The sequence below is a fragment of the Pinus tabuliformis genome, chromosome 3_1 (assembly GCF_031772625.1).
Source record: "Pinus tabuliformis cultivar Carrire ecotype Pingquan chromosome 3_1, CPIR1, whole genome shotgun sequence".
Classification (NCBI taxonomy): domain Eukaryota; kingdom Viridiplantae; phylum Streptophyta; class Pinopsida; order Pinales; family Pinaceae; genus Pinus; species Pinus tabuliformis.
The window spans coordinates 735,119,653-735,191,741 of record NC_142301.1 but is presented as its reverse complement, the minus strand read 5'-3'; the positions used below and the strand labels follow the sequence as shown (position 1 = coordinate 735,191,741).

Genomic DNA, 72,089 nt, shown 5'->3' with positions numbered 1-72,089 from the left:
TTGGCGAACTTCCTGCGAACTTCGGATGTAAGCTTCAGGGACAACTACTACCACAACATACATTATATATGTGCAAAGTATTCAGATACAGAATGGTATACTCATTTTATTTCAGAATGGATAAAGCTTTTTACAGAGAGATTCTTTATAGAGATTGACTATCTTCGCATTTATCGGACTTTATGTCGTTCTCAAGGAACAAGCAATACTGAAGGCTACCTGGCGAAAGATAGGCTCTGCCTCAGAATATGACACAACTCATTTACAGATTGGAAGACTCTCTAATTGATTCGGCCACTTTAGGTTCTCACCAATGCCGAGCACACTGATGCGCAGGCTCCCAAATCACCTAAGGACTTGAGTTCTTCTCGTGTTGCAAGTAGATCAGACAAAATGTCCGCAGATGCAGAGCAGGAGAGGCACTCGGCTGACTCAAACACAAAAAGACTCGGACTCACTCCAAATGCAAATGCCTTTGTAATGAGCCTTACCCTCCTTATATAGGAAATGGGGGGAGGACAAACATCACTATAGGTATTCTAAAAAATCGTATACTCATTAAAAGAATGGACCCTCCCCAGAAATCAATCTCTTTCTGAGAACTAGAAGAGAGAGATTCTCAGGCTGAAGAGAACCCTTTACGGGAAATGTTTTCTACTAGTTCTAGTAGAGTGTTAAATTCTGTTGAACTTTCATAAGAAGAACCCTAGCCTTCGGCCCGATGGGAACTACCTGCAATAGCTCCCTCAGAAGTGTATAGTGACCTTTCTGCTTTTCATCTAATAGCAGCCACTAGAATAAGCATTAAAGAGTCTATCAATCAGATTTAGGAAAATTCTGATAATGTCCAAACTATATCTCTGTTGAAACCAAAAGAATTACAGGCAGAGGCAAAGAGATTAAAGACAAATTATTTGCATTTAGGATGTATCCAAGTAGGAATCAATGCGTTAACACATAAAGGCCTAAATACTTTTGTGCTAGCTACTGTCAGAGATATGATTCACAATAAGTATACAGATTCCCTAATAGGCGGGATTGTTGCTCCTCTATCCGATGGCCCAGTCTACTTTGATTGTTACCCCAATTTCTCTGTGTATACCTTTGACGAAACCATAGACTAGATCTTACAACTCCAGATCCAAACCATTGGTTTCGACATGAAGAAAAAGAGAAATAATATTTCCATCCAGACCAAAGGTTGTTTCCGACACACTAATACCCTTTGGCTAGCCATCTGCCATACACCTAGCAGAGACTCCAGGTCAAGTATAGTTGTTCTCATTGATGCAAAAAATAAAAAAATTGAACATCAAACCATCCGATGGGAAGACTTGATATTTCCAGAACACTAGGTTGTAAAATCCTAAGCCTCTTATTCCTAAAGCCATTACCTCCACTAATATTACAGAAAATCTGTCCTCTGCAGTTATATCATTCCCCAAAAGATCTACCATTGACCGGAGAAGAATAGAGTTAGCCTGTAAACAATCCAAGCATTACAAAGATCATTCACACACTAAATCTGTCCTCTGCAGTTATATCCTGCACCTGACATAGAAGGAAAAGGAAAGCTTCCTGAAGCACACACCTTTTTCCATAATTCCCACAGAGAATGGAATATAGATAACATGAGTGTTGGTCAAATAAGACAGATGATTGACATAATGTATACTAAGTATAAACTCATGTGTCTTAGAGGGAAATCTGAAATTGATGCTTGCAGGAAAATTATTCAGTGTTTCACAAGGACACTCCTCAGGTGGTGGGAGACAGAATCATCTCCAAAACTCATAGAAACAATGGAAGCAGAAGTGCTTAAAGATGAGAAAGGAGATGTAATACATAATCCTGATGGCACAGTTATTAGTAACATGATAGGAGCACTTACATCAATGATCTTGGAACATTGGTGTGGAAGTGAAACAGAAATTGCTGATAAAAATGAAGTTATTTTGATGAATTTAAAGTGCCATAAAATGTCTCAATATGATGACTTCCACAAAGATTGGATGCAAAGAATCTATGAAGTCAAGGGCTCAAAGAACCTGTTATGGAAACAGGTATATCTTGCAGCTCTGCCATCTAAATTTGTTGATTATATAAGAATGCAGGAAGTCTTTCAATTACCTTTCGAGTCATACACATGGGGAGAGATTTATTCTCTCATTACAAAGACATTGGTCAGTCTTTGTACTAGCTCAAAGGTAAATAAATCTCTGGAAAAACTTTCTAGATTGCCTGACAGAAAATCCATATGCAGCAAGTTTGGATTAATATTGGATGATCCTTTGGGAAAGAGAAGGAAGGCCAAGAAAAGAGCCAAAAGAGAGTTTAAAGAAACTTTCTACAAAAACCAAGAAATTATCCAAAGACCAAAAAGAGGATATTACAAATATGTTCCCAGAACACATTATTACACCCCTCTTATATTCACCTGCACACTAGTAAGCAGGAAAGATGGAATAAAATTACTTGTTGGCTATGTGGGAAAACTGGACACACTTCCTCTGGATGTCCAGAGGGTGAAGAGTCAAAGCTAAAAAAGGGAAAGAAATCCCAAGTCTTTGTCCAAAGAAACATATAAGTAAAACAAGAAGGAAGAAAACCAATAGGGTGCATGAAATGTGGTTCTCATGCTCACAACATAGAACGTTGCCCGAATGTCACAATTAGAGACATAGCCCAGCAACATCAAATAGATGAGTCTTCTTATGATTCTTTTAGTTCTTCATCGGGAGAAGAACTCCATGCTCATATGGGGCAATATTCAGATTATGTTTCTTCAGATTGTTTATGTTCTGATTCTGAAGAATGTGCTTGTTATGTTCAATATAATTCTGATTCTGAATATTTCAGCGAATCAAATGATGAAGAAGGGGAAAAGCCTAAGCCCCAGAAAGAAAAAGTCCTTATGGCTGCTACAGAAGAAGAAGAATTGAAGATTCTTTCCCAAATCCGAGCCATGGAGGATGGAGAGATGAAAAACCGGCTGATTGAATCTTTTATGGATCAGCTAAAAGCAAAAGCTTCGAACATCTCAAGTAAGAAACCTATATTCGTTCATGCATCATATGAAAGAAATACAAAATCATTCCAGAGGCATCAGCAGAAGCCTGATAGAGTAAGATCACTTACTCTAGGAGAAGTCAGTCGAGAGATTCATAATCTCAAGACAGAAATTTCTGCAATAAAAGCTCAAGTTATAGAAATACAGAAAGGGAAGCAGATGGCAAAAGAAGAAGATGATGATCAGCCATGGAATACTACTTCATATAGCAGTAATCAAGAAGTTAAAATTGTTGAAGGTATGAAGGATCCAAATTTTGGATTCAGAGATATAAGGCTATTAACCATCTCATACCAACAGCATCATGTTTTAGTTAATATCTTCATAAAAGTCCAAATGTTTGAAATGATTGCTCTTATTGACTCAGGAGCATATATTAATATTCTGAATATGAAAAATATCCCAACAAAATATTGGGTGACTACAGAAAGAGAAGTAATATGCTTGGGTAATAAAAAACTCTGATATGAAGTACCCAAAGCATCTATTTGTTTTGATAGCCACTGTGTTTATTTGAAATTTGCAGTAGCTGACATTCCAGTAGACTGCATACTTGGTAATGTCTTTCTTGCAGCCGTAGAACCTCATGGGTTCCTCATACTCAAAGGAGGCAAAGCTGGATATTTTAAATCTGTCCCCACTTCAAAAGGGACAAGAAATAAAATTGAACTTCCATATATCTCCAATCCTAGAATTTCTACAATGGTACACACTATACAAGATCTGGATAGAGCCGAAGCCAGAGTGTCAGATCTCAAAGATTTGAAATCTACTTTGAGAATCGAAGAACAAATCAAATCACCCCAGATCAAAACCAGAATTGGAGAATTAAAGAAACAATTAGAAGAAGAATGTTGCTCAGAGGAACCTAATGCCTTTTGGCATAGGAAGCAGCACACAGTCGAACTCCCTTACAAGGAAGGATACATTGGTAAACCTTGTAAGAGCAGAGCTATTCCGATGAGCAAAGAATACAGAGATCTTTGCCAGAAAGAAATTCAGCAGCTCCTCAGTAGAAGATTGATCAGAGATTCCGACAGTCCCTGGAACTGTTATGGGTTCTATGTGAATAAGAGAGCTGAACAGATCAGAGGCATTCCCAGATTAGTCATCAATTATAAGCCTCTAAATTCAGTCCTAGCTGATGACACCTATCCAATCCCACATAAAGGAGACTTAATCAGGAGGATAGTTGGTGCCAAGATCTTCTCAAAGTTCGACCTGAAAGCAGGATTTTGGCAAGTGGCCATTGCTGAAAAAGATAAATTCAAGACTGCCTTCAGTATACCAGTAGGACATTATGAATGGAACGTCATGCCTTTTGGACTCAAGAATGCTCCATCAAAATTTCAAAAGGTAATGGATGGTATTTTTAAGCCATACTTTGATTGGCTGATTGTATATATTGATGACGTATTAATATTTTCCAAGAGCATCCAGGAACATTTTAAACATGTAATTTTTTTTAAGAATTTGGTTAAGCACAATGGTTTGGTGCTTAGCAAAAAGAAGATAGAAATATTTCAAACCATTATCAAATTCTTGGGTCATACGATCTGCAATGGGCAGACTTCTCTGCAAAAACATGCTTTAGAGTTTGTAGATAAGTTTCCAGATGTCATCACGGACAAGAACCAACTGCAAAGGTTCTTAGGCTGCCTCAACTATGTCAGCAACTTTTATCAAGACTGTGCCAGTGACAAAAGGATATTAAACAAGAGACTGAAGAAGAATCCTCCTGAATGGACAAAAGTCCATACAAAAGCAGTCCAAAACATCAAGGCCAAGTTAAAATCTTTGCCTATTCTATATGTTGTTGATGATATTGCATACAAAATTGTTGAATCAAATGCAAGTAATGTCGGATGGGGTGGAGTCCTGAAGCAAAGGATTGGAAAATAAGAGCAAATTGTTTAGTTTGCTTCTAGGGTATGGAACCCAGCTGAATTGAATTACTCCACAATAGAGAAAGAGGTTAAAGCCGCATGGAACTGCATCAGTAAATTCGAAGTGTATCTCATAAATAAATATTTTTTACTCAGAACTGATGCATCTGCTCTGCAGAAGGTACTAACAAAAGACATCAAGAACGCAGGTGAAGCCAAATTTGCAAAATGGCAAGCTCTTTTTGCAAACTTTGATTTCCAGGTGGAGCATATTAAAGGTAAAGACAACAGTCTCCCTGATTTTCTTAGCAGAGAATACATTGAATCAAAAGATCATGTCATGATGATTATCACTGAGTGGGACGAGCACCAAAAACAAGAAGTCTTAAGGACTATCCCAGATGACTAGCACTGGGAAACATATAAGAGAAACTGGAGACCCACCTAGTAGCTCAGAAACACAAAGGTGTTTGATGCCAACTTGCAGCCTCATACAGATCTCCAACACTTTGTCCCAGAAAGAAAAGTCTACCCTAAAGGAGGAAAGTGGATTCATGATATGATATACGATAAAGCAAGACGAGATGTTGAGCTTGCATGGCAGGCTTTGGAGAAAAACTTTCATGACATTGCCACTATTTGGTACCATGGTGGACGCAGCACAGGCATTTATGAAAGATATGTTTGCATATACAGAACAAGAGATCTTTGGAATGAGCCTGGACATGTTCGGACTCAACCTGCTACCAGATGGCCAAGGAATGATCCTAAGATCATATTTCCCGATACAGTGTATAATTTTGCAGACTACAAGCAGCTTTGGTGGGACTTCCTCAACATGGACGACAAAGTAGAAACCTACTACACCAAACTTAAATTCAGTGTCATTGGTCACTATCAAGGATATTAGCAATGTAAGTGGTTCAGAGACTGGTGCACTGATCCTGTGTGGCATGAGAACTACTGCAAAAACCATTGCAAACCATGTATTGAGCAATGTGCCACAGACTATATTCACCCTGTTTATAACATTGTTAAAAACATGACTGAAGGTGAATGGCCAACTTACAGGTCATCACCCTATAATAATTCCCTTGAAGAATATATGAGAGAACATATGGAATGGCTTGTATTAACCAAAGTCCAATATAAAATTGTACTAGGGAAACCGATGATTGTCTGCAGGATCTATACAAAAGCCTGGGACGAAATGTTATACAAAAGAGACAGATTCCCTGGTCTGACAGTATTCTGACATTTCACATGGATTTTCAATCCATGTTGTACAAGTACCAGTCACAAGGGCTAAATTGTGACCAGGTTTTTCGTGAGCTTTGTTGTACCAAAGCATTCACAGTGTAAATAAATTATGACTTTTCCCGTGGGCTTTTATGAAAAAGCATCCACTTTGTTATTTTCCATAAAATTTACTTTTCCGGACAAGAATCTATATTCAAATGTCGCTTTAGCATTACTCGAAAGCAACTCTTCCATCCCCCGGACTGGAATCTTTGTGCGGATGTTGCCCTAGCATTATCCGAAAGAAATGATTCTATCCGCCTATAGGTCAGATCATGGATGACCTATAGTGATGTTTGTCCTCCCCCCATTTCCTATATAAGGAGGGTAAGGCTCATTACAGAGGCATTCGCATTTGGAGTCAGTTCGAGTCTTTGTGTGTTCGAGTCTAGTCGAGTGCCTCTCCTGCTTTGCATCTGCAGACATTCTATCTGATCTGCTTGCAACACAAGAAGAACTCAAGTCCTTAGGTGATTTGGGAGCCTGCGCATTAGTGTGCTCGGCACTAGTGAGAACCTAAAGTGGCCGAATCAATTAGAGAGTCTTCCAGTCTATAAATGAGTTGTGTCATATTCTGAGGCAGAGCCTATCTTTCGCCAGGTAGTCTTCGGTATTGCTTGTTCCTTGAGAACGACATAAAGTCCGATAAATGCGAAGATAGTCAATCTCTGTAAAGAATCTCTCCGTAAAAATCTTTATCCATTTTGAAATAAAATGAGTATACCATTCTGTATCTGAATACTTTGCACATATATAATGTCTGTTGTGGTAGTAGTTGTCCCTGAAGCTTACATCCGAAGTTCGCAGGAAGTTCGCCAAAGGAAGGAAGGGACGCCAAGGTTGTTGTTAGGTGAGTAAGTCGTTGTTATGGCCGTGAGAGCGTGAGAGTTCTGAGTAGGTTCACCACTGGTTCACCATTGGTTCACCAGGAGTCAGCAATCAGAGATAATCGAAGAGACACAGCAAGGCCAAGTTAGCAGAAAAAGTGACAGCAGCAGCGCGGCACTGTAGCAGCATTGTAGCACATCACTATAGCAAGCTTGTGACCAAAAGCCCAACGTTTTGCTCCAAAGCCTACCATGCAAGCTTAGCATCTCATCTTGCTTTATCGTATATCATATCATGAATCCACTTGCCTCCTTTAGGGTACACTTTTCTTTCTGGGACAAAGTGTTGGAGATCTGTATGAGGCTGCAAGTTGGCATCTAACACCTTTGTGTTTCTGAGCTGCCAGGTGGGTCTCCAATTTCTCTTATATGTTTCCCAGTCCTGGTCATCTGGGATAGTCCTTAAGACTTCTTGTTTTTGGTGTTGGTCCCACTCAGTGATAATCATCATGACATGACCTTTTGATTCAATGTATTCTCTGCTAAGAAAATCAGGGAGACTGTTGTCTTTACCTTTAATATGCTCCACTTGGAAATCAAAGTTTGCAAAAAGAGCTTTCCATCTGGTAAACTTGGCTTCACCTGCCTTCTTGATGTCTTCTGTTAGTACCTTCTGCAGAGCAGATGCATCAGTTCTGAGTAAAAAAGATTTATCTATGAGATACACTTCGAATTTACTGATGCAGTTCCATGCGGCTTTAACCTCTTTCTCTATTGTGGAGTAATTCAATTCAGCTGGGTTCCATACCCCAGAAGCAAACTGAACAATTTGCTCTTCTTTTCCAATCCTTTGCTTCAGGACTCCACCCCATCCGACATTACTTGCATCTTATTCAACAATTTTGTATGCAAGATCATCAGCAACATACATAATAGGCAAAGATTTTACCTTGGCCTTGATGTTCTGGACTGCTTTTGTATGGATTTCTGTCCATTTAGGAGGATTCTTCTTCAGTCTCTTGTTTAATATCCTTCTGTCATTGGCACAGTGTTGATAAAAGTTGCTGACATAGTTGAGGCAGCCTAAGAACCTTTGCAGTTGGTTCTTGTCTGTGATGACATCTGGAAACTTATCTACAAACTCTAAAGCATGCTTTTGTAGAGAAATCTACCCATTGCAGATCCGAGTATGACCCAAGAATTTGATAGTGGTTTGAAATATCTCTATCTTCATTTTGCTAAGCACCAAACCATTGTGCTTAACCAAATTCTTAAAAATATTTACATGTTTAAAATGTTCTTGGATGCTCTTGGAAAATATTAATACGTCATCAATATATACAATCATCCAATCAAAGTATGGCTTAAAAATACCATCCATTACCTTTTGAAATTTGATGGAGCATTCTTGAATCCAAAAGGCATGACGTTCCATTCATAATGTCCTGCTGGTATACTGAAGGCAGTCTTGAATTTATCTTTTCAGCAATGGCCACTTGCCAAAATCCTGCTTTCAAGTCGAACTTTGAGAAGATCTTGGCACCAGCTATCCTCTTGATTAAGTCTCCTTTATGTGGGATTGGATAGGTGTCATCAGCTAGGATTGAATTTAGAGGCTTATAATTGATGACTAATCTGGGAATGCCTCTGATCTGTTCAGCTCTCTTATTCACATAGAACCCATAACAGTTCCAGGGACTGTCGGAATCTCTGATCAATCTTCTACTGAGGAGCTGCTGAATTTCTTTCTAGCAAAGATCTCTGTATTCTTTGCTCATCGGAATAGCTCTGCTCTTACAAGGTTTACCAGTGTATCCTTCCTTGTAAGGGAGTTTGACTGTGTGCTACTTCCTGTGCCAAAAGGCATTAGGTTCCTCTGAGCAGCATTCTTCTTCTAATTGTTTCTTTAATTCTCCAATTCTGGTTTTGATCTGGGGTGATTTGAGCTGTTCTTCGATTCTCAAAGTAGATTTCAGATCTTTGAGATCTGACAGTCTGGCTTCGGCTCTATCCAGATCTTGTACAGTGTGTACCATTGTAGAAATTCTAGGATTGGAGATATATGGAAGTTCAATTTTCTTTCTTGTCCCTTTTGAAGTGGGGACAGATATAAAATATCCAGCTTTGCCTCCTTTAAGTCTGAGGGACCCATGAGGTTCTACGGCTGCAAGAAAGACATTACCAAGTATGCAGTCTACTGGAATGTCAGCTACTGCAAATTTCAAATAAACACAGTGGCTATCAAAACAAACAAATGCTTTGGGTACTTCATATCGGAGTTTTTTATTACCCAAGCCTATTACTTCTCTTTCTGCAGTCACCCAATATTTTGCTGGGATATTTTTCATATTCAGAATATTAATATCTGCTCTTGAGTCAATAAGAGATATCATTTCAAACATTTGGCCTTTTATGCAGATATTAACTAAAACATGATGATGTTGGTATGAGATGGTTAGTATCCTCATATCTTTGAATCCAAAATTTGGATCCTTCATACCTTCATCAATTTGAACTTCTTGATTACTGATGTATGAAGCAGTATTCCATGGCTGATCATCATCTTCTTCTTCTGCCATCTGTTTCCCTTTCTGTATTTCTGCAACTTGAGCTTTTATTGCAGAAATTTCTATTTTGAGATTATGAATCTCTCAACTGACTTCTCCTAGTGTAAGTGATCTTACTCTATCAGGCTTCCGCTGATGCCTCTGGAATGATTTTGTATTTCTTTCATATGATGCATCAACAAATAGAGGTTTCTTACCTAAGCTGTTCGAAGCTTTTGCTTTTAGCTGATCCATAAAAGCTTCAATCAGCCGATTTTTCATCTCTCCATCCTCCATGGCTTGGATTTGTGAAAGAATCTTCAATTCTTCTTCTTCTGTAGCGGCCATAAGGACTTTTTCTTTCTGGGGCTTAGGCTTTTCCCCTTCTTCATCATTTGATTCGCTGAAATATTCAGAATCAGAATTATATTGAACATGACATGCACATTCTTCAGAATTAGAACATAAACAATCTGAAGAAACGGAATCTGAATATTGCCCCATATGAGCATGGAGTTCTTCTCCCAATGAAGAACTAAAAGAATCATAAGAAGACTCATCTATTTGATGCTACTGGGCTATGTCTCTGATTGTGACATTCGAGCAACGTTCTGTGTTGTGAGCATGAGAACCACATTTCATGCACACTATTGGTCTTCTTCCTTCTTGTTTTACTTGTTTGTTTATTTGGGCAAAGACTTGGGATTTCTTTCCCTTGTTTAGCTTTGACTCTTCACCCTCTGGACATCTAGAGGAAGTGTGTCCAGTTTTCCCACATAGCAGCATGGGTAGTGCCGTCACTGCAGTCTACCATATATATATATATATATAAACTTGTCAATTTCAATACGCCTGTCAATATGATTTTTTCAAAAATTATTGGCAAGTCATAAATGATGTGTAGATTTTGAAACAAATAGTATTTATTTAATGTACAATAAATAAATAATTGAGTGCCAGCATTATGTTATTTCAAGGAATAAAAGTATGTACTTCTGTGGATGATTCAAGATTGATTATATTTTCTCCTCTTTATCTTCTCGATAACAAAATGAGAATTGAGAGTGAAGTTTCCTTAGACAATACCTCGAAATCTAATGGGTTGCCTAATGCTAAAAACAACATATTGCTATTAGTTGGTTGAACATTTTAGTTTCACTATTTAAAGGAATTGTCATCTCCTCGCTTGTCTTATTGCCAAGGGCAGGAATCCATATCAAGAATTTGTAAATCTCCAACGTATACTTTTGTTTTCATGGGGTTGGATTTTAATGTGTCCATCATGCTATGTTGGCCACTTTTTTTTGCAGGAGGGATTTTGTTTGTCGCGGAATTTCAAGTGACTTCTAATATGTTGCCAATGATTTTTTTGCAAGGAAGAACTTTGGCTAAGTTTAGATAATGATATGTTGCAATTTGGAGAAGATATATACCAAGTAACGACTTGGTTAAAACCTAAGTTGCTATTTCTCAGTTAAAGCAATTCAAGATTTTTGAATGGAAACTAATGTAATGTATCCTTATGTGATTCATTGATTATGTGATTTGTGTAAATATCAGTATAATGTATCCAAATGTCATTTATGATAAATATTAAGATAACTTTTGATTAGATAATTATTATTAACAAAATTATATAATAATAGTATAACAGGTGGTTGCATTTAAGAACTCTAACTCTACTAAAACATGAAAATTGTATTTTATTTTTGTTTTTTAATTTTTTTGGGTCACTGGATAAAGAATTAAATTGTATTTTATTTTTGTTTTTTAATTTGTTTGGGTCACTACATAAAAAATTAAAAATTTTGTGTAGTAAATATAAAAACATATTTTAAAAATAAAAAAGTGTTTAATGTTATATTAATTTTTTTAAGTTCAATTCTAATATTTTTAACGATAATATTAAGATCTACAATATTTATTCGATAAACATTTAAAAAAAAACTCTTTATCTAAAATATTTATTCGATAAACATTAAAAAAAAATCGTTCATTCTACATTTTTAAGTCAAAATTCCAACATTTTTAAATAATAGCATTAAAAATTAAATATCAGGTACCAACATACTGCTTATCGTTGGCTGAACATTTTGGCCTCACTGTTAGGAATTGTCTTCTGCTGACTTGCCTTATCGCCAACGGTAGGATCCCATATTTCGTGGGATTTAAGATGAATTCCATCGTTTCCATCGTGCAATGTTGAAGGTAATTTTTTTCCGAAGGAGTAATTTTGTTTTCGTGGAATTTAAAATGAAGTGTAACGTGCTGCCACGTGTTGTGTCGCCATTGATTTTAAAGCCTTTCCTATTTCTCACATAAAGAGATTCATGGTTTTTTTTAAAGGAGACTCATGTAATGTATCCATATGTGATTCAGGGATAGATATTATGATAATTTATGATTATATTATTATTAACAAAATTATTTTAAAAAATATAAAATAATGATACTATAATATGTAGTTGTATTTCTATAGATTATATTAAATGGTCATACAATTTGTTTATATATAAGTAGATAAAATTCCATTTTTATGTTTTTGAATAATGAGGGAATGAGTTCAGTGGTGTAAGTCTATAACATTTGTAAAATCTACATTTTTCCTCTTTCAATTTTTAAATCTAATAGAGGTGAATCTAATAGTGAAATCCCATCCCATGTTCAACAATTTTTACTTCCAAAGGAGTTGAATCAAATGGCAAAAAGTTGGGAGTTTAGTTTTTTATACCATTGAGAAAGGTTCAATTCTTATGATTGCACCCAAAGATATTATATTAAATGGGTTTAATTCGTATTATTGCACCCAAAAAAGTTATATCAAATGTTCTCATATCAATGCCCACACATATTTCTTTTAATTTAAATAAGCCAAAAGAGGTTGGATCCAATTGCAGAAAGTGAGGTGTTTTTAAATGGCCTCATATGAAAGCCCATACCCATCACCTTCAATTCAAAAAATATCAAAGTTGTTGGATCCGGTTGTTGAAAGTTGAGTGTTTTTCATAAGGGGTTGGATCCAATTATGGAAAGTGAGGTGTTTTCCACCAATGGATGGGGTGTTTTTCACTAATGGTAGAAAGCAAGGAGTTTTTCACCATTAGACAAAGTTCAATCCCCCTAAAAGTGACAAGCGTACCTTACCATTGGGTGAAGTTCAATTCAATGGAAAGTTGTATCAAATGGTGGAAAACAAAGAATTTTCACCGTTAGAAAAAGTTCAATTCCCATGGTGGTACCTTACCATTGGGAAAAGTTCAATTCCTTCAAGGGTCTAGCTCTAAAGCCATGGGGGTACCATACCATTGGTAAAATTCCAACTACTTTGAGGGGCTAGCCTTAAAGCTATGGGGGCACCTTGAGGTAGACATTGAATGTTGGGTTGCACCCTGAAGCCATGGGGATACCTTACCATGGGAAAGGTTTAATTCCTTTGAGGACCTAGCCTTGAATCCATGGGGACTCCTTGATGTAGTCGTTGATTATGTAGTTGCACATAGAGAGGATATATTAAAATTGTTCTTGTGACTTATGCACACATAAGTATATTAAAGCCCACCCCCATGTATTTCATTAATTAAAAGTCGAGTCCTAGCAGTGCGATTGGATTTTAATGATTTCATTTTGTAAGGTGGCCAATGTTGAATCAAATCCCACCCTCATGTCCTTCCTTAATTAAAATTCAAGTCATGTTAGTGCATTGGATTTTACTAGTTTCATTTTGTAATTCAACTAAGGTTCAAAAATAAAACTCATTATAATGTTCCCTCCCACCTCCTCAGCCTAAACCAACTCAATGTAAGGTGTTACTTATCACTAACTTGACCTCCATTGTCTTACCATGGAAATGGGGTTACAAAATTTGTTCCTTTCCCCAAATTTAATAGAGTTAATCTTGGCCTTCCCCATCACACTCAGCTTGTTAAGATATTTCCTACGATATAAATTTCATCTGAATCTGCTAGTTATATATCAAGTTATGTCCTTTTCAAATGTCACCAATAGAGCATTGCTAGGTAGACAAGACTTACCAAGTGGCACCCATGTGGCATTCATATACCCTAGCCACATCGGATCAACAAAATTCCTTAACATGCATTTGTTTAGTGGTTCAGGGTTCGAACATAGTTACAAAGGTTGCACACCAAACTCCCTGAACTCGTGAACCCCTAAACTACTTCGACCACTAACCCACATCCAAGCCTCAAACTAACCATGGGCCTCATGTGCTTTGAACCTACATAATCTTGAACTCCCAGAGTCCTGAACTAGATCGACCCTTGGCCCACATCTAGGAGATGAACTAACTTTGTGCACTTCACACGCCCAACCTCCAGACTCCTCAACTTCTAGACCAGTATGGCCCTTGGCCCACATATGGGCCTCAAACTACCATGTGCACTTCACGCACTTTGAACCACCACACTCCCAAACCCTATATTCTCATGCCAAAATTAATAGTTTAATAAAGTGTGGGTCCTACCCCACTATGTAGTCTTAGAAATCTTGAACCTGGCCGTGCTCGAAACTAACCCAAGTTTGGGCCCAATCTATCTTGCCACGACGTAGTTATACAACACATAAATAGAAAATGTGTGTGCACATCAAACCCAAATTTAAGACCGACTGGACTGTGCAACAACCCCTACAAGTTGCCTACCTTAATCATCTAAAATACTTTTTGGGTTTCTACAATCCTTCCGGGCATTCAAGCATGGTTCTCCAATAGCCTGGTTCTGTCTTAACCCTGCCTTAATGAAACAATCAATCCCTTGGGTTATTAAGATGCATTCAAGTAATGGAACAATAATGAATGCACAATTCATAAGAACTTAATCCTGGCTTTCGTCTAGACATTTACATAGCCAATATCATGGCATCGACACCCTGTGGGATCAGTGCAACAATACAACAGTTTGCTAATGTAGCAAAATACAATTTATCCTTAATATTCCATGAGGAATCGAATTTCCAACCTGTGAACCTGCAAGCTTCATAGCCATATAACATACATACAAAACACTTTAAACGGAAACCTCCTAACATGGAGACTCTTAAATGAAACATAGAAAATAGGTCATGGAATTTCAATTACCATACTAACATTCCAACTAATTAACAAGTCATAGAAATCATGTTGAGATCCTCAAGTCCCAATACCATGAGAATAAGGAGAATACATTTCATGATTACATACATGACCACACATATCTCATCAAGAGAACATGCTATACAATAATATTAATCATTCACATAACATCGGCATGTACAAAGACATAAGTAAACAACTTATCCTATGAAGAAATCAACTAGAAGCTGAGAGTAGGACTTCAACTCTCCACCCAACCTTAGTCTAACTGTACTACAAATATTTCTTGTATTCAACCACCCCCAAGCAGATTCAGAGTATGAGGATAATTTCTCAAGGGAATAAAACCAAAGCCATCCAATTTCTTTTGAGAATCCAGAGACCACTCGTCTTCGTCTGCTTGAACTAGGCATTATTGCCTCTAATGGTTCCACTCTTTATTGGGAGTCTAGAGCACATTACGATCCAACTATGATTTCCACAGTCAACTAAAGAAACATAGAGAATACCCTCTACAAACCAGGAATCCAGAGAATAAAAAGTCTCCACCATTTACCAAGAATCATGAGCACTTTGCAACTCCACCTATTTTTCATTACCCACATTGCACCATGTGCACCAACAACCCAAACCAGTTCTACGAATCTCTAGTTTATTTGCAACTTTCCCAACATGTTGTTATCCACGTAGCCTTGAACCACCCTTCACCAGAGCTCCTTTCCTCTCATTTTTTGTGAATACCCCATGTTATAGGTCATTTTGTCGCACTTAAGTAAAAGGCCCTAAACCTGGATCTCTTGTCATCTGTCACACTTTGCATCAATCCCCTACAAGCCAAAAGGAAAACTATTTCTAGAAGTTACAAGAATACTACATTACATTAAATCAAAACCCTAATTTAAGACTCCATTGCACTTAGTCTTATGACAACTTGTGATGGTGCAGGTTGCATACATGCAACTTGCACTAGTCATTGAAGGTTTCTTTTACTAAAAGTGTGATGACACCTGGAATTGAAGAAAATATAAATTAGTTTGGAAGCTTCTCCCTCTAGAAGCTTCGGGAGTTGATTCATCTATTTTATATTCAAGATTACCTTGAATTCCTACTAATGAGGCTTTATCCCTTATCCCATGGAACTTACCTCCTTTCAAAGTGGATCTAGCCCTAGTATAGTGGATCTGAAACTTCCTCGTTTTCCCTATAAAAGCAATACCTGCTATAGAGTCTAGGTTGGCTTTTGGAGACTATAATTTTGCCCTTATGCCATCAATTTGAGTTTGGAGCTCCATAATCCATCCTTATGTATTGGTGAGATTGGAGGCTTTATCATTGTGGCAAATAACGAATGAGAAGGTTGGGAGAAATTCACAACATCAAGGCCTCAACAAGGTTTGTAATATTTTTCTTTTATCATTAATACGAAGTGCATTGTTTTTCCCATACATGAGAATAAGACTCCTTGATCTATTATTTACAGTTATTTGAATATATCGTGTTGTATATCTCGATCTCTTTGCTTTTCTTGGCTGATTTGTAGGCCTTGCTTTTGAGAATTAAAACTGGAGCTGAATTGAGCAGGTGGAGAGAAGAAGGAAGCTTGCACCGAATGCCAGGTAAGTCTTCTTCTTATATTTCAAATATATCTAGGGAAATATACTATATTTTGTTTGTCTATTTCTAGGTTAAGCCACTGAACCTAGGGAGATCACTTTTGTCCATAGAAGGGATGTGTCCAAAAAACAACTTGGTGACTCCACTGGGGAACGAGGTGTTCTTCGGTGGTTTTCTTTGCCATGGCCTATTAAGACTCCTAAAATCAACTCTTTTTGTCTTGTTTAGACTATACTTTGACTATAGAAAGTTGAATTTTGAGCTTGATCAGGGTTTGTTTCTCGCTTTTTTGTGTGAATTAGCCCCATTTCACTTGTTCTTCTAAGACATTGTGACCTAGCACAATTGTTCAGTTCAATAAGTGTGACCCATTGCACTAGTGCCTATAGCTTACCTGCGATGTCCAAGGCCTCTACACCCAATAGAGATAGGGAGGTCCTAAGGAATATACCAACCCACCATTGAAAAAAGAAACCAAGGAGAAATATCTAGGAGATATGTGTAGACTTAGGGAAAACCAAAATAAATAGGAAGGATTGAGAGCAACACAATAGACAACATTGAGGAGCTTAAATCGAGAAAAAGAATGGAAAAACAACCCAAATAAAACAAATAGACCCATAGAATGAAAGAAAACTCAAAGGATGATGAAACAAAGCCACATGCAAATGAAAAAAATAAGGGAATTAACAGTTGAAAAGTTGGAAAACATTGAAAAAACTAATAAACCAAACCTGAGACCCAATCAGGGAGAAATCTAGGAGCCAAAGACCATGAGGCTAAAGTTGTCTATCTTCCAACTAAAAGCCACCACCAAGCCTGAAAGTAGGCGAATTCTTATTGAGAGCCTTGCATCACATTGGCCACCTCTCCCATCCATCCAGAGCTCTAAATAAAGGTAATGACCACAAAGGAACCAAAAAAAATATAGAGGAGTTTCGCTAAACAAACAAAAAATTGTATGAAGACAACATATCAACCCAACATACACATGAATTCGATGACCTAGAAGGAAAATTATATGCCATTTGTGCCATCCTATGTCATGATAAGCCACCATCACCCCAATGGTTTCCACTATTAATCTTGAAGCTAGCTTGAAGGTGTAAAATAAGACTAAGGTTCCTTCCTGGGGATCCCACACAACAATCTCCATCATTTTTGTAGCCTCACGTGATTCAACCACAACCAACCTCAATTGTTTGTGTACCTTCATGCATGCAAACCACCAAATTTTGTTGTTCCACCACCATGAATTATTTTCTCTCACACATATCAAGACATGAACCACATTAGCTGGTTCAAAACATCGACCCAATCCTTACAATGTGATTAATCCGAAAGACTATTCTCTACATCATGGATCACAAAAGTCTTAGATCTAACATAAAATAATGTACATTAATTTTTAATTTATTAAAAAAAATAATCAAATTATTACAATATTTAAAACTATCATCTATTTATTATTAATAACATTCAGTGAATATTTACTATGATTTGAAAACCTTACACATAAAAAAAACATCATAAAAAATATTACAAATAACAAAAATCCACCTTAATTAAAATAATTTTTATATCAAGTATATCTCTCATTGTATATTCCATATAAGGAATAGATATGTTTCGAGGAATTGTTGAGACAATTAGGCTTGAGGCCATTACAAGAAATACTCATTATGAGCTCAATATGTGAAATTCGAGAATCTAATTATCCTCGGTCATAAAAATGTTGTTATGCTTGGTCATGGATTCAATTTGGTATGGTCATCACCCTTGATGGTTTAGAGGCTTGAGGTTTCAATGACCCATAGATTTGTCTATGATATTTTGACGTAATGTAGTCTATTTGAACACATGATAAATCCATTGTAATTTTCCCTACTTTTCTTATCCCACTATCAATAATGACAACAACTCTAATTACACTTGTTATTGATCTTAATATTTTTCTACTAATCCCTTCATTAGGGCCATTGAACATTCTAATCCCACCATCTTCATTGCAACCATTTCTACAATCATTGCTAGTAGATAGAGAAATAAGCCTTTCTATCCTACCATCCACATTCATACTTTAATATATGTACTACTTATTACCTAATAATCATGGTAATAGTAATAATAGTAGCAGTCGATATGGTAGGATCAAAAGGTTCAATCACCCCACTGATGGAAGAACCAACAAAAAATTTAGATCAATAATGATTATACACAGTGCTATTGTCATTATTGACAATGTGATAAGTGGAGTTATACAAAATTTTCAAACTCTACAAGAACAAAGAAAAACATAAATTCTTCGTGCCTTTTTGGATGAAGCTAATGTTATATGAAAATTGGTTGATCAAACCATTTTTCGAATAGATAGAACTATCATGCAACAATTGCCTCAAGTTATCATATTAGAAAAACATATCAATAATGATAATAATTCAATGTGACCAACTCATAAGACTTGCATATTTACATGGCTTGAAACCAAATATAACTGTCAACTTTGTCAAGTCGAAATGTTTTAGATGACATGAAACTTCTCTTTGGAATAAATATTTACTTTTAAATAATTTATTCTTTTATATTATAAATGTTTAAGCTACTCCCTACTGGACATGGGTATGGCATGACCAAGAAATGCACCCCAAGATGAGTCGAGTGAAGTGGCAAATAATTGAGGATTTGTATCGATATCAAGCACCATGGGTTCAAGAAGCTAGTGAATGTGTGTGGGGGACCAAATAATGGGAAAGCATGTAGTGTGATGACCCAAATGATGGATGCATAATAGAAGGCCTAGGTGGGACAATGATAGGTTAGCCTAACCCAATGTCATGTTGTGGAATGACGAGCCAACCCTGAATTGAATTATACGACCAAGAGAAGTAAACCCACACCACAAATGAAATAACATTGTATTAACAATGCAGACGAATCAAATTTACGAGAAGGGCCATGACGATTCATATAGTGAATTGAGTGTCATATAAATGAAGTAAAGCACATGAGGGAAGAACACAATGAAATCACACAATACAAATATTTGGAACAAGTCGCAAGGGATAGTGAAGAGGAGAGTCGAGGTCACAAAACAAAGTACGAAGTGCAAGGAGAAGGCCGAGACTGAATGGAAGGAAATGTAGTTTAGTGGGGCTATGGTCGTGCAAACCCCAAGTAGAGCAAGAGGATTGAATCTAAAATGAACTAGGCTAGGTGGAAGAGTGACCTGCATAGGGTGATTTCAGGTGAGCAGGTTTATCCTCGGATTGCATAAGGATTTTTTCATTGTACTTTGTTGAGGCTGAGCCATTGTCTTGGGTTGATGTAAACTTATGATCTTTATAAAAGCAGAAATTCAAAGGGTCGTTTTATATACATTTGTGCATGTGTAATTTGTATTGATGATGATGTGATGTGTTTACATTTTGCTGATGAATGATTTATGAATGCAAATTATCTGAAGTAGAAGTGAGAATAAGATTTACTTGCACTATATTGAAGGGTTATGACGTTCCACTGAGTATAGTGGTGAATGGGTATCAACTAGTTAATGGTGCAAGGGTATAATGGAGTGTTAGCCATTGTGCATTTTTTTTCCCAAGGAAAAATCGTAATCTTCCATTAATTTGAAAAATTACATGTAGTAGATGCCATAGGCATATGCATAATTGTTGGCCGAAACCAAGTCGAAAGTCTATCAAAAAAAATGTGCGAGAGCCATACCATTAGAGTGTTGTACATATTCACCACATAGGGTGTTCAGAGTTTGCTTGCAGTAGAAAAAATAAACATATTGTAAAAACATAAATATATACATATAATATTGTGTTGTTACTGTCCATCAAAAATTTTAGGCCTGGTCCATCCGAAGATATGTTCTGTCAATGTATGCCTGATGATAGTACTAATATTGTTCTGTCCCATGTTGTTCTTGTATCATCCACAGACCTCTGGGTTGTGTCATGGCCTCCTTGGATAACTTGTCAGCAACCTCGTTATGTTCCTTGTAAATGTGTTGACAGATGATAGAGTTAAATTGGGCCTTGCAAACCACAATCTCATCCAGAATGTTTCTAAGTGTACGAGCATGACAATTATTTATGTTGTTGAACCAGTTTATGATGATTTTTGAATCCCCAAATATCTAAATATTATTGCATGAGTGTGCCAGTGCAAAATGCAATAGGTGTCTAAGAGTAATCAGTTCTGCGGAATTATTTTTTCCCTCCCCAAACCCATCTTGACTTGGTAATGGTGTTGTTCAGATAGGTATAAAAGAAAACTGCCCCCCGCATCCATGAGATTGGGATGCTCCATCGAAGTAAGCCCGCGGGATGGATCGATCAATAATTTTGGGGGCATGTGGTCGTGTTGTAGTAGTATGTGTCTCCTTGGGGATTTCTTGATATGTCGCTACAATCTTTGCTGTAATGAGTGGCCCTCATGTTGGAGTTCCTTGAAAAATGATGTTATTTCTAGTCAGCCAGATCTTCCAGCAAATGAGGAGGGGTAAGCACCGAGACTTGTTGTCCATGTGCTCAACATTCCAATTGTTCCATGCTTCAACGATCGAGAGGTTGTGCCAACTGCCTTGCTTGGTGAGGAGGTGTATTATTTGTTGCCACAGCTGAACAGTGAGAGGGCATGTTAAAAAAAGGTGTTTATTAGTCTCTGCTGCCTGTGTACAGAGGACACACCAATGCAGCCCAAATTGTGATCTGCGCATAAGATTTTCTCCAGTGGGAGTCTTGTTATTGAGCACATTCCACATAAAGAGTCTAGCTCGTGGGGGTGCTTTGAGTTTCCATATTTTTCTCCACCAATCTAGGAGAGCAGGTGGTTTACGATCCATTAGCAGGTTTGGATATCCCGCTTTGGGAGAGTATTTCCCGTGTTCAGCCGGGGTCCAAATGAGTTCATCAGGTCCCTCAGTAATGCGAACATGTGCTTCATTGAGGGAATTTATATAACCCTCCCAATTTTGGTGCTTCAATGACCGACACTTCAGCTGACCACTTGGGCGGGTCGGCTGGATTTTCAACTGTCAAGGGATTAGGCGCGAGTTTTTGGTATCCAGGAGGAAGTCGTAACGGTGAAACCGGACGATCTTCCAAAACTCTCTTTGCCTCATCTAAGAATGGACATTTGTGGATGGCATGCTCGCCTTCACACAATACACAGGGTGATCTTGGTCTCCCTCTTCGTCCTTCACTCTTGCTAGTTGACGGACTGCAATCAACATGACTATCAGAGGTTGATGCTACCGGATTGTGCAACCTTGGGGACCAGTCCCTTAGTATCCGGGGAATACAAGGACAATCACGATGGAAGTGGGTCCCTTTGCAAATGACACATGGCGATTTAGGCCCGGTCGGTGCAGTGTGTGGGTTTTTGTCAGCTTTCTCCTGCTTGCCCCCAGTTGCCCTCGCCATAGGCTCCTTCTGCTTCTTTTCTCTCTTCTTCTTTTCCTTCTTCTCCTTGGGAGGCTGACTCTTGCCAGCTCTACCTTGCGAAGATGAAGGGTCAGAGGAAGTATCGTAAGAAGTGGAAGGCTGGTGGGTAGTTCTAGATTGTTCTGACTGTTGATTCGACTGCTCAGGATTAGTGGCGATCTGGACTACATTAGTTGAAAAGAGCCATACAGGTAGGCCAATTGTCAATCCTGGAAGTGACAATGTTGCCATATGAGGCGCACCAACATCTCCCCAAGAGGAGAAGGGATTTGGACTTCCGCCAAGGTTGCTTCCTTGTTTGGTGGGCTCCATACTCTTCAACTGAAAGATCAACGTGGGAATAACAGGTGATTATGTTCCGCTTAAAATAAATTTTATTAACGACGCTTTTAGACACAAACTTGCTTTTTCATGTTTTAAGAGTCGAGAAAAAGCTAAAGATGACTCTAGTCGCCTTCGATGTATTAACGAGCCCGAAGTGACAAATGCTCAGTTGGACTTTTTCAGTTATAGAGTTTGAAAAAGGCCAAAAGAAACTGCTCTGGAGATCTAGGCAGAGGGTGTGCCAAACCTTTCGCGAAACCACAGAATACGTTTTACGGTACGGGTGGTCGATCTTCGTGAATGCTGTGTTCACTGCATCGCGATCAGTAGGGTGGCCGACACGGCTTCCTAAGGATAAAGGATAAATGCCTATAGGGGTCTCCCAATATACGCGACGGTACGTGGGAGCACAAGTCCGTATTAGTGCCACCGACTCTCAGGAGGAATCACCCACCTTCGTAGAGATCGACAGTCACTATGTTTAACGACGCCGGAACACGTCTCTACCTAGACCTCTAGATGTTTGCATTATGTTACAAAGCGTTGTTATGTAAATTGGGTTTATTTTAATGTTGATCTTGCTTAGCAGTTTGCCTTTAAGGATCACCACGAGATGTATATATACAACTTCCTAAATGCAATCTAAGATGAGAAGCAAAACTTTTCAATCTTTCAACTTTGAAAACCTTAATCTACTGAGGGAAAAGAAAGACACAACTTTTCGCACAGATCATAGAACACACACTAAAATGCAAATTTTCCTAAATCGTCAAGCACACAGTCAAATGCAAAATGCATAATGCATGTATTTCTTTTCGTTATCCTTAATGTTGATGTAAGACAGAAAGGAAACTGTTGTATAACTTTGAATCTAAATTCAAGCGGAAGTAAACAAGCTTGTCCAAAATCAAAAGACACCTTAAGATCGACTTGTTTAGACACTGGAAATGTATAGATTCAAACCATAAAGTGAAAAACAAACAAACTCAAACAGCCATGAACAGTAATAAAACTAGCTCTTAAGATCACAAAGACATTTTTACAGTTCAGGATCTAAGAGGCCACAGCTATACTGGTTCGCTTTTCACAATGGGAAACTGTAACTGAAGCAAGAAATACTGAAAGAACAATCACAGTTTCATCACACAACTGAGGCGGAATAATGTCAAGGAAAGTTGGTTTACAGCAAGTACAATGACAAGCAATCAGTAGCAAAAATCAGTGAAAACAGGGCTAAGACACAGTGGGAAACCTCAGGAAGACATAGCCTAACTGGATCAGCGCAGGCTCTGGTCTGTCAAGTTGACTCTCAGCGCAGTTCTCGAAGGGAGTACCTGCGCTGAAATGCAGACTGCCTGTGGACAGCCTGCACTGAGACACGAGAGTTGCGTTTACAAGGATTTCTGGGTCATAAAAAGCTCAAAAATGCACTGTTTTTGCTGAAATAAAAAGCTATAGGTCAAGTACAGGCTAAGGGATGATCAAGAGGATGAAAAGCTATCACAAAGAGTACAAGAGTCTTTTGTAGATCAGCTCTTCAAATCATGAATCTGCTCAGTAAATGAGCAAGAGTAGCAGCCCCTCTACTTCGCTTTTGATATAGTCAAAAGCTTTTCGATTTGGTACTCTTTGGTTCAGGAAATGAATAGCAAAGATACTACAAATACCAACAAGATACTAGGCTCCCCAGCGGAGTCGCCAGTTTGTTGTGGGGAAAAGTATCCGGCTCGGATGACCCTATCCCTACTATAAGGGTGACAGTCCTTAGCAACAACTGAAAGTAAAGATTTGATTATTTTCCTTTATGAAAGTACAGAGAAGGAAGGAAAGATTGACCAACCGGTGTCTTTCGCTTTTGTCGATCCTGTCCTCTCTCTTTGTCTCTTGTTCCCAGCTCCTTGCTCCCTTTGCCGGCCCAGCTACACACAGATCCTGCACAAACAAGAGAGGGAAACTACAAGAAACATGTACTCATAACTGATGCATGGATTAGAGTGAATCAGATATACAAGTAGATACAATACATCAATGCAATACAAGTATATAGGAGAACATTCAAAGCTTTATTGATAGAAGTAAAAGGGTTCTGAGAAGGTTACAACCATCAATGGCTCCAATCCAGCAGCACCTCCCCAGCAGCAAGAAATCTCCTCTTCACCTCTATAAAAGCAATCGCCCAATAGCTCTAACTGTAAACCAACAGCACTTCCTTGCTTTGCACAAAATTCCAGCCTCCTTAGACCTCATAGAAGAGCTCTATATATAGGATAGAAGAAGAGAGGATGAGTCAGCTTGAGACTGACATAAAGCTGCCTTGTGTCCTCTCCCTCTTCAGTTAATCTTCAGTTCTTGAGTCCACTTGGAGATCCTTGCTTACACATGGAGATCAAGTACCTCTTACTCATCACAGGGCGAATCTCTTGAACCAAGTGTCAGTTTGGAAGCTTCCTGGGCAATTGACACCTTGCAGAATGACTGTGCCACTTGGCCAATCTCGCCCAGCGCAGGTAGCCTTCATTAGATTTTACTTTCAGCGCAGGTACAAGGAGGAGCAGTTGCATTCCAGCGCAGATGCTCAGTGGAGCAGCTGACATGATCCAAAAATAGCCTGTTTCTGAGTGTTTTCAGGTGGAGAACCGATGGGAAGTGCTGTGGTTTGCTGACCTTGTTCTTCTAGGGGTAAGAACAACATGTTTAGGGACTGAGGATCCCTGTAATTATTGACATTTCATGCTCCATGCTGCGAGGCACAAAAATGTCTATAACAGTTGCCCCCTAAAGTATGAGGCCGTTTATCGAGTGAAATGCTTTATCTAGAGGGTCCGAAGTTCATTCCAGTGCTGAGGAGGCGCCCTGTAATACAATACAATACAATACATTATTTTTCATTCTGTTTTCATGATCTAGCTGAGGCGGGCATTCCCATGCTCAGCTTTATAAATACATTTTGGTACATATAACAGACGATCGTCTGATGGTAGACTGATAATTTTCTGCTGAAATTATCATCCTTTGAATAGGATGATCATCTGCTACAATGATGTACATGACAAATGCTTTTATATTTCCTGAATATATATCGCAGCCCGGATGGATGAAACTAGATCCGGGGTCTTCAAACTCGTTCGATCTTCACTCTAAGTACAAGTCGATCCATGTGAGAATTGCGCTGAAGTCGAACATGGAAAGACATCGCTTGATTACCGGCCAATAATGAAAACCGTTAACAAGCGCGAGAGGAATCACTGATAATGATAATGACCCTCAAGGTATTGCAGTACAATTCACGTGGCGTGAATAAAGGACTTGGCGTCGAACGCCACGCAAAATCTTCTGGTCGAAGGTCATTGATGTATACCTGTCGCCGGAAGTGAGAAACTTGCCATTGAGGCATGCAAGCTTCAAAGTACTGATGGGGTTGTTCCTAGATCAACTTCTTGGATAATGAGCTGAAGTCGACAAGAAGTGATCCGTCAAAGGAGGGCCTTAATGAATCCCACATCAATGACACGGAACGGAGCTAATGATTTTAGTGGAGGTGAAAACAAACTGTGACATATGATTCAGGGTGGCGATCATGAATGGATGAAGGATAATGTATGGCAGTGGATGGGACACGGTTGACACTTTCAAAATGACCTCTCTTGAACATATAACGACACTGATGCGATGGATCGGTAGCATTACCCCAAATGTGGATGGTTTGGCGAGGACCATGGTGATGAGACCGGTGAATGAAACAACCCAACCCGATGTGGTACGGAGGAAAAGTGTCATGTTCAAGAGCGACTTGCTACCATTAAACTTTGATGTTCTCCCAATTTTTCCCCAGTCATTTCTGACCAGTACCTCTTTATTTTTGTCAAGCTTGAGGAGGATAACATATGCTTGTTCTATAACCTGCCCTTCGGGCAAGCCCATCGCTATGATTTAACGAGCCTAGCGATAGGGAAACTCGTTCTCGTCTAAAGACAAGTTTGTCGCTATTTAATGAATTTAACGAGTCTAACGACAAGGATAACTCGGTCCTTTTCATTTTTAGAGAGTCTGAAAAGGTACAGAAAGTTAACTCCATGATTCCTTTTTCGTCAGCTAAACCCTTTAGTCCGAAAAAGTATAAAACAATACAGAAGGGATGGGTGTTCGGTACTTTTAACGAGCTGAACAAGACAAGCGTTCGATCTTTTTGTGCAATAATCCCTCAGGTCCAAAAAGATTAAAATCTAGAGGAGGGATAGCTCTTCCGGTCGTTTAACGAGCTGGAAGGCCAAAACTCGGCAAACTTTTCATATTTTACGAGTCAGTGAAAAGAGCTCAAAGAAGACTCGTCTTTTGAGGAACGAGTGATAAACAGGGATAGCAGCAGATTCCAGGTATAGGTTGGAATTTTCCAATCACGGCAGTGTCACAAGGATGGCTAGGTGAAATCACTCTTCGCAGCTGTTTCTCAAAAGAGGTAAACACACAAATGGAGGTGAATGATCGGCCAAATGAACAGTGGAGGTGACGGTGCACAAACACGACCAAGGCTTTTATGGCTGATGAATTTACGATCTCAAAAGGTTATTTACCGGTTCATTTTTTCTGAATGAGCTTGAACTCTAAAGGAAAGCCTGCTCATAACTCATGTTTATTTTTTAACGAGCATGAACTATGTGCTAAAACTGCTCAGATCTTGCGTTTATTTTTTAACGAGCATGAACTATGTGCTAAAACTGCTCGATATACCAGTCATAATAAGAACGCCTCCTGTGAGATAACTATTTTTTAAGGAGCTTTATCTCACGAAGCTATGCTCCAATTTTGGCAAGTTTTTACCTTTGCCCCACAGGCTTTCTTCATGCAAGGTCGGAAACGGCTAATCCTACGAGTTTAAAGGGTTAGACCTACAGGTTTAAAGGGAGGACCTAAAAATTTAAAAAATAAATAGTCGTCCCTCGCTCACATTCCAAAAGTTTGCATGCCCCCAGGTATAGGATAGAATTTCGGGGCTACCCCTTTTCAACGAGGCTTGCCTCTTTCTTATTATCCGAAGAGGGTTCTATTTGCTGCCACAAATCAATCTCTTTCTTCGGCGATGTCTATCATTGGGTTTACTCAAAGATGGTTACCCCTTGTCACAACAATATAGTCTCCTTCTTTGGAGGCTGCCCCTACTTATCCTTCAAAACATTTGTTTTAATGGGTGAGGCTTGCTTTTCCCCAAAGATGGTTACTACTTGTTACAATAAAGGGAATTCCTACTTGGGCAGTGCCCACCTATTTAGACAAAGGTGAATGACTCTTTTGCCAAACACATAACTTTAACAAAAGAATACTATTCCAGAACAACCCCTCTTCCATCCACGGACGGGGTACGGACTAGTCATATTCTTCTGCGGAAATTCTTCCTTATACCCAGGGTTTCTTCTGCCCGAAGCAGACCAGGGTGCATGCCCCCTGGGTCCTAGTCTTTCTTTCCGAATCACTCGCACTCATCGGGAAGGAGGACTGGGGGTGGAGGCGTATCTTGAGTGAATAGACCATTTAGGATTGGTATTTGACTATTTGCGATGCGAGATCCCGGAAATGAAAGTTGGTCTACGAGCTTGACCATCCTTCCTTCGTGTGGAAAACACATTACTCTAAAGAGTGAGGAGACTATCGCTCCCATGCAATAAATATAGTCGCGTCCAAGGAGTAGGTTATAATCCAAGGGTCCTTGAACGACCAACACGTTCATATTAACGGTCTTCCCTTTCAATGTAATAGGTACATTGGGGAGGATTCCTAATGGTCGACTGGTTCCTTTATCAAAACCTGAGAGATTTCTTAACTCAGGTAAAAGCGCTGGGGAACCCAGTGCTTTCCAAGCAATAGAGGAAAGGATACTCACAGACGCCCCTTCATCAATGATAGTACCAGCCATAATCATTCTATAGATCTGGACAATGATTCTGAATGGTATACTGGCTGGTAACCGGGGTCTGCCTAGTTGATTCCAATCAAAGGATACAACCAGGTTGCTTGGTGGTGGGACCGAATATACGGCCGGGTATGACCCTGATGATGTTCCTTCCTGCGATAAAGGAACGGGCGCATTGCCCTGACGCTCATCAGAGTCGGTGCTAATGAAAAGAACCTGGATGGTGTCATCCTTATTCTCTTCAGTGAGGGTGTCGCATGAAGATGACTCTTCGGCGACGGTGTCATTTGAAGATGGGTCTTCAATGACGGGGTCATTGGACGATGAAACCTCTGAAGGAAGAACCGGGTCAACTGTCGTTTCGACCTTTAGACTTTCGTCTGGTCTGGATTCAGTAGGTTCATTTTCAATGACCGACACTTCAGCTGACCACTTGGGCGGGTCGGCTGGATTTTCAACTGTCAAGGGATTAGGCGCGAGTTTTTGGTATCCAGGAGGAAGTCGTAACGGTGAAACCGGACGATCTTCCAAAACTCTCTTTGCCTCATCTAAGAATGGACATTTGTGGATGGCATGCTCGCCTTCACACAATACACAGGGTGATCTTGGTCTCCCTCTTCGTCCTTCACTCTTGCTAGTTGACGGACTGCAATCAACATGACTATCAGAGGTTGATGCTACCGGATTGTGCAACCTTGGGGACCAGTCCCTTAGTATCCGGGGAATACAAGGACAATCACGATGGAAGTGGGTCCCTTTGCAAATGACACATGGCGATTTAGGCCCGGTCGGTGCAGTGTGTGGGTTTTTGTCAGCTTTCTCCTGCTTGCCCCCAGTTGCCCTCGCCATAGGCTCCTTCTGCTTCTTTTCTCTCTTCTTCTTTTCCTTCTTCTCCTTGGGAGGCTGACTCTTGCCAGCTCTACCTTGCGAAGATGAAGGGTCAGAGGAAGTATCGTAAGAAGTGGAAGGCTGGTGGGTAGTTCTAGATTGTTCTGACTGTTGATTCGACTGCTCAGGATTAGTGGCGATCTGGACTACATTAGTTGAAAAGAGCCATACAGGTAGGCCAATTGTCAATCCTGGAAGTGACAATGTTGCCATATGAGGCGCACCAACATCTCCCCAAGAGGAGAAGGGATTTGGACTTCCGCCAAGGTTGCTTCCTTGTTTGGTGGGCTCCATACTCTTCAACTGAAAGATCAACGTGGGAATAACAGGTGATTATGTTCCGCTTAAAATAAATTTTATTAACGACGCTTTTAGACACAAACTTGCTTTTTCATGTTTTAAGAGTCGAGAAAAAGCTAAAGATGACTCTAGTCGCCTTCGATGTATTAACGAGCCCGAAGTGACAAATGCTCAGTTGGACTTTTTCAGTTATAGAGTTTGAAAAAGGCCAAAAGAAACTGCTCTGGAGATCTAGGCAGAGGGTGTGCCAAACCTTTCGCGAAACCACAGAATACGTTTTACGGTACGGGTGGTCGATCTTCGTGAATGCTGTGTTCACTGCATCGCGATCAGTAGGGTGGCCGACACGGCTTCCTAAGGATAAAGGATAAATGCCTATAGGGGTCTCCCAATATACGCGACGGTACGTGGGAGCACAAGTCCGTATTAGTGCCACCGACTCTCAGGAGGAATCACCCACCTTCGTAGAGATCGACAGTCACTATGTTTAACGACGCCGGAACACGTCTCTACCTAGACCTCTAGATGTTTGCATTATGTTACAAAGCGTTGTTATGTAAATTGGGTTTATTTTAATGTTGATCTTGCTTAGCAGTTTGCCTTTAAGGATCACCACGAGATGTATATATACAACTTCCTAAATGCAATCTAAGATGAGAAGCAAAACTTTTCAATCTTTCAACTTTGAAAACCTTAATCTACTGAGGGAAAAGAAAGACACAACTTTTCGCACAGATCATAGAACACACACTAAAATGCAAATTTTCCTAAATCGTCAAGCACACAGTCAAATGCAAAATGCATAATGCATGTATTTCTTTTCGTTATCCTTAATGTTGATGTAAGACAGAAAGGAAACTGTTGTATAACTTTGAATCTAAATTCAAGCGGAAGTAAACAAGCTTGTCCAAAATCAAAAGACACCTTAAGATCGACTTGTTTAGACACTGGAAATGTATAGATTCAAACCATAAAGTGAAAAACAAACAAACTCAAACAGCCATGAACAGTAATAAAACTAGCTCTTAAGATCACAAAGACACTTTTACAGTTCAGGATCTAAGAGGCCACAGCTATACTGGTTCGCTTTTCACAATGGGAAACTGTAACTGAAGCAAGAAATACTGAAAGAACAATCACAGTTTCATCACACAACTGAGGCGGAATAATGTCAAGGAAAGTTGGTTTACAGCAAGTACAATGACAAGCAATCAGCAGCAAAAATCAGTGAAAACAGGGCTAAGACACAGTGGGAAACCTCAGGAAGACATAGCCTAACTGGATCAGCGCAGGCTCTGGTCTGTCAAGTTGACTCTCAGCGCAGTTCCCGAAGGGAGTACCTGCGCTGAAATGCAGACTGCCTGTGGACAGCCTGCACTGAGACACGAGAGTTGCGTTTACAAGGATTTCCGGGTCATAAAAAGCTCAAAAATGCACTGTTTTTGCTGAAATAAAAAGCTATAGGTCAAGTACAGGCTAAGGGATGATCAAGAGGATGAAAAGCTATCACAAAGAGTACAAGAGTCTTTTGTAGATCAGCTCTTCAAATCATGAATCTGCTCAGTAAATGAGCAAGAGTAGCAGCCCCTCTACTTCGCTTTTGATATAGTCAAAAGCTTTTCGATTTGGTACTCTTTGGTTCAGGAAATGAATAGCAAAGATACTACAAATACCAACAAGATACTAGGCTCCCCAGCGGAGTCGCCAGTTTGTTGTGGGGAAAAGTATCCGGCTCGGATGACCCTATCCCTACTATAAGGGTGACAGTCCTTAGCAACAACTGAAAGTAAAGATTTGATTATTTTCCTTTATGAAAGTACAGAGAAGGAAGGAAAGATTGACCAACCGGTGTCTTTCGCTTTTGTCGATCCTGTCCTCTCTCTTTGTCTCTTGTTCCCAGCTCCTTGCTCCCTTTGCCGGCCCAGCTACACACAGATCCTGCACAAACAAGAGAGGGAAACTACAAGAAACATGTACTCATAACTGATGCATGGATTAGAGTGAATCAGATATACAAGTAGATACAATACATCAATGCAATACAAGTATATAGGAGAACATTCAAAGCTTTATTGATAGAAGTAAAAGGGTTCTGAGAAGGTTACAACCATCAATGGCTCCAATCCAGCAACACCTCCCCAGCAGCAAGAAATCTCCTCTTCACCTCTATAAAAGCAATCGCCCAATAGCTCTAACTGTAAACCAACAGCACTTCCTTGCTTTGCACAAAATTCCAGCCTCCTTAGACCTCATAGAAGAGCTCTATATATAGGATAGAAGAAGAGAGGATGAGTCAGCTTGAGACTGACATAAAGCTGCCTTGTGTCCTCTCCCTCTTCAGTTAATCTTCAGTTCTTGAGTCCACTTGGAGATCCTTGCTTACACATGGAGATCAAGTACCTCTTACTCATCACAGGGCGAATCTCTTGAACCAAGTGTCAGTTTGGAAGCTTCCTAGGCAATTGACACCTTGCAGAATGACTGTGCCACTTGGCCAATCTCGCCCAGCGCAGGTAGCCTTCATTAGATTTTACTTTCAGCGCAGGTACAAGGAGGAGCAGTTGCAATCCAGCGCAGATGCTCAGTGGAGCAGCTGACATGATCCAAAAATAGCCTGTTTCTGAGTGTTTTCAGGTGGAGAACCGATGGGAAGTGCTGTGGTTTGCTGACCTTGTTCTTCTAGGGGTAAGAACAACATGTTTAGGGACTGAGGATCCCTGTAATTATTGACATTTCATGCTCCATGCTGCGAGGCACAAAAATGTCTATAACACATAGTATGGAGGATGGATTTCCAAACAATAGATATCCCAGTACGTGGCCAAGTTGGGGTGTGAATCTAGTCCATGAGATGTTGAGGCCAGATGTATTTGTGGTATGTGACTTCAGTCCAAAGATTATGTCAAGTGAGCAAGGACCATCCCATCTTTGTTGCTAGTGCATGTGCAAATGCTGAGAGGTCTTTTAGGCCCCACCCTCCCCATCTTTTTGGTAGAGCGATCTGTTTCCAACCAACCCATGCATAGGGCTTACCCTCTTTGTATCCATTCCAAAGGAATCTGCAGTAGATCTTTTGTATGCGGACAAGAATTCCTTTAGGGATCCAGGCCAACGTCATCCAGTATACAGGGGTGGCTTCCAAGATGGATTTTATGAGAACAAGTCGACCTACCCTTGAGAGAAAACGATGGTTCCAGTTTTTCAACCTCTTCTCAATATTTATTACAAGTCAAATCCAATTCACAATACAGTAGCCATGGGGTTTAAGACGGAAACCCAGGTACTTTAGGCCATCCTCAAAGTGATGCTTTTGGAAGGGAAAGAGTTGGCATGCAATTTTGGCTTCCTAATCTAGGATGTTTTCGCTTATAGATGTATGGAAAGAATCACATGTAAAATTTCAGTGTAACACATAAATGTGCACATAAGAAAAGAAAAAGTAAACACATAAAAGGCACAAAAGAAGACACCAAGGCTTGATAACGGAGTTCGTCCAATTTGGATTACGTCTCCGGGCCCAGCTCAACAATGGGGAGGCCTTTCTTATTAAATGGCATGAAAGAAAAGAGAATTACAATCATCAACTATCCACAAGAGTCTTATACCTCCAATTTGAAAGATGGCTGTGAAAATGAATGCTTGATATGGAGAGGTAAACAACACTAATGTGTCCGTAGCAATGAAAGGGGCTGGAGTCATGTAAAACTGTATAAACACAGACAAAGATGCTCTCTCGGCCTCCTGCCAATGAAACAGTGTGCTGCAACAAAAATTTCCTCCCCCCGTGCTCCTTCCATCAATCATGTTCTATAATGGGTTCTTTGGACAGAATCCCATTCTATTCGGAGCTTGTTTGGTTAACAATGGAGGCCAGTGTCGTGGAATGATCGGCGGGCGCAACCGCCTCTTTAAATCGCCTTTTTATCATTGAGGTGATAAGACTTCAACATCCCAAAAAACACTAAAAATCAGCCCCAAAACCATTTACCCAGACTTCAAAAAACACGAAATCGGGCGCATTTTCCGTATGGGGTCCAACCTGAGGTCGCAATCGGCATATCGGGAGTGTACAATACTGATTACCGGGAATGACCGACCGCCGATCTTTGATCGCCGATATTGGTGTCGGCCAATCGCGTTAGCATCCCCCTTGCATATCGCCCAGTGCCTTATCGCCGATCACACCCTACCACCGTCGATATATATATATATATATATATATATATATATATATATATATATATATATAAGGCCTCCGATCTGATTGTCTCCAATCCGTCGATCCGATTTAATCAAAGATCGGTGATCGGGGGTTCCACTGTACTTCTATTAAGTCTGCCTTTATGCAACCTTCAATTGCGATTTTGCCTTAAAGGCTTAAGACCCATTTTCAAGGGAAAAATCCTCATTTCCTTAAGGATCAAAGCAACCTTACTTTCGCGATAACTTCATCATTCGGACTCGGATTGAAGTACCATTTGCGTCATTGGAATCAAGAAGACGAGATCTACGCTTTGATCTTGAGTTGACTTCATTCCGATCACTTTTATATCTGATTTTTTCCATGCCATTGTATCTGAAGATCCACCTGGATCAATCCTCCCCATTGAGGAGCTTTTGGACTGCCAAAAGCTTTTCATTAGTCAATTGGCAAGTGAGGGAATTGTTCCCTCACTTTCTCTTTCTCTAGCCATCTGGCCTTGCTGGGGTGCATTCCCTTGAATCCAACTCGAAGGTATTCTACATCTCCTCGCCGTGAAGTCCTAGTTCTTCTGTTGAGGATGATGTCTTCGGGCAACTCATCGAGATATTCTGGTGCAAAATCATCGACGATAGGAACTGTGCCCACCTCATCAGTGTCCATGATCAAAGGTGGTTCATACAGCTTTAGGTTCTCCACATTCACTACTAAGTACATCTGCATATATACCAGCAAGTCAAGATGAAAGGCATTATTCCCAATCTTCTCCAATATGGTGAATGGTCCATACCAGATTGGTCGCAACTTCTTTCCTTCTCCCTTCATCCTGTCTTTGCTGATGTGGAACCACACCTTGTCACCCACTTGGAATTGATGGTCGACTCAGTGTTTATCATGTTGAGCCTTGTAACGGGCTTGACTTTTCTCTAATTGCTCTTGCATTGTTTGATGAATCAATTGGATTCGTTGAATGAACTCTTGAGCTTTGTCCCTATCATTATGTCCACTGGAGCCATCTTCCCTTCCAAAGACCATATCATAAGGGTCCTTTGGCAGGTAACCAAAACATGTCTCGAAGTGTGAATGCTGCGTAGATGAATGCACTGCTCGGTTGTAGGAATGCTATATATAGGGGAGGTGTTCATCCCACAACTTGGGATGCTTCCCACAATAGCCTCATAATAAGTGTACCATGGTATGGTTAACAACCTCTGTCTATCCATTGGTCTGTGGGTGAAATGCCATGCTTCTTTTCAATTTGGTGTCCATCATCCTCCACAAGCTAGTCCAAAACTCTCCAAGGAAGCGAGAGTCCCGATCTGACACAATTGATGTGGGTAATCCAAAGTGGACCCAAACATGCTGAAAGAAAAGAGAAGTAGTCTGCTCTGTAGTAATCTATTTTTTACAAGGCATAAGAATACACATCTTGCTGAAATGGTCAACGACGACATACAAATAGTCGTGACTCTTCCTAGACAAAGGTAAACCTCCTACAAAGTCCATTGACACACTTTCCCAAGGACGACTCGGAATAGGGAGTGGTGTGTAGAGCCCAAGTTTTCTATTAGAGGGCTTTGAAACAGAACACATCACACAACCCTTTACATAGCGAGTCACAATGTTTTTCATATGAGGCCAAAAACAAAATCTTTGTACATGAAATAAAGTCTTTTCGACACCAAAGTGTCCAAACACAAGAGAGGTGTGGGCCTCTCGAATTACATGTACTCTTTCTCCTGTGGGAATACACAATTTACCAAGGTGATACAACATTTTCCCCTGCAAGTGATAGTTGTCCACTTGTGAATCATGGGTTAGTTTTGCATAAACCTCCTTAAAGTCATCATCGTTAGCATATTGTTCAACATAAATTTCAAAAGATAACGAAGCATTATGCAAAATAACAGAAGCAGAAATAGGAGGGCGAGATAGCATATCGACCACTTTATTGCTAGTGCCCTTCTTATACTTTATTACCAGATGAAACTGTTGAAGAAAGCCCATCCACTTGAAACGACGAGATTGTTGCACCTTGGTTTGTGACTGAAGGTACTACAAGGGCTGATGATCTGTATGGATGATGGTCTCCTTGCCGATTAGGGAGTGTTTCCACTTTTTCACACTGTGCACCAAGGCATAAAGCTCCTTGTCATAGGTGGGATAGTTTATCACAGCTTGAGAAAACTTCTCAGAATGGTAACAAATTGGCTTCTTTTGCTGCATCAGTACAGCTCCCATGGCATAACCGCTGGCATCGGTTTTGATCTCAAATGGCTGTTGGAGATCGGGTAAGGCTAAGGCTTGCGCAGTGCTAATTTTTCCTTCAATGTTTCGAGGGACTTCTGCTATCTTCCTCCCCATTGGAAGGCCTATTTCACACTTGTCAATGTGTGCAAAGGTGCTGCAATAATAGAGAAATTAGCAATAAATCTCCTCCAATACTGGACTGCACCTAAAAAGATACAGACCTCGGTTACACTAGTAGGCTTAGGCCAATTTACAATTGCTTCAACTTTAGAGGGATCAATTTTTAACTGACCATGACCAACAATATGACCTAGGTAACCCAAAGAGGTTTTCCCGAACTCACACTTTGACAATTTTACAAAGAGTTTTTATTTCTTCAGCACATCAGGCACTTTCTTTACATGACTCACATGTTCAAACCAACTTTTGCCAAAAACTAGTATATCATCTAAATACACAAGAAAAAACTCATCAATCAAAGGCTGAAATATATCATTCATAACCCGCATAAAGGTGGCTGGAGTGTTGCAAAGCCCGAATGGCGTCACAATCATTCGAATAGCCCTTGCTTGGTCTAGAAAGCGGTTTTCCACACGTCCTGCTCCGCAATTCTGACCTGGTGATATCCACTGCGCAAATCCAACTTTATGAAATAAACATCACTTTTTAATTGGTCTAATAAATCATCTATGCGTGGGAGGGGATATCGATTTTTCACCAATATCTTGTTGAGTGTGCGGTAGTCCACGTACATCCTCCAGCTACCGTCTTTCTTTGGCACTAGAATGATCGGCGAACCACATGGAGAGGTGCTCAGCCTGATGATGCCTTGGTCTAGCAATTCCTGCACTTGCCTCTTGATCTCCTCCATTTCAATCGCCGACATCCTGTACATGTCGATATTTGGCAGAGGGGCATCATGCAATAGATGGATTTCGTGTTGGATTTCCCTCTTCAGAGGTAGTCCCTTTGGCTCCTGAAACAATTCAGTATAATTAGAAATCAATTCCATTAATTCTTGTTTATGCTTCCCATCGTAGCCCTAGAACGCATCAGCAAATTTGGCCTCTTTCTCCTTTACAACCATAAGCATGCATGTTTTACTGGAATTCACCAGTCGTTTCATTTGCCCAACGCTTACGAGGCTGGCATTAATCTTATTTTGATGAGCCCGCACTATGTATTCTACCCCATCCTTGGTGATGTGATATTTATTCTCATGGCGGAAAAAGACTGCTTTTCTGTCATACAGGTATGGGCTCCCTAATACCATGCCACAAATATCCAGTGGTATTACATCCAACTCTACTTCGTCTACCAGCTTAGACGCAATCACGAATTTGACCTTGCACTACTGGGTTACATTCAATTTTGCTTTATCATGTATCCATCTCAGCAGGTAAGATTTCGGGTGTGGTTTTGTCTCTAAGCCTAGCTTCTTTACCAGGGACTCTGCAATTAAGTTTGCTTGGGACCCAGTGTCAAACAGAGTTTCAACCTTGGTATGATTTACTACAACTCTGATATGAAATAATTATATTCTTTTTCTATCATTCGAAAGGGACTCATCTACAACACTGGTGCTTTCATGCGAATTAGAATCAACAGGAGGTGTAAGGGTACCTTTTGTTCCCGCTGCTGTGACCAACACTTCATCTCCCGAATCTGATCCAAGGTCTTGCTGTGCCACTGCCACTGTTTCTGCTTCACTTTTCCTCCATACTTCTTTGGATGCCTTTTTGGGTGTTGCTTCCAACAGTGATCATCATCGTGGCCTTCCTTCTTGTAGTGATTGCAATAAGGTCGATTTCCTTCTTTGGTTGCTACTGTTTTCTTCTCCTTCCCTTTCCATTTCACTTTGGATTTTCCATTCGGAGGTTTGAACGGTGGCTTTCTGGACTAATCCTCTATTTCATTCTTGCCCCTGTTGTTAATATGAATTGCTTTCACGCTGGCTGAATCAATAGTGGTTGGTTCAAACAATAACAATGAATGCCTAATATAACTATGCAGTGAGCCAATATACTTAGTTACAACTTCAGGTGCATCAAGTGCAATACCCAAATTTAGTGCTTGCTTCCTAAATTCTTCTGTAAAACTTTGAACATCCTGCCCTTTGCCTTGCCTTAAATATTTCCAATTCATCAAAGCTTTATGTTTGTATCCTAAGGGATAAAACTGTTCCTTTAACGCAGAAGTGAAATCAGACCATGAGGAAAAGAGCTTACCCACATTTTTACTGCTCTACAATTTGCTCTCCCACCAAACGAGAGTTGTGCTGCCCAGCCGTAGAGAGGCCAGCTGGATTTTCACCTCATCCTCTATGATTTGCTGAATCCTACAGTAAACCTCAATTTGCCTGATCCAATTGTTAAGCTTCTTTGTGTTACTTTCGCCATTAAACACAGGAATATCAAATTTAACATCTAATTTAAAAAAAGGTTTCTTAGATGCATCCTTTGGATTTCTCTGATTATGGTGGTGAGAGGAAGGAGAACCTTCACTACCAGAAGGAGAAGGAGGGGGTTCTTCTCCACCATCCCCATGTGTTGAACCTTGTCCTTCTAGATTTCTCTCCTCTGCTTTTTCCAGCCTTAAAACTAGCTTACTGATGTTCTCTGCCATTGAATAGAAAGTCTTTTTAAACTTACGCTCCTCTTTAATATGAGCTTCATCATTCATCCATGTTTCTTCTCCAAGGTGCACGCCCTACTTCTAGATCGAAAGGTTCTAGATTCCCTTCACCTCTTTGAAGCCTGCCTCTTGTTAGCATGCAAACATGCAATTCACATCTAAAAAGCCCTGCTCTGATACCACTTGATCCAGGATGTTTTCGCTTATAGATGTATGGAAAGAATCACATGTAAAATTGCAGCTTAACACAGAAATGTGCACATAAGAAAAGAAGAAGTAAACACATAAAGGCACAAAAGAAGACACCAAGGCTTGATAACGGAGTTCGTCCAATTCGGACTACGTCTCTGGGCCCAGCTCAACAATGGGGAGGCCTTTCTTATTAAATGGCATGAAAGAAAAGAGAATTACAATCATCAACTGTCCACAAGAGGCTTATACCTCCAATTTGAAAGATGGTTGTGAAAATGAATGCCTGATATGGAGAGGTAAACAGCACCAATGCATCCGTAGCAATGAAAGGGGCTGGAGTCATGTAAAACTGTCTAAACACAGACAAAGATGCTCTCTCGACCTCCTGCCAACGAAACAATGTGCTGCAAAAAAAAATGCCTCCCCCCGTGCTCTTTCCATCGATCGTGTTTTATAATGGGTTCTTTGGACAGAATCCCATTCAAATTGGAGCTTGTTTGGTTAACAATGGAGGTCGGTGTCATGGAATGATCGACGGGCGCAACCACCTCTTTAAATGGAATTTTTAATCGTTGAGGCGATAAGACTTCAAAATCCTGAAAAACACTAAAAATCAGCCCCAAAACCATTTACATGGACTTCAAAAAACATGAAATTAGGCGAATTTTCCATATCGGGTCCGACCTGAGGTCGCAATCGGCATATCGGGGGTGTACAGTCCTGATTACTGGGAATGACCGACCGCCGATATCAGCGTTGGTTGATCATGTCGGCATCCCCCTCACATATCGCCCAATGCCTTATCACTGATCACACCCTGCCACCGTGTATATATATATATATATATATATATATATATATATATATAGGGTCTCCGATCAAATTGTCTCCGATCCGCTGATCCGATTTAATCAAAGATCAGCGATCGGGGGTTCCACTGTACTTCTCTTAAGTCCGCCTTTATGCAACCTCCGATTGCGATTTTGCCTTAAAGGCTTAAGACCCATCTTTAAGGGAAAAATCCTCATTTCCTTAAGGATCAAAGCAACCTTCCTTTCGTGATAACTTCATCATTCGAACTCAGATTGAAGTACCATTTGCGTCATTGGAATCAGGAAGATGAGATCTATGCTCTGATCTTGAGTTGACTTCATTTTGATCTCTTTGATTTCTAAGTTTTTCCATGCCATTGTATCTAAAGATCCACTTAAATCATTTCCTGGGGTGTTGTATATGAGAGAGTAATGGTGGATTTGGTATGGTTTTCTTCCATGCCAGTGGCTTTTGCAAAGAGTTTAAGAATGTCATGGAAAGAAGATGAGTCCCGTAGGCTGCCATCGAGGAAGATAAGGACATCATCGACAAAGAGTAGATGGGTGAGGTGAAAAAGGTCATTCATTTGTATTCCATGTAATCGTCCTTCCCTATTGCCTGTTGCAATAAGTCTATTGAGGGCCTCCATAACAATTAGAAAGAGAAGTGGGGAAAGAGGGCATACTTCTTGAATGCCTCTCTCAGCATGAAAGAAATGTGGGGCAGAGCCATTAATGAGAACACTGAAGGTTGCCGAGTTAATACAGCACATGATCCAGTTGATGAAGTTAGGGGGAAAACCTAGATGGGTGAGGATCATTTTGAAATAAAGCCAGTTGGCCTTATCAAAAGCCTTGGCAAGATCAATTTTGAGAATGACTCCTTTGTTCTTTTTGAGATTGATAGAGTTTAGGGCTTCTTGTGCAGTTCCAATAGCTTCATGTATTTGTCAGTTCTGAAGAGTCATTGTGCATTGATTCTATAGGTATGCTATATTCTTACCTAAAAAGGTACCATGCAGTGCAAAATAGTTAACAGAGAAGTTATTCAATAATGTGGTGAAATATTGGGGTCTTCCATTGAGCATTGTGTTGGATAGAGATATAAGATTCATGGGGAAGTTTTGGACCTCACTATTCAAACTTGTGGGGATGTATTTGCTACATAGTTCCAACTTTAATCCATGGAAAAATATACATATGTAGCATATCAAATCCCTACTAAAGGATTACCTAAGGCATTATGTGAGGGTCAATTGGGATAATTGACTAGGCCAGGGTTACATGGAGTAACCTCTTGTGGAGAAGGAATTCAATTGTGTTGTCACTATCATGCACATGACATTAGCTCTGCAACTAAAAAAAACCTCCTTGAAGTCTTAATCCTCTAAATATGTCTCTATGTATGCATCATGGGAAAATGGATGCATGTGCATCGGAGTTTGCAAAGTTGTGATCTTTAATGCAAAATTGCCTCTTCTTATCTAATAGATTTTGACCGAGAACATTTGACCATGAGCTGGAGCTTAGATTTTGTGACTTGAGTGAGGACATGGAGGTTGGAACCATGAGTTCTATTACAATAAATCTATTCATAAACCATCATCAAAAAAATAATGCATAATAATATTTAATTTGTTAAAAATAAATGAAAATGAGAATTTCTTAATCATAAAATCTTAAGTATGATATGGTATTTTATGAGATATTGTGGTAAATGGAGTGATAGAGGAGTAGTAAGAGGAAGAAAAAGGGATGAAATAGATGTCTAGAGATGATATTAATGGTAAAAAATCAATGACCCAACAAGTGGTTATTATGATTCTTGTTCATACAATAATAAGGCTTCCCAATGTGCATCCTTCCTTCCATTGGTCCAATTAGTTTATGGAGGTTTGAAGAGAACGGGATTAGTGAATATAAGACCATTTAAGAGAATTGAACCACAAGAAGAATGGATGTGGAGCTATGACATCACTCTATAGGTATGGATCTTGTGGATGTGTATATTTTTTAATTGTTAATGGAACCTCATCTCTACCACTCCCATTTACTTGTTTTGACCTAGTGTTAGTATTTGAATGTCGCAAGCCTCACATCAATAGGACTGATCCATAAACCAAGAAACATGTTGCAAACCAAAACTATATGTAGAGAATGATTCATGCATGGACCATTACTTTGGAAAACCTTGTGTAAAGAGGCGCTAAACACATGATCCATACCAATTCCCACAACACACCATTAATGTCTGCATATTGCCCCATTTCTTCTACACTAGTGAAATTAAACATCCCAAAACCTTCTATGATGAACTTATTAAAGAGTTTCATCATGCCTTGTGTTGAATAAGATTTGCAAGGTGATTACCTAAGTTCCCAAGTGATGTTTAATGATGCAACCAAGTGTCATAGTTAAATAAACTATGGAATATAATGGATTTGAATAGATTTGTTAACTTGCAAGGTGCCTTATGGTCTATGTAGCACTTGAGATGCCAAGGAGTCTAATAGACGATTATGAGTGTATATCATATGGAAGGAATGAATTTCACGGAATGAAGCTATTCTAGCTTGAAATCTCTTAAAGATAGATTGAAGCTTCAGATCCATGGGGGAAGTGGACATGTACATATGTCATATGGTATTATTAGAGTCCCATAGAATGATGAGTTTGCAAATATGTATATTTTTGGCAAGTTTGATCCATTTTAACAATGCATAAAGATCCACTTGGTTGTTATAAGTTGTATCTAGACTCAGGGGGTATGTTAATTCAATTTTTCCTTTGGGTGAAAGCACAACCCCCCCTCCCCAACCAACCTCAACCCATATGCGTTCCATCCTTTGGTTTTGTTTGCATGCCCCATAGAAGCACAATACATATGTATATTATTAATTTAACCATTAATAAAAATCTTTTTTGAAGGAAAGTTTCCATCCCTTCTTATGGGGAGATGGACTATAAAGCTTATGTTAGAGGTTGAATTGTGAAAATCCTATTTCTTATGGCAAGGATAATTTGGATTTATAGACCAAGTATGCTCAACCAACAATGATTTGACACACTCAACTACTATTTCATGCTAGTTATGAGAGGTATGAAAAGTGGTCTTGTTGTTAGCTAGCCAAATCCTCCAAGAAAAGTACTTTGGGAGAGAAATCCAAGGTATTTTAAGCAAATCCTTCCATTTAAGTGGGTTAAGATAATTCTTATGTCATGATGATAGATTTATGGAATTTGTGCATATACGATAGATGCACATGCATAGAAGATGCGTATATACAGAGGATATTTGCATATATAGAAGCTACACTTATATAGAAGTTGCACATATACAAAATTCACACAACTTCTATATATGCGCTTGTATCATATATCTTCCGTATATGTACTTCCATATATGCACATATACCAAGGTTGCATATATACAGAGGTTGAAGTTGTGCACAATTTCTGTATATGCGCTTATATGGAAGTTGTGCATAAAAGATAGATGCACATATAAAAAAACTATGTATATATGAAAGTTGCGCATATATGGAAGATGCACATGTTTTCTGTATATACACAACTTTCATATATGCGCAACTTTCTATATACACATATCTTATGTATATGTGTAACTTCCATATATGTGCATATATTTTGTATATGTGCAATTTTCGTATATGCACATATACAAGCGTTGTGCGTAACTTCCATAATATGTATATAAGACAATCTCCATACATACACAACTTCTGTATATGTGCATATCTTCTGTATATGCACAACTTTCATATATGTGCATTTCCTCTATATATGCGCAACTTTCGTATATGCACATACATTGTATATGTGCAACTTCCAGATATGTGCATATACAGAATTTATGCACATATACAGAAGACATGCACATATACGAAAGATGTACATATATGGAAGTAAATGCACATATACAGAAGATGCACATATACATAATTTATGCGTAACTTCAACTATTGTATATGTGAAATTTCTGTATATGCATAACTTTTGTATATGTGCATATCCATTTGTGCATATACGAACAATATGTTCATATACAAAAGGTGTGAATATATGGAAGTTGCACCTATACAGAGGCTAAAGTTCTACATAGATTTCGTATATGTGCATATATTCTGTATATGCACAACTTTTGTATATGAACATATCTTTTGTATATGTGTAACTTTCGTATATGTGCATATGTTCCTTACATGTGCAACTTCCATATATGTACATATACAAAATTTGCGCATATACATAAGCAGTGAGCAAATTTCATAATATGCATATACGACAACCTCAATATATGCACAACTTTCGTATATGCACACATCTTCTATATATACACAATTTTTGTATATGTGCAACTTCCATATATACACATTTCTTCCATATATGTGTAACTTTCGTATATACACATCTTTTGTATATGCACATCTGCTGTATATGTGCATATATAGAAGTCGCACAACTTCTATATATGTGCATCTTTTTTATCACATATTTTCCGTATATGTGCAACTTCCATATATGCACATATCTTCTGTATATGTGTATATAGGGAAGTTGCACATAATCTTCCATGCATTATGTGCAATTTATTTAAATATGATATTTTGCATTTTCTCCCATGGAGGGTGCTCATGTCTTGATATGTGTGTAGATAAAATAATTCATGGTGGCATTACAACATCCATTTGGTGGTTTTCATACATGAAGGTACAAAGACAATTGAGGTTGGTTGTGGTTGAATCATGTGAGACTACATAAATGATGGATATTATTGTGTGGGACTCTTGGGAAGGACACTTAGTATTATTTTCCACCTTCAAGCTAACTTCAAGATTAATAATGGAAACTATTGAGATGATGGTGGCTTATCATGACATAGGATGGCACAAGTGGGATATGTTTTTCCTTCCATCTCGTTGAATGCATGTGTATGTTGAGTTGATATGTTGTCTTCATACAATTTTTTGTTTGTTTAGCGAAACTCCTCTGCAGTTTTTTTGGTTCCTTAAGGATCAAAGAAACCTTCCTTTCGTGATAACTTCATCATCTGGACTAGGATTGAAGTACCGTTTGTGCCATTGGAATCAGGAAGACGAGATCTATGCTCTGATCCTGAGTTGACTTAATTCCGATCTCTTTGATTTCTAAGTTTTTCCATGCCATTGTATTTGAAGATCCACCTAGATCATTTCCTGGGGTGTTGTATATGATAGAGTAATGGTGGATTTGGTATGGTTTTCTTCCATGCCAGTGGCTTTTGCAAAGAGTTTAAGAATGTCATGGAAAGAAGATGAGTCCCACAGGCTGCCATCGAGGAAGATAAGGACATCATCAACAATGAGTAGATGTGTGAGGTGACAGAGGTCATTCATTTGTATTCCATGTAATCGTCCTTCCCTATTGGCTGTTGCAACAAGTATATTGAGGGCCTCCATAACAATTAGAAAGAGAAGTGGGGAAAGAGGGCATCCTTGTCGAAGGCCTCTCTCAGCATGAAATAAATGTGAGGTAGAGCCATTAATGAGAACACTGAAGGTTGCCGAGTTAATACAACACATGATCCAGTTGATGAAGTTAGGGGAAAACCTAGATGGGTGAGGATCATTTTGATATAAAGCCAGTTGGCCTTATCAAAAGCTTTGGCAAGACCAGTTTTGAGAATGGCTCCTTTGATATTTTTGAGATTGATAGAGTTTAGGGCTTCTTGTGTAGTTCCAACAGCTTCATGTATTTGTCGGTTTTGAAGAGTCATTGTACATTGATTCTATAAGTATGCTATATTATTACCTAAAAAGGTACCATGCAGTGAAAAATAGTTAACAGAGAAGTTATTCAATAATGTGGTGAAATATTGGGGTCTTCCATTGAGCATTGTGTTGGATAAAGATATAAGATTCATGGCGAAGTTTTGGACCTCACTATTCAAACTTGTGGGGATGTATTTGCTACATAGTTCCAACTTTCATCCATGGAAAAATATACATATGTAGCATACCAAATCCCTACTAAAGGATTACCTAAGGCATTATGTGAGGGTCAATTGGGATAATTGACCAGACCATGGTTACATGGAGTAACCCGTTTTGGAGAAGGAATTCAATTGTGTTGTCACTATCATGCACATGACATTAGCTCTGTAACTAAAAAACCTCCTTGAAGTCTTAATCCTCTAAATATGTCTCTATGTATGCATCATGGGAAAATGGATGCATGTGCATCGGAGTACGCAAAGTTTTGATCTTAAATGCAAAATTGCCTCTTCTTATCTAACAGATTTTGAACGGGAACGTTTGACCATGAGTTGGAGCTTAGATTTTGTGACTTGAGTGAGGACATGGAGGTTGGAACCATGAATTCTATTACAATAAATATCTTCATAAACCATCATCAAAAAAATCATGCATAATAATATTTAATTTGTTAAAAATAAATGAAAATGAGAGTTGCTTAATCACAAAATCTTAAGTATGATATGGTATTTTATGAGATATTGTGGTAAATGGAGTGATAAAGGAGTAGTAAGAGGAAGAAAAAGGGATGAAATAGATGTCTAGAGATGATAATAATGGTAACAAATCAACGACCCAACAAGTGGTTATTATGATTCTTGTTTATACAATAATAAGGCTTCCCAATGTGCATCCTTCCTTCCATTGGTCCAATTAGTTTATGGAGGTTTGAAGAGAAGAGGATTAGTGAATATAAGACCATTTAAGAGAATTGAACCACAAGGAGAATGGGTGTGGAGCTATCACATCACTCTATAGGTATGGATGTTGTGGATGTATATATTTTTTATTGTTAATGGAACCTCATCTCTACCACCCCCATTTACTTGTTTTGACCTAGTGTTAGTATTTGAATGTCACAAGCCTCACATCAATAGGACTAATCCATAAACCAATAAATAGGTCGCAAACCAAAACCATATGTAGAGAATGATTCATGCATGGACCATTACTTTGGAAAACCTTGTGCAAAGAGGTGCTAAACACATAATCCATACCAATTCCCACAACACACCCTTAATGTCTATATATTGTCCCATTTCTTCTACGCTAGTGAAATTAAACATCCCAAAACCTTCTATGATGAACTTCTTAAAGAGTTTCATCATGCCTCGTGTTGAATAAGATCTGCAAGGTGATTACCTAAGTTCCCAAGTTATGTTTAATGATGCAACCAAGTGGCATAGTTAAATAAACTATGGAATATAATTAATTTGAATAGATTTGTTAATTTGCAAGGTGCCTTATGGTCTATGTAGCACTTGAGATGCCAAAGAGTCTAATAGACAATTATGAGTGTATATCATATGGAAGGAATGAATTTCATGGAATGAAGCTATTCTAGCTTGAATTCTCTTAAAGATGGATTGAAGCTTCAGATCCATGGGGGAAGTGGACATGTACATATGTCATATGGTATTATTAGAGTCCCATAAAATGATGAGTTTGCAAATATGTAGATTTTTGGCAAGTTTGATCCGTTTTAACAATGCATAAAGATCCACTTGGTTGTTATAAGTTGTATCTAGACTCAGGTGGTATGTTAATTCAATTTGTCCTTTGGGTGAAAGCACAACCAACCCCCCCCCTCCCCCCCCCCCCCCCACCAACCTCAACCCATATGTGTTCCATCCTTGGGTTTTGTTTTCATGCCCCATAGAAGCACAATACATATGTATATTATGAATTTAACCATTAATGAAATTCTTTTTTGAAGGAAAGTTTCCATCCCTTCTTATGGGGAGATGAACTATAAAGCATATGTTAGAGGTTGAATTGTGAAAATCATATTTCTTATGGCAAGGATAATTTGGATTTATAGACCAAGTATGCTCAACCAACAATGATTTGACACACTCAACTACTATTTCATGCTAGTTATGAAAGGTATGAAAAGTGGTCTTGTTGTTAGCTAGCCAAATCCTCCAAGAAAAGTACTTTGGGAGAGAAATCCAAGGTATTTTAAGCAAAGCCTTCCATTTAAGTGGGTTAAGATAATTCTTTTACAATGACGATAGATTTATGGAAGTTGTTCATATACGATAGATGCACAAACATAGAAGATGCGTATATATAGAGGATATGTGCATATACAGAAGCTACACATATATAGAAGTTGCACATATAAAAAATTCACACAACTTCTATATATGCGCTTGTATCACATATCTTCCGTATATGTACTTCCATATATGCACATATACGAATGTTGCATATATACAGAGGTTGAAGTTGTGCACAACTTCTGTATATGCGCTTATATGGAAGTTGTGCATAAAAGATAGATGCACATATACAAAAACTATGTATATATGAAAGTTACGCATATATGGAAGATGCACATATTTTCCTTATATACGCAACTTTCATATATGCGCAACTTTCATATATACACATATCTTATGTAGATGTGTAACTTCCATATATGTGCATATCTTTTGTAAATGTGCAATTTTCGTATATGCACATATACAAGCGTTGTGCGTAACTTCCGTAATATGTATATAAGACAATCTCCATATATGCACAACTTCTGTTTATGTGCATATCTTCTGTATATGCACAACTTTCATATATGTGCATTTCCTCTATATATGCGCAACTTTCGTATATGCACATCCATTGTATATGTGCAACTTCCAGATATGTGCATATACAGAATTTATGCACATATACAAAAGACGCACATATACTGAAGATATGCACATATACAGAAGACATGCACATATACGAAAGATGTGCATATACAGAAGATGCACATATACAGAAGATGCACATATACATAATTTATGCGCAACTTCAGCTATTGTATATGTGAAATTTCTATATATGCATAACTTTTGTATATTTTCATATCCATTTGTGCATATACGAACGATATGTTCATATACAAAAGGTGTGAATATATGGAAGTTTCACCTATACAAAGGCTGAAGTTCTACATAGATTTCGTATATGTGCATATATTCCGTATATACACAACTTCTGTATATGAACATATCTTTTGTATATGTGTAAATTTCGTATATGTGCATACGTTCCTTACATGTGCAACTTCGTATATGTACATATGTGAAATTTGCGCATATACATAAGCAGTGAGCAAATTTCGTAATATGCATATACGACAACCTCAATATATGCACAACTTTCGTATATGCACACATCTTCTATATATACACAATTTTTGTATATGTGCAACTTCCATATATGTGTAACTTTCGTATCTACACATCTTTTTTATATGCACATATACTGTATATGTGCAACATCCATAAATGCGCATATGCAGATGATATGTGCATATATGAAAGTTGTGCATATACAAAAGACATATGCATATACAAAAGATGTGCATATATAGAAGTCACACAACTTCCATATATGCACTTTTCTTCTGTATGTGCGCAACTTTCGTATATGTGTATATAGGGAAGTTGCACATAATCTTCCATGCATTATGTGCAATTTATTTAAATATGATATTTTGCATTTTCTCCCATGGAGGGTGCTCATGTCTTGATATGTGTGTAGATAAAATATTTCATGGTGGCAGTACAACATCCATTTGGTGGTTTTCATACATGAAGGTACAGAGACAATTGAGGTTGGTTGTGGTTGAATCATGTGAGACTACATAAATGATGGATATTGTTGCGTGGGACTCTTGGGAAGGACACTTAGTATTATTTTCCACCTTCAAGCTAGCTTCATGATTAATAACGGAAACTATTGGGATGATGGTGGCTTATCATGACATAGGATGGCACAAGTGGGATATGTTTTGCCTTCCATCTCATTGAATGCATGTGTATGTTGGGTTGATATGTTGTCTTCATACAATTTTTGTTTGTTTAGCGAAATTCATCTGCAGTTTTTTTGGTTCCTTTGTGGTCATTACCTTTATTTGGATCTTTGGATGGAGGGGAGAGGTGGTCAATGTGATGCAAGACTCAATAAAAATTCCCCTACTTTCAAGCTTGGTGTTGGCTATTGACATCACAAGTAAGCTATAGGCGCTAGTGTGCTAAGACACACTTATTGAATTGAACAATTGTGTCAGGTCACATTGTCTCGAAAGAACAATTATGATGGGGCTAATTCACAAAAAACGCAGGAAATAAGCCATGATCATGCTCATAATTCAACTTTATATAGTCAAATTATATTCTAAACAAGACAACAAGAGTCGATTTTAGGAGTCCTAATAGGCCATGGCAAAGAAAACCTCGTTCCCCAATGGAGTCACCAAGTTGTTTTTTGGAAAAATCCCTTCTGTGAACAGAAGCGATCTCCCTGGGTTCAATGGCTTAACCTACAAACAACCAAAAAAAATATAGTATCTTTCCCTAGAGATATTTGAAATATAAGAAGAAGAATTACTTGCTATTCAGTGCAAGCTTCCTTCTTCTCTCCACCTTCTCACTTTAGCTCCAACTTTAACTCTCGAAAGCAAGACCTGCAAATCAGACAAGACAAGAAAAGATATTGAGATATACAACGCGATATATTCAAATAACTGTAAATAAGAGATCAAGGAGTCTTATTCTACACATGTATAATTGAAAACTTGATGTATGGGAAAAATATTGCACTTTGTATTAATGATAAAAGAAAAAGATTGCAACCCTTGTTGAGGCCTTGATGGTGTGATTCTCTCCCAACCTTCTCATCTTTTCTTTGCCACAATGATAAAACCTCCAATCTCACCAATACATAAGGATGGATTATGGACCTCCAAACTCACACTGACAGCATAAGGGAAAAATTAGAGTCTCCGAAATTCAACCTAGACTCTATAGTAGGTACTGCTTTTATAGGGAAAATGAGGAAGTTTCAGGTCCACTATACTAAGGCTAGATCCACTTTGAAAGGAGGTAAGTTCCATGGGATAAGGGATAAAGACTCATTAGTATGAATTCAAGGTCATATTCAATAGAAAATAGATGAATAAACCCTCAAAGCTTCTAGAGGGAGAAGTTTTGAATTTATATTTTATTTTTCTTCAATTTCAGGTGTCATCGCACTTTTATTAAAAGAAACTTGTGATGACCAGTGCAAGTTACTTGTGTGCAACCACACCTTCGCAGGTTGTCATAAGACTAAGTGTGATGGAGTCTTAAATTAGAGTTTTGAGTCAATGCAATCCATGATTCTTGTAACTTTTGGAAATAGTTTTTCTTTTGGCCTTGCAGAGGATTGATGCAAAGTGTGATGGAGTCTTATATTAGGGTTTTGAGTCAATGCAATCCAGGATTCTTGTAACTTTTGGAAATAGTTTTTCTTTTGGCCATGCATAGGATTGATGCAAAGTGTGATGGATGACAAGAGATCTTGGTTTAGGGCCTTTTGCTTAAGTGCGGCAAAATGGCCTGTAACAAGGGGTATTCATAGAAAAAGAGATGAAATGATCTATGGTGAAGGGGGGATCGAGACTATGTGGATAGAAACATGTTGGGAAAGTTTCAATTAAACTAGAGATTCATAGACACAGTTTTGGTTGTGGGTGCACATGGTGTAATGCAAGTAAGGAAAATAGGTGGAGTTGCAGAGTGCTCAGGATTCTTGGTAAAGGGTGGAGACTTGTTATTCTCTCGATTCTTGGTTTGTAGAGGGTATTCTCTATGTTTCTTTGGTTGAAAGTGAAAATCATAGTTAGATAGTAATGCATTGTAGATTCCAAATAAAGAGTGGATCCATAAGAGGTGGTAATGCCTATTTCAAGTGAGTGAAGATAGGTGGTCTCTAGATTCCCAGAAGAAACTGAATGGATTTGATTTTATTCCCTTTAGAACTTATCCTCATACTCTGAATCTAGCTTGGGGGTGGTTGACTACAAGAAATAATTGTAGTATATTCAGCCTAAAGTTGGGTCGAGAGTTGAAGTCCTACTCTCAATTTCCAGTGGATTTTTTCATAAGATAATTTGTTTACTTATGTCTTTGTACAAGCTGATGCTATGTGAATGATTAATATTATTATATAGTGTGTTATCTTGATGAGATGTGTGTGTTAAAATATGTATTGATGAGATGTATTCTCCTTATTCTCATGGTATTGGGACTTGAGGATCTCAACGTGACTGTTATAATGATGGTGAATTATATGGCTTGTTAATTAGTTGGAATGTTAGTATGGTAATTGATATTCCATGTCCTATTTCATATGTTTCATTTAGAGTCTCCATGTTAGGAGGTTTCCGTTTAAAGTTTTTTCTAAGTATGTTATATGGCTATGAAGCTTGCAGGTTCACAGGCTGGAAATTCCATTACCCATGGAATAGTAAGGATAAGTTGTATTTTGCTACATTAGCAAACTGTTGTATTGTTGCAGATGATCCCATAGGGTGTCGATTCCATGATATTGACTATGTAAATGTCTGGATGAAAGCTAGGATTAAGTTCTTATGAACTTGTGCAATCATTGTTGTTACAATGCGTGAATGCATCTTAATAATCCAAGGGATTGATTATTGCATTAAGGCATGGTCAAGACAGAACCAGGATCTTGGAGAACCCTGGTTGAATGCCTGCAAGGATTATAGAAAACCCAGAAAGTATTTTTGATGATTAAGGTAGATAGCCTATAGGGGTTGTTGCACGATCCAGTTTATTCTAAATTTCAGTAGATGCACACACACATTTTCTAGTTATGTGTTGTATAACTAATACATGGCAAGATAGGTTGGGCCCAAACTTGGGTTAGTTCGGAGTGGGGCCAGGTTCAATATTTCTAACACTACATAGTGAGGTAGGACCCACATTTATTAAAATATTAATTTCAGCACGAAAATATAGGGTTTGGGAGTGTGGTGGTTCAGAGTGCATGAATTACACATGATAGTTTGAGGCTCATATGTGGGCCAGGGGCCAAACTAGTCTAGAAGTTGAGGAGTCTCGAGGTTGGGCGTGTGAAGTGCACAAAGTTAGTTCGACGCCTGGATTTGGGCCAAGGGTTGATATAGTTCAAGATTTCAGGCTTCTAGAGGTTCAAGGCACGTGAGGTGCAAGTTTAACTTGAGGCTTGGATGTGGGTTAGTAATCGAAGCAGTTTAGAGGTTCAGGACTTTAGCGAGTTTCGTGTGTAGCCTTTGTAACTATGTACGAACTTTGAACCACTAAACAAATGCATGTCAATAAATTTTGTTGATATGATGTGGCTAGTGTATATGAATTCCACATGGGTGCCACTTGGTAGGTCTTGTCTACCTAGCAAGGTCCTATTGGTGAAATTTGAAAAGGACATAATTTGAGATCTAGCTATCAGATTCTGATGATATTTATATCGTAGGAAATCTCTTAGCGAGGTGAATGTGATGGGGAAGCCCAATATTAACTCTGCTAATTTTGGGGAAAGGAATAAATTATGTAACCCCATTTCCAAAGTAAGACAATGGAGGTCAAGTTGGTGATAAGTAACACCTTATAATGAGTGTGTTTAGGCTGAGGAGGTGGAAGGGAGCATTATAATGAGTTTGAGTTTTGAACATTGGTTGACTTACAAAATGAAACTAATAAAATCCACTAACACTAGCATGACTTTAATTTTAATTAAGGAAGGACATGGGGGTGGGATTTGATTCAACCTTGGCCACCTTATAAAATGAAACCATTAAAATCCAATCACACTACTAGGACTTGACCTTTAATTAATGAAATACATAGGGGTGGGATTTAATCTACTTATGTGTGCATGAGTCACAATAACAACTTTAATATATTCTCTCTACGTGCAACTACACAATCAAGACTACATCAAGGAGCCCTCATGGCTTCAAGGCTAGGTCCTCAAAGGAATTGAACCTTTCCCATGGTAAGGTATCCCCATGGCTTCAGGGTGTAACCCAACATTCAATGACTACCTCAAGGTGACCCCATGCCTTTAAGGCTAGCCCCTCAAAGGAATTGTACTTTTACCAATGGTAATGTACCCCCATCGCTTCAGGGTTAGACCCTTGAAGGAATTGAACTTTTCCCAATGGTAAGGTACTCCCATGGGAATTGAACTTTTTCTGATGGTGAAAACTCTTTGTTTTCCACCATTCGATCCAAATTTACCATTGAATTGAACTTCACCCAATGGTAAGGTACCCTCGTCACTCTTAGGGGGATTGAACTTTGTCTAATGGTGAAAAAATCCTTGCTTTCCACCATTAGTGAAAAACACCCCATTCATTGGTGGAAAACACCTCACTTTCCACAATTGGATCCAACCCCTTATGAGAAACAATCAACTTTCAACAACCATATCCAACACTTTGAGATTTTTTGAATTGAAGGTGATGAGTATGGGCTTTCATATGAGACCATTTAAAAACACCTCACTTTCCACAATTGGATCCAACCTCTGTCAGCTTATTTAAATTAAAGGAAATAAGTGTGGGCATTGATATGAGAACATTTAATATAACCTTCGTGGGTGCAATAGGAATTGAACCCATTTAATATAATATATTTGGGTGAAATCATAGGAATTGAACATTGCCCAACGGTTAAAAGCTAAACTTCCAACTTTGCACCATTAGATTCATGTCGTTAGGAAGTAAAAATTGTTGGACATGGGGTGGGCTTTCACCATTAAATTCAACTTTATTGGGTTTAAAAATTACAGGAGGTGGGGGGTGGGATTTCATCCATTTATGTGTGCACATGTTATGGGCTTGCACCATGGACTCAACCCTTCATTATTCAAAGGCATAGGAGTTGACTTTGATCCACTTATATATACACAAATTGCAAGACCATATAATATAATCTATATAAATACAACTACATATTATACTATCATTATTTTATATTTTTTTAAATAGTTTTTTTAACAATAATATAATCATAAATTATACTAATATTTATCCATGAATCACATGGATCCATTACATTAGTCTCCTTCAAAAAAATCTTGAATCACTTTTTGTGAGAAATAGGAAAGGTTTTAAAATCAATGGCAGCACAACACGTTAGCATTCATTTTAAATTCCACGAAATTAAAATTACTCCTTTTCCAAAAAAAAATTACATTCAACATTGCACGCTGGAAACGATGGAATTCATCCTAAATCCCACGAAATATGGAATCCTACCCTTGGCGACAAGGCAAGTCGGCAGAAGACGATTCCTTCTAATAGTGAAACAAAAATGGTCAGTCGACGATTAGCAGTATGTTGGGTACGCATTAATTATGATATTTAATTTTTAATGTTATTACTCAAAAATGTTGGAATTCTAACCCCAAAATTGTAGATTGAAAGGTCTTTTTAATGTTTATTGAATAAATATTTTAGATTTTAATACTATTGTTAAGGATACAATAGATTTTAATCACATAACAATAATTCATATAAAAATAATAAATATAAATATAATAATAATTAATTAACTAATGGTATATAAGCAGGGCACCTGCGTAGGGTATATAAGCAAACCCTCATTCTCATTTGTAATCATCTCTGATATTACATCAATTCAATATATAATATTCAATATACAGTTACATGTCTTACAATGGAAATTTATGTCTTTGAAGTATTTTAAAGATTTCCGTTGCGTATACGAACCTTGTTCGTTACAAAGATACATTACATTAGTCTCCCTTCAAAAATCTTGAATTGCTTTAACTGAGAAATAGGAAAGGTTTTAACCAAGTCATTAGCGGACATATATTATCTCCAAATTGCAACATATCATTATCCATACATAGCCAAAATTCCTCCTCGTAGAAAAATCAATGGCAACACGGGTTGTGGCAACATGTTAGAAGTCACTTTAAATTCCACGACAAACAAATTCCTCCTGCAAAAAAAAATGTGGCCAACACAGCATGATGGTCACCTTAAAATCCAACCCCACGAAAACAAAAGTGTAAATTGGAGATTTACAGATTCTTGATATGGATTCATGCCCTTAGCAATAAGACAAGACAGGAGACGACAATTCTTTTAAACGATGAAACCAAAATGTTCAACCAACAAATAGCAGTATGTTGTTGTTAACATTAGGAAACCCATTAGATTTCGAGGTATTGTTCAAGGCAACTTCACCCTTGTCTCTCATTTTGTTATCGAGAAGATAAGGAGGAGAAAAGAGAATCAATCTGGAATCATCCACAGAAGTACATACTTTTATTCCTTAAACAAACATAATTTTGGCACTCAATTATTTATTGTACAAATAAGTGATGGATCGAATAAGAATCATGCACTCCAATAAAATGAATGGAAGGATCATCCTTAGCTTAACATGTATACATGTTGCATATGGATAGATGATATGTACTAATAGTAGATAGAAGTGAAATAACCTAAATATTCAATATTCAAAATATTTAGGTTGTCAGGCATGAATATTCAAAATACGATTGACCCTTCCTTGATCTATCCCACCCCTTTCATGTTATCTTAGAGGCCCTGAATACACTCTGTGAATGAATAAATGACAAACCTACAACACAAGGTGCGAGCGAGGCCTTAAATACTTCGATGAGAGAGGTAAATAACAATAGGTTTTCTCCGTTACAAGATGAAAATTTGTATGTAGCTCTTACCTGTAAGCATGGGCACACAATGCTAGCATCCCACACTCTAGCCATGAGTTCAATGCCTGAGAACGTGTTGAAGGCTCGAAAATATCTTCCTCAACATCGGGGAAAACCACCCAGTCGAGAACTTAGGCAGCTCCTTTTTCGTTTGGAATAGTGGCTCGAGCTGGGTTTATGGGACCAGTTTCCCTTAATAAAAGATAAAAAGTGGATGTGAGATATAAGTGTGGAATTTATTATGTAAATGAAACTAAAAAAAAATACATAGACTTAAATTATCTATCCCAGGAAAGCTTTTTCTTTACATGTGACTTATAAAGATCTCACATTAAACATGATAATATAGATCATCAAATCCTTTGTGAGGTTAAAATATATAAAGATAACTAATTTAATTAAATAGTTAATTAAATTAGTTGTTGAAACACATCACACATATCAGATATCATTGTTCATTCATATACTTAAAAGATTTCAATTAAGCACATCAATAGTGATAAAGCTTAACTACTTGCAAACATGTATATGATAAAAACAAATACAGTAACCATTCAAATCATAAACATAGAACTAGTATTCAGATAATAGTACATGATAAATGTTAACTTTGCTCATAAGTGAAATAGTAGTGTTTCCTCTTTCTATTAATATTCCTCCAAGATAGAGTAAACCAGAAGCTTTCTTGCAGAAATTCCAAACCCTTCCTTCATAACAATGAAGGGGATTTATTGTTCATAATCAAAACACAAATCTAGAAAAGTGCCATAGAATGATGAAGTGGTTTTAACAAACCATACTAAAAATAAATTAAAAGACAATAATTGATTGCAGTTACAACAACTTGACTATCTGTTCGCTATTGAATCTCGCATATTTGTCGTTTTACTTTTAATTAAGGTGGATGATGGAGTCGTATACACATATGTGAAGTGAATAACGCCTCTTTACGTGTTGAAAGTAAATGAATAGTGGTGTTGGAGAGATGTCTCAGTATCAACCACTGATTATAAAATTTGACAAGGAAATGCCAATGGCATTCCAAGTCAATTCTTAGTAGATCTTTGATTCTCTCAGCCTACCTTTTTTATGATTCTTGCCATACTTTAGTCATCAATTTTACATATGGCAACAATTTTAGGAGTTCTTTAGCCAAAGGATTGATTTGTTGCCAACAAGTTGGTCTTTCTCAATCTCTGTTACAACAATATCTTCAGTTTAGAACTGCTTTGTGGCACATGGAAGAGAGTCTTCGGAAATCTTGGATCGAACTGTTACTTTCTCCTTATCGACCCTGGGTTCATCCTTGTTTAAGTCAAACAGAGGTTAATAGTTCTTTTATTAAAATTAGACAAAAGTTGAATTGAAATATAAACATAAAAAACTTCCTGCAAAACTAATGAAAACAAACTTTTTAATTATTATAACAGCAGCCCCATAGGGAAGTGACAAGTGGAAAAAACCGTATGGTATCAGAGAAAGACTCATTGCAACTTTTAAAATGAGATAACATGAAAAACTTGCGATATAGGTAGCTCCGATATGGAGCAAATGCGAAACCATATTCAACTCTCTTTTATAACTATATTGGATCCACAATATTGTAGCTTTGTTTTGGCGACGCGATATCAAAGCGAAGAGTATGTTGAAGATCAACGATTCAAGAAATAATATCAAAGACCGGCGGATGGAGGATATCGGAGATCGACGCATGGAGGATATCGAAGATCGGCGATTGGGGCTTTGGAGATCAGTGACATGAGCATCGTCTTAAAAACACCGATATTGAAATCTCTGATATCCTACGTGGCAATCCTATGGGGTCAAGCTTTGTTGTTACGCCGTAAGGCGTTTCCCTTTGGGATTAACTTCCTTGTATGCCACCGTGTAATGTTTTGAGCCGTTGATCCGTTGTGTTAGACGATTAGATGCTTGTTAATCGTTCGATCAATGGAAGGTAGGTGGAACGGTTCAATGGAAGGTAGGTGGAACGGTTCGATGAGTCGGATGAGTCGGCTCTGGCTGAGCAGTCCAGGTTCGTGGTGTTCATCATGGCGGACGCAATTCTGAGATGCTCAAACAGCCTGGGCTGTAGCCAGACCTGCTGGCTCTAATGTGGCTGTGGATGCTCAATGCTGAAGCCTAGAGTTGGATGCTCAATGCTGAAGCCTAGAGTTGAGGAGAGGGATGTATACTGGGTTCTCAAAGAGGAGTTCAGGGCTGAATTGAGCTATTCCTGTTTTGTCAATAAATGATCTGCGGGTGATCTTGATTCTACTGGCTGCCATCGGAGCGAACCCACTAAACGCGTCACTGGACCATGAATTGTACTCGAAACACTGCCAGGAATTCGTTCCTGCGCCAAAAGCCGTCAACAAAGAGGGGGGCTTATTCAACGAAGAAGCCCACGGATTGACCTTTTACCACGCTTCATACGAGGGAGGAGATCCGATCTTTAACCAGAGTGACCTCACACGGTCGAATTCCGTCTCGTTTTCCGTCTCTGATCTGTGGCAAACCGAGCGGGAAGACGTCTTCCAATTCAAGGGGCGTTTAATGGTTCAAAGCAAGAGGTATGGAGCAGCTGCTATCAATCGTCACTTTCAGAGGCCACCGTCCCATTTCAAGTTCGCTCGCCCGCCGCGGTGGATGTCGAGAGGTCGAGTGTTGGTGATCTTTGCAGAGGGTTTCTACTCAAATTCATCGCAAAGGATATGTATGCTTGGATTGGGTGAGAGGTATTTTCTGAACGGTTCTTCTAGGACTTTCTTGGCTTCTGTTAAGTTTTCTTATTCCAAAACGAGCACCCTTGTGAGTGGTTTGATCAATGGGACTGTAGAGAGGTTAGATAAAGAGAATTCCTTCGAGCCCATATCAATTTATGCAATGTATGATGGGTTTTATGAGTACACTAGGGTTGAGGATGCCAAAAGGGTTTGTTCAGTCAGGAAGCCTGATGTTTTGGATGCCAATAAAGATATCTTGAAAAGTGGCACTCTCTGTAATTTGCGCTCGTTGAGAAGGCCTCTAGATTTGGTGTGGAACCGTGAGTGCAGTGGAAGGGATTGTAGTCCATTCAATGTGAGTGATCGAGGATCGCTTCCGAACAGTATGTTGATTGAGAATTTGAAATGTACTCCACAAGGGCAAGTGCATGGGTTTTTTCGATTCTCCAATCTGTGGAATTCAGGCTTGAGGTTTACCTTGCCAGAGATCATGTTGACTGGGGAGGGTGTATTTGATGCTGAAAAGGGTCAATTGTGTATGGTAGCCTGCCTTATTGAAAATGGCGGAAGAGTATTGAAGAAGCTTTCTGAGGAGGATTGTGGTATCAGCATTTCAATGCAGTTTCTGACGACTTTAACCGTTGTGGATAGGTATATGGTTGTGGGTCATGTTCAGAGCCAGAAGGGTAATATTGATTCTATGTATTTTAAGAATTTTACATTCAAAGGTCCTGCTGGAATCGATCGAGTAATGGGAACTATCATGAATTTGCCCAATTTGCAGTACAAGTATACGAAACTTGACCAGGTGAGGAAGGTTTGTAATAAGACATTCGCGGAAGGGGAGATGTCTTTGGTAAAGAATCAGGTAAGAAGGTACCCAGATGGGTCCTCCTTTGGGGATCTGGGTTTTGATGTTTCCGTTGAGAATTCTGGGAAGTGGAGAATGCAGGGTTATGCGTATCCATTTACCGTTGGAAATAGATACGAGAGAGATTTGCAGCTTCGCCCCTTAGACAGAGTTGTTGCGACACATGGATTTAATCATGGGGGTGGCCCGTTGAATGTCAGCTACAATTTAAAATTTAGGATGCCCTTTCGACAGAAGTGGGACGAAACCTCTCAAGCCACTGAATCGTTTGTATATTTCTCTTCTATATCAGCAGAGGGCATATATAATCCTCTAACAGGATTGTTGTGCATGATTGGATGTCGCCATGTTGGCTCATCGGGGAGGGACATTGAAGGTGATATGGATTGTCAAATTCATATAAAGGTCAAGTATGCTTCCTTAAATCCGGAGCAACATTCTAAAGAGCATATTAGTGGGACTTGTCTCTCTTTCACTAACGGCTGCTGTCATCTATATCCAACTCGTGCATGTTAGGAGACATCCAAATGTACTGCCATTTGTCTCTCTGTTGATGCTCACTGTGCTCACCTTAGGGCATATGATTCCTTTGTTGCTCAACTTTGAAGCATTTTTCATGAACCAGAAAGGTAAGAATGTCTTGCAATTGGGGGGAGGGTGGCTAGAAGTGAATGAAGTTGTAGTTCGAATAATGACAATGGTAGTATTTCTTTTGCAACTTCGACTTCTTCAATTAGTTTGGACTGCCAGGCTTGCTGTGGCAGGTGAGAAGACTGCATGGTTCTGGGAAAGAAAGGTTCTCTATATTTGTCTGCCTCTATATGTGTTTGGAGGTCTAATAGCTTGTATTGTTCATTTGTCTGGGGCATCACATTCTAACAGCAGACATTTCTTTCAGAAGAATACTAAGCATGCTCTCTGGCAAGATTTTAGAGCTTATGCAGGCCTCATCCTCGATGGTTTTTTGCTACCACAAGTTCTGGAAAACTTTTTCTTTGACATAAAAGATATAATATTGGTACCATACTTTTATATTGGAATCACATTGGTACGTTCCATTCCACATGCATATGATGCATACCGGGTTATTCGGTATATACCACTGTATAGCAGTTCTTACTTCTATGCCAATCCGGACTTGGATTTCTACTCGATTGCCTGGGATATTGTGATTCCTTGCGGAGCACTCCTCCTTACTTTGCTTGTTTTTCTGCAACAAAGGTTTGGAGGCAGGTGTGTTGTTCCTCGGAAATTCAGAGACAGAGTTGAGTACCAGAAAATTCCTATAGTTGATGGGTGATATGTAGTGCAATGCTATTCACAGGATTAAGATAATACAAAGACCCAAGGCTTTTGCTGTATGTTATCTATTAGGACAAATTACTACTATTTCAGCTAGTGTTTTGGATTTCAGCTCCATTGATATTCTCCTAACACACCTTGAAAGGAGCCATTTGTGGTTATGGATAGCTGATAACTCCCCACCTGCTATTAGTTGGCTTTTAGGAGCTGGTTTGAATACAATCAACTGGGAAGGTGTTAAAGATGAGGTTCTTTCCTCTCATTGATGGCAGGCAAAAAATTCCTCGAATGCCCTTTTCTAATCTCTTCATATTGTAGACATAAAGTGGAAGCAAAAGCACATGATCCATGACAGGCACTACACTTGGTCCAACAAGTAAAACAAAGTTAAATTTCTCAAATGAATGAAATTAAAATTCTACAAGGGTTTCTGAGACAATCCAACAAGTAAATCAAAATGGCCTTTTGACAGGAGATAACACTATCTGAAAAGCACAAACAGATTACGATTCAGCCATCAGTGAAGGTTTGGCTCCAGCTGTCCTCAGTCAAATTTTGAAAACAAATTTTTACACTTGTTCTTTCTCTCCAGTGTAGCAGCAAAAGAGTGATGAAAATTGGCCTTTGCAGGGCGATGACTGAGCTAATTCCGGTGAAGTGTTAGCTGTTGGTTTCTTCAATTTAAATTTTAGTTGGTCTTGTGCGTTGAGATTTGCTTCCACTTGGTATTAGGTTTGTTTATCTCCTTATTTTTCCTAAAATTTGTAATAAGATGCAGTGTTTTGATGGAGTAGTGCATATAACAGAGCATGTGGGAAGAGAAGTTAAAAATTATTGGCATACTGTACATCTATACTATGAAAGTATTAAGTAATATTACAATATTCATAAGGACTATTAAAAGGACCACTTAATATAATTTTTTTTTTGCAAGAAATGCTAAGGTAACAGAGGCTAAGGAATATAAAAAAGACCATTTAAAGGTAATTGTTTTTTTGCAAGATATGCTAGTGTGATAGAGGACAATCAGTTGAGAGACGGAAGAGATGCTGTAACCTGGGTTGGTTCCATTCTGAATTCTTTCCAAGAGTTATGGGTTCTTCTGCTAGACTGAAATTGTACTTACCTCTTTGGTCTTCTAGAGGGTTCTCAACCTTCTTCTTGATTCGTGAGGTGATGATGGGAAAGCTCCCTTGTATTTTGTAATAGTTCTTATGCTACCTGCCCACAACCTCGTATATCTGTTGTTTTTTTTTTCAAAAAGAAAAAACAGTACCATCACTATTCCTTTAGGAAATAAAATGGTACATATAGGAAAACAAGACAGAAATTGCTTTAAAAAAACTTCACAGAGAAATCTTAATGGAAACTGCCAAGACCATATGGAACCAACAGTAGTATTTCATTCGTAATTCAGGATTACTTCAGCACTGTTCATCTTCAGTGCCCAAACAGTGAGGATGAATGTGTTTCAATTGGCACAAGTCTCTCCAATAGAGAGTAGGGTAATTTTTTATGAATCGGAGCAAAAATGGAACGAATAACTTATTCTGGAGTCAAAATGGCTTGAAGCTTACAAGAACATAGTAGATCCTATTTGGAAGGGCTCAAGCACCTGTCCTTTATTCAAAAATTTTGTAGCTAGTATAGCATTAGTCCCGAGCTGGGTGTTTTGTACATTTCATTTGGAAAAACGTGCAGTGACTATAGGATTTCTGTATTTATTAAATTCTCTGCCTATCTGATGTTTTCTCTAAGTTGGTGACGGTCATTAATTTCTTTTTGAAGTTGAATCTCAGTTATCATATTTTAGGTTTTCGGTGTTCAATTACATCGGCTGTAATATACACTATATTATTTATGAACAGTGGATGAAAGATGGCCAAGTGGTTGACAGAAAACCATGCCTCTTCTAATCAAGAAATTAAGAGACAAATTATAGAAGCTCTCAATTTAGTGTCTACTCATTCATGGAAGCTCTCAATTTAGTGTCTACTCATTCATGGAAGCTCTCAATTTAGTGTCTACTCATTCATGGCTATATCATCAATACCTGGTATGCATGGAGGTCTTTAGTCAGTTTTTCAGTTCTTCTATCACAGTCAATATTTTTGTAAGGTTGAGAGTTGTAGCCACAAGCCATTGGAGTGCAGGAAAAATTACTTAGAAAATGTGTAACTTACTTCCCTGTTCTATTGGCTGTGTTGAGTGGAATTTGTGTTGGGAATGTGCACATCATCCAAGGAATGATGGTCTCCCCTTAAAATTCTATAAGGGTTTCTGAGACACCATTGGGAAACCTTTTAAATGTGTGCTTGGAAGCTCTTCATCTAGAACCACTTGCAGAACAAACTAATGCAGGCATCATCAATATAAACCACAACTCGGCCAACAGGAACTCAAATAATGATCCCAGGCTAATCATTCTACTTTACATGGCTTACAAGACTCCTGCAGAAGCATTAACCACAAAAAAATTAATCTTGAAAACTATCTAGTGGGCTGGAGAAATTCATCAAGAAGATCTACTCCTCAAGATTGATTTTGATAAAGTCATACACAGATTAAAATGGTATATTACTTCAGATATGATGACATGGATTTGTATCCTAAGGTCAAAAAAGCAATGAGGTACAACGTTGAGAAGCTAACCAATCAAGTTATTCTGCAATGGTTCATCAGAAAGGGTTTTCTTTGTCCAATAAAACATTTCATCGCAGCTAATGCTCTAGGTTAGCTAGAGTCAAGTGCAAATCGAAGGAATGATCATTATCAGGGGCCTACAAGATGTTTTAAACTCCACTTTGTAGATGACTCTGTGCTCTCTCTAGAATTAGCCCAATCTTTGAATATGATGATGTGTTGGATTTCGCCCAAGTTCGAGAAAGCAGTGAGCATTATGTTCACCAAAGCATCTGTTAAGTTTCAAGCTGGGCATCTAGTATTAAGAAACAAGTTACAACTAAATCATAATTAACAATTACATCTGAATCAAGTGATTTTTTATTCAAACATGGATGGCATAACAATGTTGACAATGTGAACATGGAAGAACTTCTACAAGCTGGTGTTGAGACAACGGCCAGTCAACCCAATGGCAAACTGATTAGGTTCTGATGGATGTGCAGCAATCACAAGCGGATAGACATTGCCACTGCACATATAAATCAACACAAATCCATTTTATAATTTTGCTTATTTATATAATTTTGTTTATGTATATTAGAGTTTTTCACAACATCCATTCAGCAAGATTGGGCTACCAACATCCTAGGCATTTAACACACATTGCATCTATTTAGTATTTACATTGAGAAAAACAAAGGCTTTTCATGAAAGGACAAAAACGCAAAACCAAAATATTAAACAAAAGGGATGGGATGGAAAAGGCACTGGAAACTAACAACCTCATAATGCAAAACTGGGAGATATAAGTAAAACTAAAAGCCAAGTTGCATAGCACCATCTAAGCAATACAACAAACAACCGTGACCGCATTGCAAGATGATCCTTGGCCAAGTTTGATTGATAAAACAGATTCCCCCCCGCCTCTGTGAGCTGCTAACTTCCTTAGTTGATTGATATAATACCTTAATATGGTTGCTCCTAGATCAAACTTACATTTGTATAGAAGCATTTGGAGGAATACAAATTGCAACTACTGACAAAAAGTTATGCCCTATCAAGTTGCAAAAAATTGATTATTAAATTTCAAGATGCTCTTGAAAGATGGACAGCAGAGTGGAGGAGGTTCCATCCTCTTTCTTTCTGATGCTCACGATTTTTAAGTTAAAATGGGCTTTGGCCAAGGGACCAACAATCAGGAAGAGCTTCTGTCCTGTAAAAACTTGATGCTTTTCACTCTTGAAAAGGGATGCACTCAGATTCATGTTTTCAGGGACTCTATGTTCACAATCAATTGTCTCAACAAAACACAAGTATGCAGGAACATATTATTCATGCCTATTCTAGAGGAAACCAATCGCCTCCCAAAAGAGGGCCTTGATATGGACCAAGGACTGTGGGTATAATGGAACAAAATAATGGACAGGCCTATGAATTCTTTCACAGGCCTTACAGGGACATTCCTTTTGGGGTAGCAAGAGCATAAATTCCCACAATTTTCATATCATTGTTCTCTTTCTATTTTTTTCTCTTATCAGCCATACAGAAAGTAATTTTCTTGCTGGGTGAAGCAGCTTACTCACCTCACCTCGTATGTAATTAACAGTACTTATGTTTTTTGTTTTCAAGTTTCTTGTAAATGGTTGGATACTCCAATCAAAAGAGATCCTTTTATGAACTCAAACAGTAGTCTTTTTTTTACTCAAATGAATACACACAGGGTTTGTATATGCAGAATGTAATTTTGAATCATTTCTCAAATGAATGAAATTAAAATTCTACAAGGGTTTCTGAGACAGTCCAACAAGTAAAACAAAATGGCCTTTTGACAGAAGAGAGAACACTATCTGAAAAGCACAAACAGATTACGATTCAGCCATCAGTGAAGGTTTTCCTCCAGGTGTCCTCAGCCAAATTTTGAAAACAAATATTTACACTTGTTCTTTCTCTCCAGTGTAGCAGCAAAAGAGTGATGAAAATTGGCCTTTGCAGGTTGATGACTGAGCTAATTCCGGTGAAGTGTTAGCTGTTGGTTTCTTCAATTTAAATTGTAGTTGGGCATGTGCATTGAGATCTGCTTCCACTTGGTATTAGGTTTGTTTATCTCCTTATTTTTCCTAAAAGTTGTAATAAGATGCAGTGTTTTGATGGGGTAGTGCATATAGCAGAGCATGTGGGAAGAGAAGTTAAAAATTATTGGCATACTGTACATCTATACTATGAAAGTATTAAGTAATATTACAATATTCATAAGGACTATTAAAAGGACCACTTAATATATGTGAGTAATAAGGAGTGGAACATAGAGTTTCCCCAAATAAGTTGAGGAAGATGAAGCCCTAGAAGAAATGCTTATCAAGGCATTCATGGATTGGAGAAGCAGGTCAAAGATGGAAGCTTCTAGCTACTTAGGGTGTTTAAACTCCCATGAATGATTTATTGGATTAGGGATGTCGTAACATTTTCTTGGAAAAATAATACAGTTGAAATTTTTGAGCTTTTCCAGAAATCCACCAGCTTTATTGGCTGTTCTTATTCTCATAACAATTGGTATATGGCCCAAAGACTTTTTCACTATATTCTTTGCATCATAGTTGAGCTGTATTCAAGATATTATAGGGTTGTATTACTCAACGATTATCAATGGCATACCTTAATGTTAGTACTATCACACAATGTTTTTAATTGCACCAACAAATGTCATTGAATTGTAGTCATAACAATGCGAGGGTTCTGTAATGAATGTGAGGCATATATGTTCATAGAAATGAGATTGAACAGTGAATGGATGGGCAAGCAATATTCTCTTTGCACTTTGTTTTATGATTGTGATATTGTCAATGGAAACTAGATTAAACTTCCTCATTGGTCATATCAAAGATCTCCTAGGAATATGTTTTATTGCCAAATAGAAGTAGATATTCTATACTTTAATTAATTAGTCATTCACCAGTGGAGAGAACTCAAGGATGGATCCTCTTACAATCCTTAGTTTTGGTATTGAATTCACTGGTTGAAAGGGCATTTTCCAGAGGCCAATCATGATTCCGACTGCCATCTTAGTTACATTGCAAGGATTAAAGGATGACACATTTGTTATTTGTTTGTCTCAATTTGCTTAATTTTGAGAAGCTTGACAACAAGTTATAGAAAGGATCAAGAGATTTGCAGATCCACAAACCTTAGTAATTGTATATATGTTAATGCTGTATTGAGATATTGGGGTTCTGAAATTCAAGCTGGAGCTCACGTATATGGTACATTCTACCCAGCTTCCTTCTTATAGAATCTAGATCAATCAATATATCAAATGATGATACGCTTTTCCTATAGTGACTGCAAGTGTCTCTTTTATGTAAATGGATTTTACAATAAACTAGGACATTGCCTTCAAATATTTGAATGCAGATGCAAAAAATTTGCTTACAATGAACAATGACAGTGGGAGAAACATATCACCAGTGATATTTGATCAAACCAATAATGAAAATATGGCTAAGTTGTGAGCAAAGACAGATGTGTGGACAACCAGGGTCCAGTAAGATGAAATTAGTGAAGGTTGTAAAAAATGTAATATGCAAAGTCAGAAAGATAATGTTAGAAATTTACAATTGCAGACACGGTTGACAGAGCCAAGAGGTTCGTTTTTGCTGGGTGTTTAGGTGACCAAAATGCAGTATAAAAAGAGGATGAAGTCACTAGGATTAGATCCATGATTTTGCTGAGAATTTACCAACCAAGTCGCAACAAAAGGGAGCACATTTTTAGTTGGCAAGGCACCCATCAAATCGTTGTATTTAAGGGCCACGAAATGCCGTTGACAGAGGCACGATTTCCCTGGGGAAGCAGCAACCAAAACACAGTAAATTTTAGCACAAATTAGCCGTGGAAATTGGTAGGATTTCGCTTGGTAAAAGGTTCATTGAATCTGCTGTTTGAGGGGCCATTAAATGGTAGTGGTTTGTGCAATTTTTCGCGAGAAAACTAGAAGAGACACAAATAAAAACTATGTTCGAAAATAGCCAAGAAAATGGTTAACCTAAGAGGATCACAAATGTGCCAGAAATATGAAATTTTGTTCAAGTCAATTTGGAGTATGGTTTATTTGGGTTTCAAGTCAACTAGGAGTAGATTGTGAATTGGTGAAGCTCACCACCAGGGAACCACCCCCACGCAATTCCACTTTTGGTTTTTGTCATCCCACTTTTCAAATCTCAGCAGCAGACTGAGAGTGCCAACAAGCAAATATCCATGTGTTGAAAAAACCAAGCATGTCACCAAGAATCAAACACAAGTGTGTGCCATAAGTGCGCCCAGGAAAAGAACTTATGAATATCAAATGCATAACGCATCCAATAAAGAGATGAACACATTTCCATATATATGTTTTAAAAAATATTTTAGTGTTGGAACTTGGCAGGTTCATGCTTCTTCGTGAGACTAATATAAATGTACTGTTTCAACGTCATTGATGGCAGATTTATGCAACATATTTGATCATTTAAGTTTAACAGATTTGCCTTTTCTTTTCCTACAAAGAATTTGCTCTTTATATGTCCTAGAGTTATTGGGATATTCTTTAGGAACTAGCATGCATGCAAATCTATATTTTTAAATCCCTAATTCTCATCATTTGCAAATTGTTCGTCTGCATCTATGCCAGAGGACAACTTAGCTTCAGAACGTTTGTAAGACAGAAAATGCAAATTTTAGCAAATATGGAGCTAATAATAAATGCCTTGTGGTGTCAGAACATTGTTTTCTTGGCTTCCTTTGAGCAATATCATTAGAGAGCCATATATTCTTCAAATTGGTGAGGGACCTTCAGCCCAACGCATCAGTGGCTTCATGGGATTAAATGTTCCTCTTCCAATGGTGGCAGATTTATTCAACATATTTGATCATTGAAATTTAACAGATTTGCCTTGCCACCACATTCATCTCCTCCAAATTCAACTGAATTTCTTAACGCTGTCTCATTTTCTTCTTGTAATCCTTCGGGAAAGCTTCCTATTTCCACCACAATCTAAGTGAAGATGGAATGGTAGCATTAAGAATTTCTGAAGTCAGTTTGCCCTTGTTTTCTTATTGCTTTGGGAAATAAATTGGGGTTTATTAACATATCCCTAATTATTCACTGCATACCTCTGTACACAAAGCAAGTTCGTTTGGAGGGGCATCAGTCTGAATACAAAGAGTAGTTTGCCCTTATTTATTAACTGTTCGGTTAGGTTAGATAAAGAACCATCTCCAAGATGGAAGCAGAATATTGAAGAAACCAGTTCTGTTTGTAGATTTTGGGAAATCCTCTAAAGACCCAGGATTCGGCATCGACTAGAGAGACAATTTATTTGATATGGTTTATAAACAAAAAGGAATGAGCTCATATAGAGATATAGCAATTGCTTTTTAATTTAGTCACTCAAATTCATGTTTCTTTAGGTTGAAGGTAAAGCCACTAAAGTGGAAAAAATTGTGATGCCAATAATTAGAGGGATTGTGATAAGAAATTTAATATTCCAAGAAGAGGAGGTAGTAGTAGATTCTAAATAAATTAGCAATGCAACAACATAAATGTTTGCAAAAAATTTAGAGAGATCCACCTTGTTGAATAATGCATACACTACATGGATAATGGATTTGCACACTTTATGCCTTACGGCGTTTCCTTTGCAACATCTGGTGCAAATGCTAGTTATATTCGCAAAAGAGTGCGTTTGTTACTTTTTAGGGTTAAACAAAAATGTTTTAATTCACGACTTTTTAAAAGAGGCCATGTTATCATTTTTGAAAAAAAAACCCTGATAGAATTTTGCCGATAAGAAATTTTAAACATAAGTTAATGTTTGTGAAAACACGTGATGGACCTAAACTCCGATAAAAATTCCGATAAAGCAAATTTATCATTTTAGTCAATATTTTGTAGAAATGAACCTAATATTATCTTATTTTATTGAAACTTAAAAGATTCTATCCAAAACTAAAAAAAATTCCTCATATTTTATTAGTTCGTTAATAATGGTTGTTGAGTAATAAAACATAACGGAAATTGAAGCCTCCACATCGAATCATGAGTAGTTTAGACACCAATTCCATTTAGTATGCTTTTGCTATATCATCAACAACTTTATGATAACTTTTGTTGTCGCGTATTAAATTATTTTCGTTAGTTTTTTGTCATGTCGCCTTTATTAGTCCCTGCCATCTGGCATTCGGCAGGGACTGGGTCCGAGTTAGCATTAGTTCTTAGTCGCTGCCCGGTGTTATTCGCGGTTTATCATAAGGTTTGCAAATGCCCATTCGCGGTTTATCATAAGGTTTGCAAATGCCCTGTGCGACGATGTGCAGAGATAACCTAAGTTTCATTTCCACCTCAGGCTTAGCCATCTTATTTGGCCTCTTCCTCTTTCCGAGGCGGAAGAGGCTCGATCATAGCTTAAATTGCTTTTATGCCCAGTGCATTATCCCTAACCGTCAACGGTCTCGTTTTAATGTTAACATTAATTCGATTAATTCGTATTATCTGCAGGGGTATGCTAAGGTTTTGTAAGGTTTGGTGTTAACGGGGTGTTGTGCAGCAGGTGCTGCAGGTGTCCGTGGATGCCGGCAGGTGTCATGAACCTGCTGTGCCTCTGTACCGGCTCGTTACGCTCTGCACCGACTCGTATGCAGCTGTGGCCGCTTTATCGCTAGATGTTTCTGTTTGAGGGTGCACGGGACAGAGCAGGGTGCACAGAATGATCTCATACGGGCGGGATGGGCGCTTCATCTCCTTTGTTTTGCTTATTGGGTGAGGTGCGATGGAGTTTAGGCGGGCAATGTGATTGTTCGGTGTGCGGTTCAGGTTCCTGGTGTGCGGTTCAGTGCAGGGGTTGTGGTTCTGGCCAAGGGGTATTAGGGTCTGGCAATGGGATCTGTTGTCCCGCCCTCTGATTTCAGTCAGACTGAATCTGAATCGTAGTTCAGATCCAAGTCGGTTTAGTGAGGGCGACCGCGAAAGTCACCGAGTGAATTTCCCTTTCGTATGGATAGATAGGGGGACGTTGCAGATGCAGCAGGACGGACACGACTAAGCAGGCGGATTAGAAGGTAAGGTGCCTTTGGTTGTCACTATTTTGGGAACTAAAAGCTCTAAATTAGTTTCAGCTAATTGACCTAACTAGCACAATCCTCCTCTCTGTCAAATTTGTGGGTGCCCATTCTTTTCTTTCTTTCTAAACTGGTTCTCTCTTGCTTGCCCACTGTATTGTTGAGAAAATTGTCCGACAACGCAAACTTTCCATCGTCCAACTGTGCAAAGTATGGACTGTTGAGCAACGCCCTCATCACCTGTACTGACAGAGGAAGACATTATGAGATTATGTTGCCGAGATTCCTCAGCATAAGCTTACACCCGGCTTCTCTCATTGTCAAACCAGCAATTTCTTCTGAAAATACTCTTACCAGTTCTGATTCAAGCATATGCTCTTCTTCTGTTACTTGTGACATCTTCCCACAAGATAATGTATTTGTTTCCACAGCTGAAAAATAAGATAAAACGACGAATTATATTACTGAAGTTACTGAAGAAGTAACAATAAATTTGCATTAATGCTGGATAACAGTGGCATACCTGCTTTGTGCTTGGACTCCAGTCTTGACAACAATAAAATCAAATACAGCGCAACCATGTCAGCCAAACTATTTCAATAAATAAAAGCAAGACAAAACTGACTTCTAAGAACAGCTTATTCCATGCCCTAATTTTTGGCTGCTGGAATACTGTCAAGTGGCCGTGATTTAGAGTTACAAATTCATATAACAGTTCACTACTTTTCAATATATGATAGGAAGCTAGACTTATGAACAGGGTTTGTTGTTCAGGATGCTAGATTCTTATATTCTACGAGAAGAAAAACATGAAATTGTGTAATGACAATGCTAATCTAATTACCCTTAGATTTCAGCTAATTGAAACATAATTTAAGTTTTTTATAACAGGACAAACAATGTCATTTATCTGATATAATTGCAGGGGGAGGTTGATGTTCTGAGAGAATCAATGAAGGGATTTCAGCTGACCTTGCCTTTTTGAAGACGGAATGCGAACAACCAGTCGTTTGCAATAGCGATAATTCTCTTAAGCCACTGCCTGCTGGGGAGGCGAGTTCCGATTCCGGTGATTGCATCACTCAACGGCAGCAGCAGCGGCAGAACCTTCAGTTTCCCATGACAGGTCTCTCTGTACAAGTATCTTCCTGTTATGTTCTAGTTCCTGGGTTGTTCGATTATCGTGATGTCTCCTGTATTGACATATTAGCAGACATATTACTATGATACTGTCTCCTGTATTGACATATTAGCAGACATATTACTATGATACGATGTTAAGTGGCATGGTTTACGCCCTGCATGTTATGTTATGGAGGAGGTGAGGCATGTGGCCCTCATGGGAGGGCCCACATGGTCCATGGACGTATTTTTATCATAATATAATCTGAAGCCTAGTTTTGCCATAATTGAAAATTACCCCGGCTCAATCAAATAGAACGTGTTTTGTTGAATACTCGACAATCATTGTCGCTTTGACAGTGATAAGGAAAGCAATGAAATACTTTATAACGAGCCTCAAATGAATGATAAAAAAGGTGAATGTATTGAATTTATTCCACATTAGCTTCTTTGCATAGTTACAGAGGATATGCTGATGATTTCATCTGTTCTCTCATGCCAG

At 38.5% G+C, this 72,089-nt stretch overlaps 2 protein-coding genes across 30 annotated transcripts in view; both read left to right on the top strand.

The window, feature by feature from the left end:
* Positions 1 to 32,388: 32,388 nt before the first annotated feature.
* On the top strand, positions 32,389 to 59,965 carry LOC149189424 (uncharacterized). Its single transcript, XM_089410231.1, has 2 exons — positions 32,389 to 32,481; positions 58,199 to 59,965. The coding sequence occupies exons 1-2, from the start codon at positions 32,389 to 32,391 to the stop codon at positions 59,963 to 59,965; spliced, it is 1,860 nt and encodes a 619-aa protein (XP_089266357.1).
* Positions 59,966 to 69,736: 9,771 nt separating this feature from the next.
* The window catches only part of LOC149189423 (uncharacterized), an 11,845-nt gene continuing 9,492 nt past the window's right edge, over positions 69,737 to 72,089 (top strand). For 10 of the 29 annotated variants that reach the window (XR_016255886.1, XR_016255888.1, XR_016255883.1 and 7 more), the window contains exons 1-2: positions 69,746 to 70,465; positions 71,391 to 72,089. The exon at positions 71,391 to 72,089 is cut by the window's right edge and continues 360 nt beyond it. The gene's annotated coding sequence lies outside the window, so the exon portion shown is untranslated. Of the gene's footprint in view, positions 70,466 to 71,390 lie in introns of all 29 variants that reach the window. The other 19 variants (XM_089411810.1, XM_089411807.1, XM_089411813.1 and 16 more) reach the window with 11 other exon arrangements.

Excerpts from the sequence above, each read along its gene's own strand:
- LOC149189424 (XM_089410231.1), top strand. The coding sequence starts at position 32,389 with ATGGTTCCAGTTTTTCAACCTCTTCTCAATATTTATTACAAGTCAAAT. Across the intron at positions 32,482-58,198 it reads GGTTTAAGACGGAAACCCAG|GAATTCGTTCCTGCGCCAAA; the intron begins GTACTTTAGGCC and ends AAACACTGCCAG.